The sequence below is a fragment of the Ylistrum balloti genome, unplaced genomic scaffold (assembly GCF_031769215.1).
Source record: "Ylistrum balloti isolate Yb309-2 unplaced genomic scaffold, AGI_CSIRO_Ybal_v1 Utg369962, whole genome shotgun sequence".
NCBI lineage: Eukaryota > Metazoa > Mollusca > Bivalvia > Pectinida > Pectinidae > Ylistrum > Ylistrum balloti.
The window spans coordinates 35,586-107,674 of record NW_026782059.1 but is presented as its reverse complement, the minus strand read 5'-3'; the positions used below and the strand labels follow the sequence as shown (position 1 = coordinate 107,674).

General features: G+C 35.1%; 2 protein-coding genes across 2 annotated transcripts; both read right to left on the bottom strand.

Moving 5' to 3' along the window:
* Nucleotides 1-1,269: 1,269 nt before the first annotated feature.
* Nucleotides 1,270-4,642, bottom strand: LOC132547559 (fibrinogen-like protein 1). Its single transcript, XM_060211332.1, has 3 exons — nt 4,322-4,642; nt 3,073-3,178; nt 1,270-1,940 (listed from the first exon to the last, which is right to left on the bottom strand). Exons 1-3 carry the CDS (start codon nt 4,640-4,642, stop codon nt 1,270-1,272), a joined length of 1,098 nt encoding a protein of 365 aa, XP_060067315.1.
* Nucleotides 4,643-11,905: 7,263 nt separating this feature from the next.
* LOC132547578 (von Willebrand factor D and EGF domain-containing protein-like) lies at nt 11,906-44,021 on the bottom strand (the record flags this gene model as incomplete). The annotated part of the gene is made up of 30 exons (XM_060211356.1): nt 11,906-12,037; nt 13,176-13,267; nt 13,906-14,001; nt 15,157-15,252; nt 16,054-16,149; nt 16,952-17,143; nt 17,397-17,492; nt 19,012-19,107; nt 20,546-20,644; nt 21,094-21,219; nt 21,572-21,721; nt 22,748-22,879; nt 23,106-23,217; nt 23,830-24,092; nt 24,381-24,495; nt 25,286-25,381; nt 29,968-30,099; nt 30,301-31,508; nt 31,785-32,389; nt 32,611-32,804; nt 33,407-33,625; nt 35,315-35,378; nt 35,706-35,779; nt 36,123-36,331; nt 38,178-38,328; nt 39,508-39,585; nt 40,083-40,315; nt 41,185-41,244; nt 41,735-41,879; nt 43,867-44,021. Coding segments are annotated over 30 exons (5,483 nt in total), but the record flags the coding sequence as incomplete, so codon positions are not given.
* Between the last annotated feature and the right edge of the window lie 28,068 nt (nt 44,022-72,089).

The following is a 72,089-nucleotide window of genomic DNA, read 5'->3' as shown; positions in this document are numbered from 1 at the left end:
TGAAAAACATTTACAAAGCTAAGCATCAAAAAATAAACAAAACAAATAGAAGAGAAAGTTAGCATACTCTCTTTTTGTAAAACAAATTAAAGTGTACATATGATTTTGATAATGTTCTGATTAACTTTGCAACTATGTTGTAATATGTTAAGTAAAATGGAGATTTCCAGATCTCATGACATCATCATTAATCACGTATCGTCATAAAAATCTAAACATAGCCATTGATATTAGTTCAACTTCTCTTACGTGATCTGGAAAGGAAATAATGTGTTATTGAAGGTTATAATAAAGGTGTTAATGAAAAGTTAATCAAAAAAATTTCTCTTGAATTATTGTGAAATCAATGTTATAGTAAGTCCTTTTTAACGTTAGCAAACTTGAGAAATTGTAGACATCGCCTAAATTACATAAAAAATTCGAAACAAACCACTATGTCCCTATTTACTTAAATTCACAATGTTAGTAAGAAAGAATATTTATCAAAGTTATCTACAAAAGGCTTTTACCTGCTTTTCTTGTAATTTACTTTATATATATTTCAGTACATCAATAAGCAGTGCTGTAAGTCAAAGTATTCCTGGGCATAGATTTAATGTTGAATTAGTTATTCTGCATCATGGTGTTTTGCAATAGAGTATTTGTTTACTTAATATCTCAAATCACATTTCTAATTCAACTTCATATTTAACTGTATATACCTACAATATAAGTACTGATGTTAAAAGCTCGGATAACATGGAATAAATCCTGTTGTCATCGATACATACATGTTTTGTATTTTTTCCTGTTATCTCAAAATCTTAATTTGGATGCAGTAATATAAGCTATGGTACCGTCTTGTTTGTTATTTCTGGAAGAGAAGAGAAAACTAAGACAACAATATATTTCATCTTGACTTGCACCTTTTATTATCGTTAAAATAGCAATTTGTCCTTGAAAATAAAATCTCAGGTTTAACTGAACATTTATTTCTAATTTAGGAATACTCAATAATCGATAAGCAATACTTATAATCAGGATTAAAATGTAATACCAATACCAATTACAATCATTGATCTTTAACAGAAAATTCCAAAATCGGCATAACATAAGATTATATGATTATTTGTTCGTTTTCATGCATCATTCAATGCATCATACGTTTGCCTAATAGTACCAGAATTAGGACGAATTGCTATATATAACTTTCCCAGAATGTCCATTGAAACCAAGCTTTAGTAGCAAAAATAGCTGTTTCTTCAGCACTCTTTGACAACTTTCAATTGGCTATGTTGACCTAGTAAACCAAAGCGCTGTTGCCCAAGCCGACCATCCAGACAGGCCATTGTTCCAGAAGAATTCATTTTCGACACCAACGCGGGTTGAATTTCCTCCTGGCCACAACTGGCCGTTAGGGTTACAGTCGGTGCAATTATTGAACCACCAACCTGCCCCGTGAGTAGATGCGCAGTTTCCGGCAGAATTATCATTATCCTGGTCGTAAGTGCTAAATGAGGACCCATTTGAAGATTCCATGCTGTCATTCATTGCAAGCGTGATCATATCCTTGACCGGAATTATGTACACTGAAGAGTAAGTCATAGTGTAATTGCTGGCCTCGTTTTGAACAACAAAGTTTTCATAAACAATATTTCCTATATCATTATTGTCTTCCCCAGAAACTTGCAAAACTAAATTGTACTGTCTGCTGTTGGTTAGATAGTAAGCATACTGATTCCCCCACCAAAAGTCCATATTTTGGATATCCCCAAAGCCGTTGGAATACGAGGTCCAGTTCCTATTGAATGATATACCTGTGGTGTAATGACGTAACTGATAATAAGTCCTTAAGTCGTAATCCATCCAGCAACAAGTCTTGATAGGACTTGGGGAAAGCGATGGCTGTATATCGAATGTACCGAACTGGCTTTGGTAGTAGGGATAACCCTCTGTACAATCTGTATAACACATAATTTCACTGTCACAATATGTCGGAGTGTGAATTAACCGGAATGCATTGTTAAAATTCATTCAGAAACGTTTCAAAATGTAAAGTGATTGACATTATTCTTAAATTAACAAGATTTATAAAAATCATCAAATTTATTGAATTTACGGGGCTAGTGCCTTTTTCCATTTCATTATAACATTTCTTTCGATCACTTTTATCAGTCGGTCGCCTTCTTACTTTTGATGTTTAGTCCCTTACTATCACTGACATGTCCTAAAAAAGGCTTTGTAACTAAGTTTAGTTCAGCATCTTGCACTTTTCTAATTCTGAATTAGTTAAAAAGTGGTTATATATACTTGACTGCCAAATGTACAATATATAGATAATTTGATATCACAACTTAATTTCTGTCTTGGATATCGGATAGTTTAGCAAGCCCTCAATGATGCCAATTGAATTAATAAGAAATCGTTGCCTCATAATATTCACTAAAAAGAAACATATTTTCCGTCTGTATTAATGTCAAAATCAACATCATATGATAATGTTATAATTTTTAAAACATGCAAGCACATCTATTTATGTACCAAAAATATGCAAGAATTGTTTAGTATAAGTAGTGCTTCAAGATAAGAAAAACTAGACTTCTGATGTAAAAAATACTTATGGACAGAAATGAACATAAGTCATTATCATAACTACTGACATTAATCCCATGAACCTTTCAAAGTGTTACATTCTAATAAAACATTAATATATCATTCTAATCATTAACCTAAGGTAGGCCGAATTGCAGAATGCGTTTGAATCTTAAAAGGCGGCACACCAAAGGCAAGACAGGTTCAATAAAACAATAGCAAAAATCTGTCTTCAAATTAATGACGAAGAAAATCGATAAAGTGAAAAAAAGTTTCCATTTCATGAGAAAACGTTTATAAAACGTTTCTCGTTTCTAAGACATAAATAACTGAAATACAGAGTTGTAACAGTTATCATACTTCTAGAGATAAGCATTGAAATTAAATGGAAATAATCAGGAAAGACAATCATCCGTGACAGATACGATGTTTTATGTTCATGTGTGAAACTTTATTTTGTTATGTTAAAGAACTTGTCAGAAACCTAAAAAGTTTGCATACCTTCCATAAGACGTTCACATTTAGAGCCGATATATCCGTTGACACATTGACAAGTGCTGTTTACCAGGCTACCCCCATGCAAGCATGTGGTCGGTACAGTGGTCGTCTGTAAATACAATAACATACTTATGGCATATGTTCCCTTAGTTCATCTTTGAATGCTTTTCCTAAACATCGTCTAGGGGGTCAAGAAATTTCGATATCCTTACTCAGAAAGAAATAACGAAAATCATGAGCATTATCAAGGCGATGCTAAATCTTGACAAAAATTAACCTTATTCTCCAGGAGACCCAATCCTAACGCTTCGGGAAATAGTTCACACAAGCTTATCAGGATATTTAAAGGGTTTTTTTGCAAGTTTCAAACTGGTAAGAAGGTTTAGAAGGTTTCATATTTGATAACGTTCTTTGTGTTGGTAACCTCGAGTGTAAGTAACACTGAAATACTCAGTAGATTCTTTCCGTGTAATGAAAGGACGTCAGAGTAAACAAAACCTTTATTGTAAACTCAAAATCGATGGAACGAGGGCACAATTACAAAGAAAGATTAACACTGAGGTAATTAGACGTATGATAAACACATTAGGGTAAGACCAGCGTCTTTTGCTTTATTGTCAACACCTGCTATGTTGATTTTTGAAAATCTGAGTAAGTAATGTTACGTTTGCAAGTTTGGACAAGGTAAAAAAAACGATGCCACCAAGCCTACACCTATTCAACATTTTATTTTTCCATATTAGTTTGTTATTCACTGAAACAAATCTCAGACACATTATTACCTTAAATGAAATGTTTCCGATCAAAATCTGACGGACCCTAATTACATGTAGGTCCGTAGTATATCTCTACTGATTACCACTTATCTTTAAAAAATTGTTTGAATGACGCAGATTATTAAAGTTCGGCAAACATTGTATTTATATAGCGTTGAAAATTCAAATATCGTTTTACGCTATCTGTGTGACTATAATAAGTACATTGTAGTTTAGTTTCTGTCAAAGAAAACAAGCAGATTCCTTTTATTATATTCAAAAGCGCTTTTCTTTCTTTGGTATAGAAACGTCGACTCAAGAAAGTGTAGAAAAGAGGACTACCGGTACATAGATATTGCTTAATTTTCTATAATAAATAACTATATTTTCTTCCTTTAAAGAAAGGAATATTTGAGTGTGTGCTGACTGGAATTTTTGACGCCTAAAGTAAAATTATGTTACAAATTATATCAGGAATATGTTGATTACATACATACCGTCATAGTTTGGTCGTTGTCAGAATTATTCGCTCTCTGGTAATACTTTTCATGCACATTATTATAGCCATTAGAACATGTGTTGTCCAGTTCTGATGAACTCATTTGACAAATGTTTGGTTCAAGGAAGTTAAAGGCCAAACATATTTTGTCTCTCTGGCACTCCCTTGCACATGCAATGATACTCTTTACTTCGACGGATTTAGTAATAATAGTCGCATCTAACACTGTTGTAGGGCAGTCTGGTCGAGACTTGTATGTTACGTTATCTGGTAGCGCGAAAGACAGAATATCAAACACAATCAACACGGGTAAAAACATTGTGACTACTGACAAAACCCTCGCCGCTGCAGTGATATGCATGTAAATGTAGGTGAATCCTTAATCACGTTTGTATACATCCAAAGTCCAATAGCGATATAGCAGGTTCTTCCAGGGCTTGTCCTGTGTTTTATTGGTCCAACAGAAGTTGCTTTATGGCTTTTCTGCACACCAGCCAGCGGTCAAAAAACAACTTCTGATTAGGGATTCTCATAAAATCAATTTTTACATTGATTATTTTAATAACTACTACGTTTTGCACTTGATCAATTTTTAAGAGAAGTATGTGGCTCCCAGCTTCATGCTCGGGACATATTTAACCCTTGCACCAGTTAATGTCATACCAGAAGCTTATGCCGGTGATAAGATAGATCCACATTATGAAATATCATTTTGTCAATAACAAATGATCTGAATTTATTAGATGTATCATCTCCAGTATTAAATCTATATATAATACATCTAATGCTTATTGTACATGTAATTTATATTTTGTGAAACTGTTTCGTGAATGATGTATGTAAAAGGCAATATCTTGGTATTTATTAAATTTCATTAAAATCTTATACAAGGCGGCAAAATCGGAAGAAAGCAAAGATTTCGATATTTTGAAAAGAAAGATTTAGAGCGATACATAACAGTGGAACCAATCTTTATAATTTAACATCAACTCTAGTTTGTAACCATTTTAGAGAGTAAACATTTATATATTACAACATATAGCATGAGCACATACCTGCGGTCGAATATGATATGGATATAAATATAGTATGATATATAAATGAATATGAAAATGCTGTTGAAATCAATAAAAGTATCCCGTAATCAAATATACTCAATATTCCACTGAACGTTCCAACCTTCTTTTTGCGAACTCCTACCTTTCCACGTCCATTCCAGGAATCGAACCCTGGACGACTAGGTGAAAGGCGAGTGCTTTACCAAAGCGCCGCCCGACCACCCTCTTAAGAATATCAGGAGATATAGATGACGTCCTGATTTTAGTGATTAAAAGAAAACTATTTACAATGCCGTCGAATACAGAATACGAGATTATTATCGCGATACCTTCACTAGTATGTATTGTTTACTGATTTCATAGTAAATTAGTGTGTAAAGTGATCTCACCGAGTAATATTCTATTTCTATCTGCGATATCAAGCTGGACGTATTTGATGATCGTTGTTTACTTATTAGTTTCGTTGTTGTATACCTTGTTCTCATTTGAAAATATGACATTACTTACTTGGATTGAATTAGGTTTTCATGGCGGGTGTCGTCAATGAAGCAGAAAACGCTTCTCTTCCGAAACACCTGGTCTTATTTTCCTTGTGCTTTTTTTTCAGTATTTTTCATGTGAATTTTTCTTTTGTTAATATTTGAATTTTGATTATGATTGTGTTGATATGTTGGCATTTTCATGTTATATTCGACTCATTTCTCACTGGTTTTGCTGAACATGAGAGATTTCATTTTTTTAGTGCAGATTTCGTCGTAAAGATATTGACATGGAACCGTATAATACTACCATATACCGAAAGGTCTGGACTTCAACCGCTTGGCGTCAGTTGCTTCGACAAACTTAAAGAATCAAATTCCAACCATGTGCAAGGATTACGTTCTTCTTTATTGCGAATGTTTAATTTTAGATAGTAACATCAATGCGATCCCTTGCTTGTTGCATGTTATTTGAAATTCAATGCCCTGTCCCAAATCAAATGCTGTTTGCATATCTCTAAATTTATCGGAATTATGTCCAGAAACATAATGTTGTTTTGAGTGAAGACTTGGAAATGCTTAAGAAGTGAGTAATACTTTATAAGATCAGAATCGTGTTTTCATGTCATTATACCGTATTATTCCCATAACAACCAAACATAAATTATCTCTGTCATTATATTGTATTATTTCCATAACAACCAAACATAAGTAATCTCTGTCATTATATCGTGTTGTTTCCATAGCAACCAAACATAAGTAATCTCTATTATTATACCGTATCTTTCCAGAAGTAATGACATACGCGAGTGACGTCGGAGAAAGCTTTTCGACGAGAAAGTGATACATCCGTCTGGCATGGACGTAAAAACCATCAAAATAACAAGAAGACAAAAATCTGGTTTAATTCACAACGCTCAATTTTGTTTTGATAATAAGTACCGCTTAATATGCCTTTGATGTAACTTAAACCTTTTAATACGGACACTTTACTTTGTACAAGCAGGGAAAGTTACAGATTATAACAAGTACTGCCAAAAATGCACATCAATGGAGGAAGCCTGTTGATTTAATCGCACTGTCAGTGCATTTAGAAGGTTAATTTTATCGCTCGGTGCAGGTAGAATACTTAGTTCATTGCACTATCGGTGCAGGTAGTCAGTTAATTCAATCGCAGTGTTGTCGCATGCACCCTGATAATTTAATCGCACTCTTGGTGTAGATTGCTTTTTGATTCAATCGCATTGTCCATGCTGGTAGCCTGCCTTGTTAGGTGCACTGTCCGTGCAGGTAGCCTGCCTAGTTAGGTGCACTGTCCGTGCAGGTAGCCTGCCTAGTTAGTCGCACTGTCCGTGCAGGTAGCCTGCCTAGTTAGTCGCACTGTCCGTGCAGGTAGCCCGCTTAGTAATATCGGTGCAGGTAACATGTCAATTTAATCGCGCTGTTAGTGCAGGTAGAATGTTGATTTAATCGCACTCTCGGTGCAGGTCACCTGTTCATTTAATCACAGTTTACAGAAACAATTACACAGTGTGATACGTGTATCAGTGGGCAAGAAGTCTACACGATTGGAAGATACTTTGCTCTGGGTTTCCGATAATGAATAATGACGGTAACGATTATGTTTCTTACTTTAACTTGATTTACCTGTCCATTCCTATGTTGTTACAATGTACAAACCTGTACCAGACTTACTTGATCATACTTCTGAATTTACAATGTACCCCACTTTACTTGATGAAGTATGAAGTATTTAATTTCAGTAACACTTAACGGAATATGTAATTTCGCTGATTATAATTGTAGGTTGATGTCCTAATAAACATGGGGTCAGTGCTCATTCAGTCTGATAAGACCACTCTACACAAATATCTGATTAGGAGATGGTTTTATATAATCTTAGCTTATGATAAAATCCTCTAAATACTTTTCAATTGCTTCAATGCTGTTTCATTGTTGAATCTTGAATAAAATATTTTTAAAACTAAACTAATAACATTAAATATTTGTTGTCGCGATGATTATGGATTCGTTATAAAATTGTCTTGGATTCGAGACCCCAGACAGACCAGAAAGATTGTATGTCAATATTCAATATACGATGAAGTCAAATTTCTTGTGTTATGCCTGTATGGACAATTTTCGTCAGCGCCTCCGTACAAACTGAATATAAACTTCGATGGTGAGTTTGAGAAATGTTTTCATGATTTCATCAGGACAGTTTTATGTTTGAGATTCGCGATGGTTTGTTTCTAATGTTCTGTGGCAGCCGAAGTATAGTTGTATCTCTTGGTGTATTTAATCTTGTTGTATTTTGAATAACAAGAGATGTATTTACGATGTATATCGATTAATTCACTGGAAATGGAAATCAAGGGCACCAAAGACTTTCCACGATCTTTTCGTAAAACGGCACTAACAGGGACATCCAAGCTGTATAACAGGTGTTATGATTTCAATTTTTCCTGTCATTTCTTAATTTCTGGATAGTAACGTCCCTACATCTTCAATCTATGGTGTTACCACTTTGCGGTTTGATATTCTCGGGCTTGTTCCCGGGTTTATGATTTTTAAGCAAGATGTCGACAACAGACAAACTGAAAGAGTTTCAAGAGACGGAGATTGATGAAAGTTATAGAGAAACTTTGCTGTTGCCATAGTGATCTAATTGAGAAATATTCTATTTCTTTGTGAGATATGACGTAGGGCGTGTTTGATGTAAGTTTATCTCTTATAACCATTGATGCATACCTTAATCTCAACCATTACTAATATAGATTGATCAATACTTAAATGGCGGTGGTTGTAAATGAAGCAGAAGGCGGTTACTCTTTTTGTACTCTGTAGTCTCAATGTAATATTTGTTTCTTCATAGTTTGTTCTAATTTCCGTTTGGGCTAGCGTTCTGTTAACAAGTCCGTATTTCAAGTTTTGGTTGTCACATATGAAATGATATTTTCCTTTGTATTGACATCCGGTCACATTTGACTGGGTGAAGCATTGAATAACTCAATAAAACATCATTTGTCGCATTTATTAACGGTATTTAAATCACAGTGGGCTGAGAAGTGTCTTAGTTTTAGATTTGAGAAACATAAGCTTTAAATGTAACACCTCCTTGATCATTAACTAAATCTTCTCCGATCAAAAGACAAGTATTTTCGATTTCGTTTTCAAATATCCATTCAAATTCTTCGCCTGACGGGAACGTGGTATATGTTTAAGTAATAGTAATTACTAGTAGAATTTTAGATCCAATTTCTCTTAGTTTATGAAAAAAAAAATCTGAAAATGAGCATGTATTGATATGGAGTTGATATGTTATGCCTAGAATCAAACTGAGATTATAAAACAAGTTCAAGGGTGCAACCTTACACAGAAAACAACGGCCAACCATCAGAATAGTTAGCGTTATGGTTTGTATTCAAATTTATAGACCATAGTACGTACTGGCGAAATTTACAGCACAAACTGATGTCATTTACCATACAAACTGGTGTCATTCATCACACAAATGTGTGTTATTCACCACACAAACTGATGTCATTTACCACACAAACTGGTGTCATTCATTACACAAATGAGTGTTATTCACCACACAAACTGGTACCATTCATTACACAAGCCGATGTCATTTACTACAGAAACTAATGTCATTAACAACACAAGGCGAAACATAGATTTAATGGTCCTTTAATTCATTTGGTATGAACAAATAAATTCTTACAACGCAGATAGCGTATTAAGATTTAATATCAAACAATTATATTGTACTCTTTTATAAAGATATTTGCTGTAACCCATACTGTAGTAAATGATAATAAATATAATTAATTGATACAAATTATATGTACATACACATCATCCTTATCACGAGTTAAGTACACAATACAAATAACGTAGATAAATAAGTAATTCAGCCATCAACATACACATACGTATAACACAGCAGAGACAAAACGAAAACAATTCAACAGTCTGATGCCTCCTATCCCATGATTATTAGTATCATTGGTAGATAATTTCAAATGTAATCGTTGACAGTTTGACCTTAACAAAAGACCACCCTGAAGTGGTAAGGCAAAGAACAAGCAATGAAATGACATTATAGGGATATATGAACCAAATGTGCTTTGCAAAGGAATGGAAATATGCCTTTGTGGAACTTTGAATTATATCGATTTAATAAATCAAAATAAATCAGAATCAAATATTATTGCTTACACAGTTGCATTATTTGATTATATAATGGCGTAATACCAATCCCTTGTTAGAAAGTGACAAAAGAAATGGTAATTACTCTGAAGTGGGTAAAGGCCTACACGCATATTGCTTTCAAAAGTGCATGTGGTTTCGGAAAAAACTTGGAACGATGTATGACCATACCTTATATAGGAAAGGTAACCTCAAGACAATATATAGACTCCATTTGTTTAATTGCAAATGCGAAACAACGATTTTGTTCAGAGTTTACATGGAACAAATAATTCAATTAACCATGAAAAAATGAATGTTTGCAATTAGCTCAGGAACGTATATGGAGTATAGTGACATTAAAATAATTCGTAGCTGGAAGTACGCAGGGATTTTTTTTTATATTATTTTGACATGTAGTAAACACAGAAGTATATATCCAGTAACGTGTGATAATTTGATAGTAAATATTAATGAGTTAATGTTTACATAAACAATATGCCAGTAACAGAATGAACATGAACAATATTAATAGTTGGCATAGCACAACGAATGGTTTGTTAAGGATACAACGAAATGATTCATAGTTTGCAGTGATTTACAGAAATGAAACAATATGTAAGTTGACAAAAACTTGAGACAAAACATTAAATTATTTAAGTCGAAGCAATGTCATTTGGCTTGATGTCATAAAAATCGTACAAGACGACAAAATGAAAATTCTAATACATTTTATACAATGTTATCAACAGAATAATTAGCCAAAACAATGGTACTCGAGGACAATGACATTTCTAGGAAGAGATTCTTTATACCTACAAACGACAATAATAAGCACTTTAACATGGGTTATGTTACAATGAAATTACAAACATCAATTAATTAAATACAGTACATATAAGAAATATAACTCACACGGAATACAGGATTAATCATGAATATTCATTTTCATTAAAGTTTTATATTTCTTGTTTTGAGTATTAAAACAGTAAATATGCTTTCACATTTGAATTGTACTGAATATGACAATATTCAAACCTTTTTTCGATGATCGTTAACCTACTTGCGTCATAAAAAGACTCTTGCACTTACGAGTGTCCGTACAATTGAATACAGTTCTTTTCAGCGCTTTTAAAAATATTGAACCACAAGACTTTCCTCTGTGTCCCTGAAAACGAGTTATTTTATATTGCACTTATAGGAGATTGATCACCGGTTTAGAGTCATCAGTAAACAGACAGTGTTCCAAGGTCGCATTCACGCCTCATGCCTAGGTTTCTTCATTCAGCACATCCGGCCTGTTTGGCGGAACATTTTGTCCTGTATCCGACTTCTACTCAAGCACTAGTTCGAGTTATATTTGGTTTTAAACAAGTGATTTCAGTGTATGGTACAAACACGTGATCCTTGAATCATGAAAATACACAAATATAATTTTTCGTTTTTTGAGGTAGGACGCAATGTAAACGCAGTATGTCAAATCAACAGTGCGATAGACTTTAATATCAGTGGTATATCTTCACAATGAATGTCATATTCTTCAAAGCCAACTATGACTTTATCAATAACGACAAAAGGTCGTGTCAAATGTAACAGTAAATAATATCATTTGCTGAGAACAAAATTATATAATCGTGTCATAAGCGTTGAATAATTCTTATACTTTATTGTACGAGAGCAATGAAAACATATCATTTTACTCTAAATGAAATGTGTACATTAAGAATAGATCTACAAGTGGAAAGACCATATTGGTTTAAACGGAGCGCGGATCTACTTGGTAACAAGTACTTCTTTAGCAAAATCAACACAGAAAAAATGTTTTATCATTTTTATGAATATTCATTCTTACTTCACTGCCTTATATCAATCATCGACAAATGCTCATCTGTTAAGCTTCAGTCTATAGCTTAACCTCCGTGTCACTTTAGGATGGTTCTGTATCTGTTGGTATCGTGAGGAGTATATCGCCCGAACTGTGCACTGGGGACAACATGCGACACACAAAAATGGTCAAACAAAATACACACAATTGAGCATTACGACACGTATGACATGTTCATGTATATAACAATAAAATGAATGGTAGTTCAAACATATTTCATTCATTCATAATATTACGTCAAATATTAACACTATCAACAATATTATGATAGAAGAGCATTTTAATTGATATTAATATGGTGATGTACATCTAATAGTTACCTAAACTAATACATTTGTGGTGCATTGTTAACATATAATTCCTCTATAAAACGATCATCTCTGTAGCAAACACATTTCTGGGAAGTTTATGAGATTCTACAGTTCCTAATTCTGAATTTGTATAGACAATCTTCGGGATTGAAAAGTGGTAGACATTGCTGATTACATTTCAGTCCCTGTGGTTGTCGTAATCTGCTTGCCATGTTTTAAATCATAGTGGCACAGTCCAGAATATACACATGCAAATGATGACAATCAGCTTTCTTGCAACTGATCTGACAAAAACACTTTACCAATGAAAAGCTTAATGACACTTTTAACACTTAAGATATATATACAAATACACATACATTCAATTAGAAGTGCTATCATGCTTATCATACTCCCTTAAGTGATATTTTTAACTTTCCAATATTTATTATTATTGTTACATACTACTGCAACCGATTATTTTTATGGTATTTTTTGCTGTTTTTTGTGTTTTTTACTGCAATATTGGTTCATAAGCTGTAAGATGATTTACAGATATATGAATGAAAGTGATGCTCAACATATTCATTTCCTTTATTATTTCATGCTTGAAAAATGCCACCTAATTAATTCAAAACCAGCATGGTAACATACTGTAGCATAAATTCTTATACAAACATAATGGCATTGTGTTACTTTGACGGCGAAACAGAGCAATCTCTAATCTTAAAGATTGGCGTGGTGAAGAAAAATGAGACTTTTTATAGCTGTGCCAAGACATGTTTTACATAAATATTTTGGACATTCTGCATACAACACATAATATTTAATATTCTATAATAAATAACTGATCATTCGGTATACAAATATTTACGCTACGCATTCAGCAATCCCACAACTTAAGCAGTTACTACTTAAATAGCGGATAATTAAGAAGATTTTTCACCTGACAAACGTGACCATTTGTGGTTCTCCGGCACCGACAGACGGTAGGATGGGGACATTTCCGGCCCTCGGGACATCTGGGCCAACATGAAGCTGGAACAAACATATTTCACCTTATCATAAAATATAATTTAGCAATTGCAAATAATTTTTGGTTTTTACAAGATGTATCAATATGGAATAAAATATGGTACAAAAGACACAAACAAACAGCACATTTTAATACATATTTAGAGTTAGATACAGTAGAGTAAACAATGCATTAAACTGCAACATACAGCTGTTTCGTTTGTCTTGGACTCATCAGTGGTGCTATGGACCTAACGTTTGACACGTCGGAGTTGATTGAGGTAAATCCAATGTGATCGCAAGAACAAAATGTTTATTATAGGACATTATAAGTATAATTACTTACACTGAATTTCGTCCAATGTATCAATTAGCTTCTTTTGTAGGATTTATATAGGAAGTGATATAATTAGTGTTTACTGTTGAATAATCCTGCCAATATCTGTCTCAAATATATAGCTACCTAACAATACCAAATATTGTCACAAACACGATAATGTATCAATGTAGCACTAAACACTTTGACACAATAATGAAAAACATCGTTGATTTTATGTTTGACAGTTTAAGTATATGATCTAACTTAGCTGAACTGTTATCCTTATCTTGTATTTTCCTACAAACCCTAATAGTGCTTATGCTGCTGATAACAATAAACTTACCATATTGGCAATTAGTTCCATAATATCCTCTTCTACACGTACATTTGTCATGTGTCCGACAATACCCTCGTCCATTACAATTCCGTGTGCACTGAACTGTATTAGCAAACACGATATTTAACTTAATCGACATAAATATCATTATATATTTTCAAGGATGCCTGGTAAGTATATATAACGCTTTTAACCTATTCTATATTCTTAAATATTACAACTTTTCAACAAAATTTCGATATGACGTTTGTGTACATCGATATGATAATTAATTATGCAATTGTAAACTTGTTTTATGATAGCATCGATAACAAAGTTGTGAAAAGAAACATGATAATTCCTGACTAATTTCTGAGTAACAAAATATATCAATACATTTTTTAGATCACCGCTTTACACACCTTATTTGGTGAATATAAAAATCCAGAGTTTATTTCAGTGATTGGAATGTTTAGATTCACTAGTTTGTGAATATCGATATTGTGTTAAATGATACCTATTGCTAGTTTTGATATAGTTACACAGAATATGTAATCTTAGATGTAAAATAAAATGGTTTTATGTAATATTGACGACTTTGATTAATTCAAACATAATTACTATTGTTACATGTATGGTGAGAAATATGTACATGAATGAAATGAATGGCAAATGAGCTATCCAGGCATTATGATAACGACGTTAACTTGCTGAAAAAATTTAGGTGATGGTGTTTAAAGCAGCATGTAAAAGCTGTAGTGTTATAAAAGTGGGTGATAGGACGGCTGTCATGAACTGAGTTTTGTTGAATCATACTATCATTTAACGGAGCAAGCCCATATATGCCTGACGGAAACAACAAGCTGAAATGAAGTTAAGCAAATAAAGTGTGACCAAAGTTTTAATACATCTACTGTGATTATACTTAAATTAGTAATTGGACCTTTAACTTCATTAAAGCTGAAAATTTAAATAAAGCATTCAAAAGAAAGGCGTGGGTGCAACTTCATTGCTGCTTTTTCCTTACTAACTCTTACTAACTTTACTGTATGTCCATGTTTAGCGACAGTATTTGATTAAGTGTAATTCGTATTTGTATTTTTAAATCCTAATTTTTAATAGATCAGTGAAATTATGGCCTTTGGTATATGGTTACCGTCTTCAAACTAACGAATTTATGGTTCATAAAATGGAAAAGCTGTAAAACGTTTCAATAATTGTAATAACAATGAACAGCATATCAATATCAAAATTTTAAAGACACTTATATTTAAGTACCTCTGTGACAGAAACGTCCTGTATAACCATGAATGCACGTGCAGTGATTGACGCCCACACAACGGCCCCCGTGCAAGCATACTCTCCGACAGTGCGCTGTGAGAAAAGCTGGTATTGTTAGTGAAACTTAAGATGAACGTTAATATAACCGTGCGATTATTACAGTGTCAGGTAATGAAATAAACATGTTAATCAATATGTATGACAAATATCAATTTAATTCTTATCGACACTTATTTAAGTAATCACACGTAAGGTAGCTTATTAAGATACTAAGTATCTCTGAGCAGGAAAAGCAGTGCTTTTGTGTGGCGAAAGATCATTTATTGCTCTTGCCTTGCATGAAGCATTTCCTTTTGTCAAGTTTCAACATAATATTGAATTACATAAACACATATAGCTTTTCAGTTTTGGCATTAAACCTCGGCGCACCTTTTTGCGTAACTAGCAAAAGAGCAAAACGTGCGAAATGATGATCTACTGCGCAATACAGATATATATGTATATATGATGTCAAACGACAATTATGCTCAATACTTTAGTTGATACTTTAAGTTATTTCGTTTATCTTTAAATTCACGACATTATTGCTGATATTACTGAAATCGTGGCAGACGTAAGCATGCATTACGCAAATGAAAGGAACGTGATTATTGCAGTAGTTATGTGATCACATATAACGGACAAAATACAAACTGGCCGTGATTGTAAAAGTTACACCAGACTAGCCTATACAACATCACTAATTGCAAAAGAAAAACAGACATAAAGTAAAACGAATTTTACGTTTACTGTATCAAAAACGGTAGATAAAAAATATCGTAAAAAAACATTCTCAAACAAAAATGGAAACATGTCACAACACTCAATACCACAAGCATAGGAATTCATTCTTACCAAATTGACATCTCCGACCATGATAGCCGTGCGGACATTTACAGCGGTTATATCCGGAGCAGACACCACCATTTTGACACTGGAATCGGCATACAGCTGTTGATAATGAGTTAATGATATCTGTTCAGGTAAGTTTTGCCACGATTTCGGGGTTTTTTTTTTATTTTTTCAGACATGCTATGAAAAATTCTGTCATTGAATCAATTTCGAATATTCGTCAGATAAAAACCATACTGATTGTCTAATGCTCATGCATAGTACTTAGGTTAGAACTGTCTGGAATGTTCGTTTCCTTTCTGTTATTAATTGCCTCAGAAAGTGTTTACATTTCACTTTCCAAGAGACTGCATATAATCAATGGCTTAGAAATAAAAATATGTCATTCATTGTTTTGTTATTCCACATTCTGTGTGACGAAATCAAACGCAAAATTAATAAATGTTTCTTCAATTGAAAAAAATAGTTGGATTCACAAAGATTTACATAGAGGGTGCCGTCGATGAAGCAGAAGTCGCTTTATCTTCCGGAACACCTGGTCTTATTCTCCTTGTACATTTTCATGTGTCGCTGTGTAATTTTTTCTTATGTTCATACTTTGCCCTTGTTTTATTGAATTTGAGTTTAGATGATAATCTTATTCACAAGTTCGGATTTTCTTATTGCAGAAAGGACATTGTAATAGTAAGATATTTGAAAGACCATGGGTTACTGAAGGACAAGCAACCTCTGATTCACCGACGATAATGTGTAATTTAAATCGAGCTGAATTTATTTCTAGTTCTCAAACGAAACCAGGATAAATAGAAATTAAAGATATACTGACATAATAAGAAACAATGTACGTATTCACTTCATTTTGCACAAGGAAACATTAAAATATATGTAAATGTTATCTTACCATTCTCACATCGAGGTCCCCGATGTCGGGCTCTACATCTACACACCCCAGGCGCCACACATTTCCCACCATTTTGACACTTTGGCATACATTTCGGTTTTTTACAAACTTTACCCTTGTAGTTGGGGGTGCACTGACATTTGTTACCAGGAAGACATGCACCGCCATTTTGACATGTTGGATTACATACAGCTGTAAAGAAACGAACCATAAATCTTCAACAAACTCGAGGAAATGTCTAGAGAAAATGAAAATTCGTTTATTTGATTAACCGTGCTCACCAGACAGACGCTTTGCAATACTAATATGACAAAGGAATCATGATTGCTCTTGAGATATTCCTGAAACTGACCGCAAAAGAAAGTGTAATACCGTGTATCAAATGTAGTTAGCATCTTTACGTGTAAAAATATATTATAAATACGAATAAAGAAATACTACTTACGTATTTCACATCGATATCCTCTATACCCGTCAGGACATCTGCATTTATTGTGTCTGATACACTGGCCATTGTTTCTACAAGGCGGATTGCAGTACGCTGAAAATACAATCAGAATATATGTATATTAGGAAAAGTGGCTACGGAATATATGTGTTGGCTGAATTCATAAATTATAGCAAGCATTGAATTTGCTGTAGGTATACAAAATGTTATATGTGTTATTTCAGATACTAGACACTGTATGAAAAGAATTGCAATTTACATTTTTCTTGTTATTTAACATTGTATGTTAAAGATGACAACTGAAGAAAACCTTCCAAAGTATTATTAGATCTGATACGGATAAAGTGGTAGTTGCATTAAACAAAACGTGATTTATAATAAGCAAACCATGCAGTTAAATCCAGGCTACTTTTGCATAACCTATATATATATATATATAATTTGATATCACAAGCGCACCGAAACAAATATATCAATAACAAATATCCTTTTACGTATATAATTATTAGTCAAGCGTGTTGTCAGTTTGACAAAAAGAACTTAGATTGTGGTGTCAACGGTTCTAGACGAAAAATCAAATTGAATAAAACCTTGATCGCAATGAAAAATCGATAATGATATCAAAATGTATTCTCATTTCATTTTTTTTTTCTTCACACAATTTATAGGCTATAGCAATATTTTTTGTCTATAAATCAACAACATCAAAATTTACATTCGATAGATTTGAAACAGGAAAATTAATTGAAAGGTAAAACTGATTCTCTTAAGATTCCTGTATATAATTCAGTAATGTAGAAAACAACAAACAGAATACCAGAAAACAATGTGAAAAAAAATCTTCTTCAAATTCAAAATCGATTTAATTATAAAAGAACTAAGAAAATGGTTTTTAAAAATTTAAAAAGTAAGCAATGCCGCTTCTGCTTCAACCAAAAAACGTGTTCAAAGTGGCAAAATCTATCTAAACGTTCTACTTTCCTTTTATTATTTTTGCTTGGTGTTGCTGTCATTTAATTCTTTTTACGCAATTGTAAGTTATCCACTACTTGTACCTGGTTTTAATGTAATATTATTCTTAATTTGTATCTGGTGTTAATGTAACTTCATAATAATGAAAATTATCGTTGTAGGACGTTAAACAATAAAAACCACACTGAGTGAATGCCATTAGATTCTACCTATGATACTCTATGTTATCTATTAGTTGTACATAGTGATGATGTTATTTTATTCCTTCCACATTTTTCAATTTATCGGCTTTTTGTACCTGATGTTAATATTATTTTGTTTCCCTGCATTTCAGTAATTTATCTTCATTTTGTACCTGGCGTTAATGTTATTTTATTCTTCCCACTTTTTTGTAATTCATCGAATTTTTGTGCCTGATGTTAATGTCATTTTTTCTACTGCACTGCAGTAGTTTATCTGTTTATGGTAAATAGTGTTAATGACATTTTGTTTCCCTGAACTTCAGTAATTTATCTACTTCTTTTACCTGGTGTTAATGTTATTTCGTTTTCCTGCACCTCAGTAATTTATCTACTTTTTGTACCTGCTGTTAATGTCATTTTGTTTCCCCGCAGTTCAGTGATTTATCTATTACTTGTACCTGTTTCGCACCTTGGTCCAGTATAGCCCTGTCTACATAGACATTTATTAACACTTTGGCAAAAACCCATATTCTGGCAATGCGGCTTGCAAACAGCTGTAACAAAGTGTAATAATATACATGATGAAATTCGATGTACATATTGTCAACAGTTGATAAAAAGAAAACATATTGATCAGCTGCATCAATATTCTTGTTTTGAACTAAATAGATAATTAATGTTTGACGTGCTCGTTATTCAAGGTTATATAGGGAAAATTATATATGAGGCAAATATAAATTACAGAGTAACATTCACAATAATACAAATTTGAGGTGATGTACATGACAGGACATATATTTATATAAAAAAAACGGAAACGTCTCACCAAAAACTTAAATCAAGCCCTGGTTGTCAATGCAAACACGTAATTGAATATTATCAATAGAATTGATAATAATTAATTCAATCAAAATATTGAAAACAAATCTATAAATATAAATAATATTTATATAAATTTAAAATATATATAATATGTCAGACCCGAATCGTTATAAACATAGCAAAATTATAACAACAAAAATTAAGGAGAACAACGAAAGAATATGATCTTCACTTAAAACTCATATAAATATTGTTGTTTGAAAGAATGTATGCCTTGTATAGCCTTTCCTGTTTCTGTTAGTAGAGTAGAAATGCATTAGATATGGATGGCAATACATCATCTTATGTTATGTATGTGAACGCAATGAGGTGTTTTAATAGCAATTCAAAAGTCAAAACATGAATGGTATTTAATTGCATTCAGATACATTAGGATATATACAAGTTGATGCATAGAGTGATTGCATTGTTAAGTAAATACGTGTATTATCTACTGTGTAGGAGCACGACTTGCCAAAAGTGTATGATAATTTCAAGCATTACATACGTCGGAAGAATACTTCTATTATGTATTATGTATTATAGTACATTATGTGATACGTGCAAGACTTAAGTATGTGTTAATGTCATATGCCTTGTGTTATGTTTTATTGCAATAATATAATATCAATAAGTATGCGATGTACATAGTTGAGGTATATGTGATTTATGATATGTATGTAACAGTCTTTGGGCTCTTGATTGATGTTGTTGAGGTATAGATTATGAAGTTCATTAATGTAACATTTTTGTGTGCTTGACTAATGTGTATCTATGAAACAGTTTTGCGTACTTCACTTATGCTGGTAAGTAATGTATAATTAAGTTTTTTTTTTTCTTTGCTTGACTTGTGTAATTGATATTAAGGGTATTGATATAAAGAGTTTATGTGTATCAATTTCGGGTGTTCAACTTACTCTTTTGAGGTATTTTTAAAATTTATCAAACTTATCTAATATTTTGTGTTTTTGACCTTTGTCACTGCGTTATACATACTTAAGAGTATTTTTGAAAAAGTGTTGCGTGGTAAATTTCAGCCTGTGAAATAAATGTAATAGTTATATATATATTGTGCTTGTCTTCTGCTAATGATATGTATAATTTGTATTGATTTTCGAGTAATTGACTTACGTCGATGACATATAAATCCGGTGTAACCTTGACGACAGGCACAGACGCCCGGACTGACGCAGATGCGATTTCGTGGGCAATACTGGTTACAAGTCGAAACTGGTAGAAGAAGCGAAATATGTATTCACATCACGATTTCCGAATATTTAAGCCCTTGTACACGAACAGTAGCTTGATATTACAAAATTGTCAAGATTCAGAAAGAATGAAAATAAATATATAACACATGAGTTACCGAGGACATCAAGCAGTTAAGCATTCAGAAGAATCTACAATGAGGTTCTTATTATGTCTTTTTGCCGTATGCTGTATATTTCTATCGACATTTCCAATAAACCTTATTATTGACAACAGATGATATGAAATTGACATAGAATAAATCAATATTGATATGGCCGAATATATTATAAATAAACTATAGAAAAGTCAATGGATTACAAACATAGTTATTGTTAGCAAAGCCAAATATGATTATAGATAAGACATCATACTGAATTATTACTAAAAAAAAAAATTTAGTGAAGAAACAGAAATAACATCAACAATACCTGTACATGTTGTACCGTTACCCTGGTAACCGTACGGGCACGCCCCACACTTGTAATATGGATAGTGTCTGGTGTTTCGACATGTTACTAGAGGCGAGCAAATGTTTCTCTCGCACATGCTGGCTCCTGAGAAAACAACAATGATATATCAATTGTAACGAACGATCGTAAAATTGGAGTTTGAGCTCATGTAGATTTGTCATACTGTTGGTACACATGGCAAGCCCATTAAGGTACAAAGATAGCAAGACAAACGACAAACAATAAAACGAATTTGAGGCAAGCGAAATTTGAAGTGTTTTATCGAAACAGATTTCTATCGGATTGAATATCAGATTTTTTCCACTACCCCAAAATGCTGTGAAGAACCGGTATGAATAACATTTGTAAACTCTACTCAAGTTTTGAACTTGTTCACTAGAACAATCCATATATTCTCTTAAAAAAACAATACTTTATTGATTAACGAAGGACGTACCCTGAGCTTTACACTGCTGGCCATCACCAAGGTAGTTTGGTGGACACTGTCCACAGGCAAAGGAATTCTGGGTAAAGGCCGGGTCGGACATTGTAACATCTGTACATTGTACTCCAGGAAAGCACGGATTGGAGGCACAATTTCTATTACCTGGAAATGAATATAAGAAAGTAACATATCTTGGTGATATATGCGTAAAACACAACAATTCGATAGGGTTTGTAACTTGTTTAGAATCAAACTATGATAGATAATGCAATGTAGTGGCACACACGCCTAATTTATATCAAAACATCATTCATTGAATGCTTAATTTTGATTAATTTAAGATATACCATTACCTGTGTAATATTAAAGCATATCGGCGGAAAGAAATGCGAACATAGAATTCAAATTTACATCATATAAAGGTAAAGTAAACAACACTGTAAAGAAAACAAATTTCCCTTTGAAGAATTGATTCCAGAGGGGACTTGATCCCCATTTTGGAGAGAGTTAGGTATGAATATTGAGCGAAGACTTAATAAGTGTATGAGCAGTCTGATACTCTGACACAAAATATCCTTGTACATCATATTTGATAGACCTAATCAAAGAATTAGAATTAGAATAAGAAAAATGCTAAGAAATTATTTGTTTTTCTGTGATTATGGTCATAGCTCATATCTAAAGACACCATGCATTTGGTATTTTCCACATCCTTCTAAAAAGTTCCTTTGGAGGATCTTGGTTATTCAATATGAAATACATATAAGGTAAGTTAAAACTTGTTCTGTATCAGAAGTGTCTTGTTTTATTATTTATAAGCTTCAAGTGTATGAAGTTCATCCAAATCCATTAATCCATTCTCAAGTTATTGTCCGGAAACTTAATTGTGACAAGATTCTATTTTAGTAACAGTGACCTTTGTAGTTGATCGTTTGACCCCAAACAAAATCCCACACTATATTGCCTTATAAACTACCATTGTATAAAGTTTGATTGAAATCCATCAATCTGTTCTCAAGTTATCGTCTGGAAACCAACATCCGGACAGACAGACGGACGGACGGAAAGACGGAGACAAACAGTATAGTCCCCTCCGGTTTCATCGGCAGGGGATTAATAACTACAAACGAATACGAAAAGAATCATATGAATTGCAACGTCTTTAACAAATGTAATGAAAACGCTTACACGTGATTCCATTTCCTGTCATGCCCATTGGACATTGTCCACACCGAAAACCATCTCCGACGTCAGAACAGGTTACTCCCTGGTAACACGGATTACTCCTACAGGCGCTAACCCGCGATTCACAACGAGAACCTAGAACAACCCAAAAGACCCATATTAGGATATATAAACATATGAACAAAAGAAAGATTGACAAGGAGAGTATGATCAGGTGTTCCAGAGTAGAAAGCATCATCTGCTTCATCGACGACACCTAACATGCAAACATTGGTCAATCCAAGTCAGTAATGGATCTAAGAGACAAAATAATGAGCATCAATCACATCTAGCTTTAACCTACGAATTATAGTCAACATACCAGTGTAGCTAGATGGGCAGTTACATTCATAACTATTGGCTGTTCTGTTGTAACGGACAGTCCGACTGACACATTCTCCGTTGTTTTTACATCCGCACTGGTACAGCACCACCTAGAGACAAGATATTGTTAAATAAAACATGCAAAATTGTAATTCGTTGAAACGATGTAATGAAATGACAAAAGAAAATGTACGTCGGGCTCTAAACCATTGCAAGGATAATACACGGATATATTTCACAAGGTGAAACGGCTTTTGCTTCATGAAAGACATTCGTAATGTAAGTATTGTTGAACGCAAGCAACTAATATCGCGTAATTACTAATGATATATATTGTAACCGTCAAAATAACATGTAAACTTACAGCAAATTATTAATAATGCGTATTTTAAACGAGAACATTTACGCTGCAGTTCATTTTTTTGTTCGGACGTACTTTTGGAACTAAGGTGGTGAAAATTAAAGTTAAATTTGAAAATTGATATTGGCAAAGGACAGACTTAACACAAGGCAAGAATGAAATAAATCCTTGGCTAAATGTTTCGCTTTCTTTATCTTAGGCAGTCATCAATATCCTGCAGATAACACATGTTCATACACGGTATGTAGAAGCGGTCAATAATGAGCTGAATATCTTATCATAAAGATTATTCCATTATTGATCTTTATTCTCAACAGCACAATACACGTCGTTAAGCCTTTCATCATTATCTAACACTTACTAGTAGAACTACAGTTTTCTTCCCGCCACATTTGTCCATTATCGACACCCGGAATACCTCGGAACTTCCGTTTCTTCTCAAAGCTCTTACGCTTGATTTCCATTTGAATAGTCCCCGTCGACTTATGTAAGCATCTGATCGATCTACTTTGAATCTCAAAGGAGATCCTTCTGGATCAGAGGAGTTTATTTTTGTATAAATGGTGTCTCCTTGAATAATTGAGAAAGTGGTCTGTTTTGTCGTGACAATCGGTAGACGATTATCTGAAAGATAAAATTAAGTTTTAAAATTATATCGTCACCACTTCTGATACAAAAATTCGTTTTAAAAAGGCTGGTAACACCCTTTTTTTTGATGATTTATTAATTTCTTAATTGAAAACAAAAAGTTGAAAATAAACGGATAAATATATCCTGAAGTAATAAAATATTTATTTTAATGCACAAATCAAGTATGGTAGGTACATTAGTGAATGCTGGAAAATAAATAAAAGCAATTCTTCTTTAATTTTGGGTAGTTTATTTCACATTGACCTGGAGGGAAACACTTGCCTTCCCTTGGTGACCACTTTTTCAGACTCCTTACAGGTAGACACCTCTGACAGTGATTATTGGGATTAGTGTATCCTCCATTGTAGCAGGTCTGATCGATAAAACACGTGTTATCCTGTAACGAAAGTTTCAAACGGGTACATATAAAAGTGTTTTTGGCGAAAAGTCCTGTAACACACACTGTTTCTACTTACAAACTCATTAAAAACGGACATGATTGCATGTTAACATCCGAGCGGTACCAATATGTTTTATGGAATCAATTCTTCATTTGCAAAACGTTCATTATTTAGACAGTTTTTTGCTGTTTCAGTTTGCGACGTTCTTCTGACAAACACATAACTGTTGTCACATTGAGATCAATCGTGTTATCATAATGATCACATGGTCAAAGGCACAATTTTTTTCACTTTTTTACATATAAAGAGCAACATCAGCGTTTACTCTGTCGGTCAAGATTTTTTGCACTCTAAAATGCATATTCAACTATCATGTTTCCCAATGTAAGCAATGAAACGTTATCAATGTTATCATTTTGTGTCAATTTCTAACTCATTTGAAGAGTTGTGTTTTGTCCATGATGATAATCTAATATCGAAAATTATTACCTTAGTCTCCCCGAGTTTTCAATAATTTAGACCTTCAGCCTCTTTGATGAGTCTATGTCTTTAAACATTATTAACTTACAATCCTACCTTCTCAAATTTAAAACTACTTTTTACTTTTTTTTTTGGTGGGGGGTTACAATATCGTCTTTGTTCGTGATCTTCATTTTCTGTCCTGTACCAATATATTAATCGTTTTGTCTTAAATAACTTCTGAACAATTTCTCTATGTAAAATGAAAAAAAAAAAAAAAAAAAACATGGCACTACTAATGTCTAGATAATACTTATGTTGACCTACCCTGAAACTGCATCCTGTATCTATTGAACAGGTCTGACAGATGAGGTCAATGACAGACACCATACGAGACAATGTGTTGCCTTCCGAGTCGAACACCTGTAATAAAAGTAATATCTTTTCACTTATTGAAACTGGTGTATCTATAAATACAAAAACACAATTAATGCTTTTATTTCAATACCAATATATAGAGATTTCAGCTTATATTCACTTTATCTGTCAATATATTGAACTTCACAAAATCCACAATACAAAAGAAAATATTAATCCGAGTTATGTTATCTTTATACATTACCCTACAGACTGTTAAGTTAAATGTTTCTATTGATGGAATTGCCATCCTGTCCGTGGTGATATAATGACATATTAAATGTTGTGGCTGACGAGATTTCCTCAATTAATCCAAATCCATCCATTAAGTACACATCTAATAAAAAACATAACTAAGTGGACTGCCAAATTGCTTGGGGACAGTTAGTTGTCCATTAGACAATTTGATATTATAATTTGTTGACTATACCTAGTATGTCAATCGTTACCAGGGATGCATTTACTTCTGGTGTTAATTTACTATATAAACAATTTACGCTTAATTTGGAGGTTTTGTCTCGCTACTTTATACAATGAATGATGTCGGTGTGCTCTCTTATAACTTCTTAGATTCATGAAACGCAATTTATATGCGCTGATATATTGTTTTAAGCACTGTACGTAAGAATATATAGGTTGATCATACACATGGATTGTTTGAAGTATTTGTAAGGTAACAAAACGTAGACTGTTGCTACACATACGCTGTTATTTTGTTTTTAAGCATTGTGGGTAACAATACATAGGATGTTACTAAATATACGCTGACATATAGTTGTATACAATGTGGTTAAACACACTAGGTAGTGTCCACTAGTATTGTTCCCGTGAAATAAAACTGACAGAATGGCAAACCAGTGAAATACTTCCATAGAAGTGTCTATGTTTTAACAGATGTTTGGGTTTTTAGGATATACTTGAGCATACGACCTACATATTTTCTGTATGTACGTTCTTGAGATTGACTGCAGACTTATACCTACATAATTCCTAAGCATAATAGTATATGTTAATACTTTTACAGGTTATGGATTAATGAAAAGTGAGTTCTCTTTAAGTATTTAGTCTAATTTGCTCCTTATTTTTTCATACTTGTTATCGAAATTTTCATCTGTTTTTCACATATGGCTTGTAGAAAGAATTTTGCATAAGAAACAATAATTCTATTAATTGGATAACTGTCTAAGTGTTGCCTATTGAAGATTTAAATTCAGCGTAAAGATATAAGATCAATTGTAGTATGTTATGCGTGTCTGTTAATCATAACATATACAAGTAAACGAGCATCATACTTTATTTTCTCTATACATTTCAAGGCCTATTCCGTTTTATCTTTATGAAATGTTGAAGGAAAATCTTCAATAAAGCCGCGTTATTACGTAGTCATCTTGACACCATACATACCAATCAATAAAACCCTTATATTAATAAAAAAAATCGAAGGTCGAATTCGGAATCTGGAGACATGTAACTTCCTGTTGAGTTTAAAGATAAAATGGTGACATTTCAATAAAGTCTATTCTGTTATAGAATGCAATGATATAATTTTTTCTTTTTGTGTAAGGCGCAACCTTAACGAGTTGTTACATGTGTTGCAGCCACGTGAGTTCCTCCCTTACGTATACATAAAGAATTTCAGACCTACAGAAGGACCAATTCAACAAGAACTGATTTTCAATTACAACCAAACCATCAGATATAACAGGGTGAAGGGAGTAGTCAACACAGATACCGCTTTAGCATTGTATAGTACATCTTCCTTACATTTACATATGTATTTCTATAATGTCACTTTCGTAGACTGATTACGCACGTGCATGCAAACAAATATTTCAATAGTTAACGTTCTATAAATCTATATCCAAGAAGCAAATAACATTATCAAAATTAGTATATATTGTTATCTTTCTTAAGTTATATGAGTTCTGTGATCATTTGTAAATATCATCAAGATTATAACACCCAATTTAGGACCGGTCACCGATCTGGTTTACCCGGAAGAATGTGAAGACATTATTTTTCTCGAGAATTTGTACTTGTCACAATTTTCGAAGATGGTTTTAAATCGCAATTAAATGAGAAAAAAAACTCCGTATGAAAAATAGAAAACAGTGGTGCTCATTCCCAGAATTGCTTATTCTCATGGAAGTTTTTCAGTAATCACAGTATAATACATTATTTCATTCATATTTAGCGTTAGTTTTATTATGATTATGTTGACCTGTTGGTACATTCTTGTTAGGGATATTTCTGAAAAAAAATGTACATGGAGAATACGACCAGGTGTTCCGGAAGCCTAAGCGTCTTTAACTTCATTTACGACACTCGTCATGAAACGTTGCAAGGTATACAACAACGGAGCATGCAAACTAACGAGCATCAAACACGTCCAACTTTATGATCACACTAAGAAACAGAATAGTTATGAATACAGTACAACTTGAACTATAATCATGAACCTGCATCTCTCAAAACTCTGTGTTTTTGGTTTGTCTTTCATTTGCTGACGTCTTACACAAGGTACAATAACAAAAGACATGAAATCATTGATAACGTTGAGAGAAATAAAGCGCAACACCAAGCTAAACGGAAATCTCTAACATAGCACAATTGATTAACGAAGTCCAATTTAGAGTAAAACTACGGGTGAAATGTATGTCGTCAACTGACGGACAAACTCGTAATACAGGGTTTCAAAAGATAAAGGTTGATGTAAATGATAGGGAAATATTTTTTTACGGTAATCAGTTGTTTATTCTATTTCTTTGTGCGATATGGAAGTTGGACGTGTTTCATGCCCGATAGTTTGCCTGTTGGTTTCATTGTTGTATACCTTGTTCTCATTTGCAAAACGTGACATTACCTACAGGGATTGACCAAATTTTACATCGCAGGTGAAGTTGATGAAGCAGATGTCGTGTACTCTTCCGGAACACCTGGTACCTGGCAGGAGTCTTCTTTATTTCTCAATTCGATAACGATGGCGACCATATATCTTACCACACTTTACCATTTCTCTTAACCAAAATTAGAAGTTTTTTTTCAAAAATGCTTATTCTTCCGGAACACTTTTTTTATTCCTCATGTCCTTTTTTCAGAGTTGTCCGTATAAATCTTTCTTTGGTTAATATTCTGCCCTAGTTTTATTGAATTTGGGTTTCGATTATGATTGTGTTGACATGTCGGTATTTTCTTGTTGTTTTTGTTGATGACTATATAAAAAAAAATGTATATTCCAGGCTCTCTTTAGCTTACGCACTTAGAGAAAAAATTGAGCTCAACGTTGTGATAAATGGAATACATTGCGTACAGAGAACATAGGACAATGATTCTTGTATCATTATTTAAGAAAAATCCCTGATCATGGATGAGATATTTCAGTCTGTGTTAAAGTATCATTAAAATTTCCTCCCTGTGATTCGTGACATTTTTTTCTGTACTCAAATCATTAGGAAGAATGAAAATATTTTTTGTTAAGTAAACGTTATCCACTTGGGTTAAGAAAATATTCCTACAGTACAAGTAAAAACATTTCCTTTCAGTTTACCAAATCATTTGATAAATAGCAGAAAATTCCTTTTGTAATGAAAGAAAATATAAAGTAGTTAATGAAAAAACAACCATACTGAATGATAACGTATTGGCACATTTGAAGTCTTTGTTTTTAAATCAACATTAGAGTACTGGAAATATATTTACTTTTATCCTTGACAAGTATATAATTCTTCTAACATAACATAAAATCAATACTTCGTCAAAGGGGACAAGGCCTTAAAATACATGCTCAATCGTTCTCTTCATACTGACATCCTGATTGTGTCTTTGTTGATGCTGTATTGACACCGTGGAATGTTTTACCTGCAAATGCCAGACTTTCGCACTAACATGTATGTTAACTTCATGAACCAGAATCCTACTTAAACAACAGTATAGGTTACTATGTAAACTTTGCAAACGATATTATAGATGCTTCCGTTAGTTACATATGGGTAAACATAAATCCTCCGAGCAAGAGGCTTGGATCGGTTTAAAATTCAAAATTTCATACCGTTGAATATATACATAACTTATTTTGTATCTTCCGTAGAAATCTATCACGAAATATGATATCTTGGGCAGAATATGGTGGTCTGGGAGGTAACTTCCTACGTGTTGTTTCTGTTAGGGAATCTTACCCCTGTCTACAACACGCACCGATCGTCCGAATACGTTATGTTTATCACTTCATAGTTATATAATACCACACTCAGATTATCAGGGGTGTGGTGTAAGTTAGTATGTATACTTTCGCTGTTCAGTTTCTGAAGTGAAGGTGTTATGTGTGTACGGCATGTTTATGACCATTAATTGTTAATATAAAACATCTAATATATTGTTAGCTGTAAAGATATAAAATCGGTCTCGCATTATAACCTGCAAATCGTGCATAGTGTACATATATGTTGTGAAATATAAACTTACATAAATCAAGTATGTTTCGAAATATTTAACTTACACAAGTTTGGCGTGTTGTAAAATATAAGCTTATAACAGAATAGTATGTAGCGAAGGAAACTAACAAAAAACTAGAATATTGTTATACATAAACTTACATAAGCCTGGTAAGTTGTGAAGTCAACCCTCCGTGACACCTGAGGTAATATACATTCCACTGTCTCTATATTTATGTATCGCATAATCGCTCTCACCATCTCGCCACTAGCCACCCATACTCCGTTTTTGAACTGTAAATAAAAACATGTCTGCGTTGTATATTCTTATTTATAGATCAGTTTTCAAAACAAATTATTTTTCCATATATTTCTATGGCAAAATCTTATCAGCATCCTTAATCATTGTCTTTTACTAAAACCTTTCATTTAGTTTGTATCCATCTATAAAATCTAATACATAAACAGGTAACTTGAACATCATGATCTCCTGACCTGAATTTGTCGTACTGCGCAGCCTCCATTAAAGTTTTTCAGAGGGCGCCTCAGGTACATTCTGACAGTACTACACCCTTCAGTCCGTCTGTTACATGTCGTAAAAGGGGTTTGCAGAATCCTGGTCGGAGTGGTTTCTGGTGACGTCAGCTCAGAAGTGGTTGGAGACGGTTGAGGAGTAGTTTTTGGAAATGTTGTAGTTTCTCTAACTATGGATGTAGTGACAGTTGTGGATGGAGTTGTAGTTGAGGTTGGAAAGGTGGTTGTGGTTGGAGTGGTGGATGTGGGTGATGGAGTTGTTCTAGTAATGGCAGTTGTCAGAGTAGTAGTTGTAGTCGTTGAAGTCGTAGATGTTGACGGAATGGGAGTTGTTCGTGGGGTGGCAGTTGTTGATGGAGTGGTTATTGTGGTAGTTTTAGTGGCAGTAGAAGTAGTTGAAGGGGTAGTTGTGGTTGTTGGTGTGGTGGTTGTTGTTGGAGTGGTTGTAGTAGTTGTTGGTGTGGTGGTTGTTGTTGTAGGTTTGGTGGTTGTTGTTGTAGGTGTGGTGGTTGTAGTTGTTGGAGTGGTGGTTGTAGTTGTTGGTGTGGTAGTTGTTGTTGTAGGTGTGGTGGTTGATGTTGTAGGTGTTGTGGTTGTAGTTGTTGGAGTGGTGGTGGTTGTTGTTGGAGTGGTGGTTGTAGTTGTTGGTGTGGTTGTTGTAGTTGTTGGAGTAGTGGTTGTTGTTGGAGTGGTGGTTGTAGTTGTTGGTGTGGTGGTTGTTGTTGTAGGTGTGGTGGTTGTAGTTGTTGTAGGTGTGGTGGTTGTAGTTGTTGGTGTGGTGGTTGTAGTTGTTGGAATAGTGGTTGTTGTAGGTGTGGTGGTTGTAGTTGTTGGAGTGGTGGTTGTAGTTGTTGGTGTGGTGGTTGTAGTTGTTGGAGTAGTGGTAGTGGTTGTAGTTGTTGGTGTGGTGGTTGTAGTTGTTGGAGTAGTGGTTGTTGTAGGTGTGGTGGTTGTTGTTGTAGGTGTGGTGGTTGTAGTTGTTGGAGTGGTGGTAGTTGTTGTAGGAGTGGTTGTTGTTGTTGAAGTAGTTGTTGGTGTGGTGGTTGTAGTTGTTGGTGTGGTGGTTGTTGTTGAAGTAGTTGTTGGTGTGGTTGTTGTAGTTGTTGTAGTAGTGGTAAGATATTTAGTTGTGATTGTTTCTGCAGTTGACGTTGTTGGGCTTACTGCTACTGAAATACAAATCAATACAGCAAATTTAACATAAAGAGAACGATAGATTTTACACGCTTTCAAGTACTACATGAATCTCCTGAAAAACCCTTTTTTTAACTGAAATGTTTCTGCCTAAAGACATTGTGCAAACACATTTTCGATTGTGCGGTACAGTTTGCACGACCTTCCAAAAGTTACAAAATTAAACAGAATAAATAAATTCATAGAATGAAATTATATGTACGAACATAATTAATTAACTACAATGATTACAAAACTGTTATAATAATTACCTAATTTTTGAAGACATTCTACTCCAAGGTAACCATAGTAACATATACATCCGCTATCACTACAAAATCCATTATTGTAGCAATTTCCCGGACAGAGCGTCACGTTCACAAAGCTATCACGTGACACGTTGGTTTCTACATCAACTGGTTTTGAGACCAGGGTAGATTCGCACATGCTTTCAGTTAGTCTTAAAATATTTGGTTTCCAGTACGATTCGTCTTGAATCATTGCCATTGAAATACATAATTCGATGACAGACCTTATTTTCTCATAGAGGAAATTCGCACATGTTTCTGCTATATCAGATGCCAACAAGAACTCGCCACATTTTTCGCTTGCCGTTTCTTCATCTACTCTTTCCATTATATTAACATCAGTTATGTCTTCGTCACCAGGAAATAAATAATCTGGAGACGGTGTGATATTATTCCACCAGTCATCTGTAACATCCTTGAATCTTGTGAACGGATGTGACGTCAAAAAGGGTTTGGATTCCGGACATGGATTGCTTACTGTTGATAAAGAACAATCACACATGATCTCATTTTGGCCGTTCAAATTTCGTATTGGTGTTCGGTCGAAATAGCTTCGCTCTGGTGCAAACCTAGAAGAACAAAGGAAAACTACCTATTGTGTGTTATGAAGATGCCAAGATAACGCCAAGAACCGAGAAAATATTACATTCAAAAAAATAAATAATCTGCCTGATTTTAATAACGTAAACTATATGTTTTTCACAATATCGCATGCAAGGGAAAAAACTTAATCATAGTCAGTATTACTTAAACAAAATGAAGACGCTTGACAAACCAATTAAGTAAATACCTCCATGAATTGGTACTAGTAGGGGGAGCTGGAAGTCTGTTAACTTCCGGCCCGGTGGACGATAAGTCCACTGATGTAATTGGTCCACATAGTCCCTCTGTCTTCCCAGTGTAGTAACCTGATACCTGGAGGGCAACACCCATCTGTCCGGAATTAATGTCTACACGAAGTCGTGCTTCGGAGCTAAGCAAAATCTAGACAAAAATGTAATGACGATACTTTAATATCTATATATATGACAGTGGAGTTGCAACCACTCATTATATTACGAATGTCTATAATAATACGAGGAACTTTTCCATTTAAAAGATACCAAAGACCAGTAGTTGTACTACAGTCATTCGCGTTACAGTTGACATAAAGCATTTCATTAATATGTTCTAAGCATTTTTGCTTTCCTTTCTCTATAACGCTGTCCTTCTCCCGCATGAGTTGATATATTAATGAAGCAATTCTCATTGGTCGCTTTATTGTTGCTTTACGTCCTATTAACAGGAAGGTCATTTAAGGACGTGACAGGCATGGGTGGTGGAGGAAAGCCGGAGTTCCCAGAGAAAAACCACCGACCTGCGGCAAATACCGTGAGATTGTCCGACGTTGGTATCGAACCCGCGACCAAAAGGTGGGAAGCCTTAACCTCTTGGCCATCACGGCAATTCACTTGACAACCGCGGAAATTCAAATGTTTTCTCTTTTCTTGGAGTTTATAAACAATGATATATTAAGTATGGATCACTTACACTTCTTTGTTTCAATTTTCATGATAAAACAACAACCTTTAAATCTATGAACCTACATGAATCAGGCGATTATTTCTTCCCTCCAAGACTTTCACATTGGAAACTATCGGCCCTCCATTACCATACGAACGTAGGTGGAAGTCAAGATCGTCATTTTCATTTCCAGTATTTTGTCTACACATGTCGATAGTGACAACGTTCTCTCGATACCGTAACACCACACCACATATACACAATCCACTCCCTTCCAAACAGTACCGAACTCTCATATGTATCTGAAATTAATCATAGATTGTTAATTAACACATTCCATTGAGATACGAATAATATTGAGATATGCATGAAAAATGATACTATTCAAATATTTTTTCTAATAACACTCTACAGATCTTTTGATACATTCAAAAGGAAACTGAAATGATTTGGCACGAAAATTGCAATTGCTCTGCAATTTACATCAAAGAAAAATACCTTCAATGTGTCGCCTATGTATAGATATAAAACATGCAATGTAAGGTGTTTTGATGTACTTTCATTCCACATTCCACATTTCCAATGCTGACTGTAGTCTCCTCAAACATCAAAGACCGGATATAATTGATATTTTGCCTTAAGAGTGTTTACAGTGTCAGCAAGAGAACTGAGAGGAATTGGCATCAAATTTGAAAACGATCATAAACCATTGATCAGTTGGTATAAATACATGAGATGTATTACTTTTATACCTTAATCATAGAGACGGAATATCATCAAGGTAATATGCAAATGCGATGTTATAATCTATTTGATACAAAGTATATGATAACATTGTCTTGTAGGAATTTCGAATGTATTGTCATAACGGAGGAAACATATCAACATGTAATTTCTTTTTTCCTCTCGTTCCAAGTTGAAATGTACGATACTGAAGTGTGTTTTGTAAAGCAAATATGGGAGAAGAAATTGTTAAAATGACTAAATATCTGGTTGGTATTCATCGTTGATACTCATTAGTTTGCCTGTTGGTTCCGTTGTTGTATGCATTGTTTTTATTTAAGAACCTGACATTACTTACTTGGATTGACCAAGATTTAAATGGTGGGTGTCATCGATCAAGCAGCATATTCTTACCCTTCAGGAACACCTGGTATTAATCTCCTTGTACACTTACATGAGTCTCCCTATAAATCTTTATTGAATTGGAGTTTGGATTATAATTATGATAATGCTGACATATTGAATTTCTTGTTGATTATCTCTGGTTTTGCAGTAAGATTTAACAAACAGACAATTTGAATACTTATGGAAACATACTTTGCCCCTCTTTTTGCTGACCCGTTTTTATGTCATACGAGGCTGAATTTATCGGCTAGCTTATCAATATTAGTAACAGACCATGTGAAGTTCTTCAATTTCACTTTAAGATATGGTTCATCGTAATTATACTGTTGGAAAGTATTGTAGTTCCTTATGTGAAAAGAAGCTGTACTTGTTTGATGTTCGTTACTATACCTGTTTGTATTCATTTCAGATTGTAACATTACTTATTTGGATTGACCGAGATTTACATGAAGGGTGTCGTTGATGAAGCAGAAAACGCTTACTCTTCCAGAACACATGGTCTTATTCTTCTTGTACTGTTTCAGGAGTATGTGGTAAATCTTTCTTTTGTTGATATTTTGCCCTAGTGTTATTGAATTTGCATTTATGATGCTGTTGGCATGTTGGCGTTCTCTTTATCTTATTTTTTTTTATTTATTTATTATTTTTTTTTTTTATAACACGGGGTCGCCCGAGTGTCTAAACGTGGTGGGAAATTGGAAATGCATTTTAATGACATAACAAACCATATATCACGTGTTTGATAAAGTCTTAACAAACCAAGTCTTAATAATGTAATTTTGAATAATTACTCAGTTCCAGGTATAGTTTATATGACATGTGAGTATACGTTACTATTACAGTCTGTATTGAGTCCTACTTACCTCTATGTTACTATCAAAACTTTGAAACAAAACATATGTTCCACGTCTTCTTATCTGCTCCTTCCTACGAAATTCAAATTAAATATACAATGTTTTATTTTACCCATGAACATAAAATTTTAAAAAATCAACTATAATTTCGGTCACAATAGACAGCAAAAATTCATCAAAACAGAAAAGGAAATATATTTCTCCTGTAAATACCAAGATCTGTCCTAGATTATCAGAATGCTAGTGCAAACTAATCTATTCTTTTTTACCTCAAATTAGAAAAAAAGCATACTTCAATCCTCCAAATATCATCCATTCATATATAATTGTTTTCCAAAGAATACAGACATTTTTAACAATTTTCATATCTTTACCTCTACCTCAATATATAGCTACTTACCGTGAACTGAAAGTTAAAAGCTGGACTCCGGACACAGCAAAGCACGTGGCCGATGGGAGGTCATACACAGTTATCTGAGACAGATACATAGACAGTTCTTTTAGAACATTTTTTAGAATCAAGGCAGCGTTCTTGCCGATGATGCACAAAAAGCGACATTGATTAGTTACAACCTTTAGTAGAAATTTATTTATTCAAATCATTTAAACTACCAAATACTCTATTCCTTTTTAATGATTGTACAAAAGACGTACAAGCGAACAGCATCAAATTAGGAGTTCGATACAGTATAGTCTAATGGGGAATTCAACTGAATCTAATTACACAACAGACATTAACTACCTAAAATTCTTCAATCTTCATAAGACCGAGGCGTTAATGTTAATCGCGGAGCTATTGCATTAGTGAAAATCTTACATAGGTCTTGGATAGAGTTCCCTCCCATAGTCTCCCATCCTGGAAGTAGATGTCGCCAGTTATATCGTAGTCTTCCGGCTCCAAATTGTAGAGGTTCCTAGCAACAACGACTTGGAGTTGATCCACAGCACAGATGTTACGTGGACAACGTTTAACTCTCCGTAGAGGGATTTTACAGGAGGAAAATAAAAGTTTTGAGAAATCGTCTCCTGAAAAATAGGAAAAATAATGTCAGCATCATAATAATTCAAAATTCAAGTCAATGAAACGAAGTCAAAGTATGGCCAAAAGGAAAAGTGACCAACGAACAAGGTACAATGAGCATAAGACGTAGTGACCCGAAAGGATAAGCGTCTTCTGTTTCATCGAAGATTGTACAATAGACACAAAAACGAATATCAGCTTTCAAATTCAGAGTTGAATATTGCAGAGGAAAACAATGAGTAACTTTATTAAACAGCTATTTCGTCATTCTATGATTCATCAGTGATGCTATTGGCCTAAATTTCAGTTGAAACCTCAGAAGACGATTATTTAGAATTAAAATTGGTCAAAACCAACCAAAATGTAAATATTGAAAATCAATATAAAAATAAATAAAAAACAAGTTTATATCGCATACGAAAATAGAAATATATGTTGTTGTTCCCCATCATTTTATCATCTTCATCCCTTGAAACTCATTGTGTGTGTTAATCTATCAGCTGTGTTTCAAGCACGCGTGAAATCTAAAATGATGCTCCGTTATATCACAAGTAGGTTATATTTTCAAGTGGAATTGTACGTAAAAATCCTTTATCACCTTGATCTCCCCTACAAATGTGTCCCTTTCCATAATTAATCTGTGATGATTATCTAATACGAACCTTTAGCATCACAAATCAGTAGAGTAATATATTCATACCTTTACCACTATTAGTGTAAAGTGACATGTTAACATATGGACTAAATGATTTTACAGAGAACTTACCGCATGTCATTGCTTATTCCACACATAGGTAACACACAAATTAAAGAAAGTGTTGAAATATTTTTTTGTTTACTTTTCTTCCATCAGCGATATTGAGTTTTAATTCCGATTTTGTTGATAAGTCGATATTTTCTCTTTATGGTTTCTTCACTAATTGATATAAGTTAATCACAAACTATACGGATAATTAAACAACTATAATTTAAACTGGTATCATTACCAAATCATTTTCAATTGGTTTCTCCGGAACCTGTAATATGAATGTGAGAAAGCGATAGCATTTATTCATGTTTAATCGATTATTGCAAATGGTTGCCATCTTCACACAATGTATTATTGAATTATACTAATGTTTTTATCGGCATACTCTAAATTCCGTAAGAGGTATATCTAAACAATCTGTATTTGATTTTGGTAGGGAATGCTTAAGTTCCATGTGATAGCATATATGTTGATACTCAGTTGCTTTATATATTGATACACGAAAAAAAATACCCTTAAAATCTCGAAAATAAGCCGACCTCAAAACTAAGTCTTTCCTACAAATAAGCATGTGGTTCCTTGTACAGATAGACATATATTTGCTTATTATTGAAGAAAATAAGTCAGTCTTATTTAAATTTCGTTTCATTTGTCATGACAAAATGATAAACAAAGATTAGCCGAACCAACAACAGGATATTGGTGCAATTTTGTGTACTTTTTTCGATAATTCGTTTACAATCTCATCACAATACTTGCGATCCTAGTGTACATAGGATTATAATACAGCCGGAAAAGTTGGCCGATTCCTTACCATTATCTCACACTATTTTCTACTCTATCTCATAGGATTATAGAACAAATGAAACAGCTGGTCGATTCCTTACGATCTTGTAAACTTCCTACGGGTCATTTATTTGATGAAGGTGACCTTGTATTCATCAAAACGTCACACTTAAAAAACTTCTACTGGTTGTGTTATAACACTTTCTATCCTATAGATATACCTGCCTGTATCACGTTTCAGTTGTGTAGAATACTTTAACTCTCTTAGTGACAATAAATAGATGTTGTCTACCATGTTAAGATAACAGTTGACATACCATCTGCAGAGTCGAGTCTAAAAATGAGATTAGCGCCACACGAGTTAGCTCTCCTTCTCCGGCGTTTGTTACAGAATATAGGCAGCCGTGAGACCCAGGTTAGGTTCTGAACGGGGCCGTCCTCTGTTAGAGTCACGTTACCCTCCTGTATCTGTAACCAAAGAATTTAAAACGTCATTAAAGTAATGTTTTTAGTTTAAACGACATGTAAGTCTTTTATCCGATCTCCAGATGCCAAAATTATCAAGTTCTTAACAAACATTTGGTTTCGATATCTAGTTACTACATCATACTCTTGACTTAACATGGAACGATATTAATCACAATATATATATATATATATATAGCCTGAAACGGTATCAATCCTAACATTATTGATTTTTACAGAAAAGAAGTATACATGCTACATATAATGATCGTTTTTTTTCAATATTTAATAATATGCAATTAATATATGAATATATGCCGATGTATCGTACATGTAAGACTCGTAAAGGATGCTAATGACCTAAGTGGTTGAAACCGTGGCGGCAAACAAGAATAATCAAACCTTGTCGAAATAAATATAAAAACCCGATTGAGAGGAATAATAACTCCAAAATACTTTTAACTATTTCAGTGTTAAATCATATGAAACTGTTTTGCTTCTGAAAAAAATATCTGGGTGATAACACCTATAATGTACAAAAGACACACGAGTAAAAAGCACCTGTTAATACAGATTCAGACTTAGATATAGTAGAGCCAAACAATGAATTGAACTGCCTCATACAACTGTTTCGTCCTTCTAGGACTGGTCAGTGGTGCTAAGGGCCTAAATTTTGAAGCCTTGGGGGCGACTGCGGGAAATCCAAAGTGATCGAAAGATTGAAATAAATTTCTTGATTTTGATAAATCAGATTTTAAAACAACGTCAAGTACGTGTGTATATTCTGAACCGTGCAACTTGTTGAATGAATTAAAAGTGGCATAAAGGTTTGAGCAAATCTCGGGGACCAGTTTTACACCAGCAGTGTCTTTTACCTGCAATCTCGAAGCCTGTACAAATAACACACAAGTGAGTATCTTGTGTTTTAATTCTGAACTGAAATTGTTGGTCAATTCACTTATACATGTATCAATTTTTTTAACATGTGCATTGTATCAAAGATCATGTAAAAAAAGCAAATGAAATTAGGTCACGACCTACCGCAACGCACCCAATCTATCTCCATCAAATGAGAGTTATCATATCCAATGTTCGAAAAAGTAAATCAAACGAAAAATAGATGTAGTTTTCATATAAGTGAATATTCCCTGGATTCATAACACAGGTTAAGACGAACCCTACCTTAACGCCTAAGAAATAGGGGTCACTGGAGATTTCGCCTGAGGGCGTTCCGGATACCGGCTGCACTGCGCACGTTATCTGAAAGATAAGATAATGACAGTGTATACCCGAATTACGTCTAATTAAGATGTCGATGATTATATGCGCGAGTTGGTTATCTCATATGAGACTACATAGAACACGTGCACACAGATCTCCATTATCTAAGTGTAGGCGATAAAACTTACATTAACTTCTCACAGCTTTCATTGTGTTATACATCTTCAGATAGCAATAAACCCACAATCATTGTTTGATGAACAAAATATTGGAACTATTCTTAAAATTTCCGAAGAAAAAAGGAATTCTTGAATAGCAGATTGTCGAATTAATGAATAGTTGATAAGCCACTACGTGACATCTGCTCAGGATAAATACTATACTATATAGTTATTGTTTGGCAGTAACCATTGCTGAAAGAACTCATTAAACATCACGAATATAGAGTACGACCTTATACGTCATTGACATCTAAGACAACCAAATCATATGGGATTCGTCTTAATTTAGAAATTATTACAATTTTCGTAACTCACCGTTCTGCCCGCGAATACGTCATTTCCTACTCTTATTGTATCACTAGTTTCCGTTCGGAATGTTTTTCGTATTACTGATGATAATCCCCTCTCTCCTTTGTACCAAACGACATGGAATGTTGGTGACGTGGAAGCGATGACGTCATTAGGAATGTGGAATGTACAATTTAAAGTTATAGAACTACCTTTCACTCTTACACGTATAACAGGTTTTGTGATTTCCACAATGTGATCTGGAAAAAGGTAAAAAGTTTCTTGAAAAGATTTTTTCGAATTGTTCTATTTAGTTCAGTTAATGACTTTCTTGGGAAAGATGTCTTTTCGGATTCAAGATTTTGGTTTTAAAACATGCAAATTCAAACTGCAGATATGTAAACAATTTAGCATTTAAAGCTTTTTCCTTACGAAACACTATTTAACTAATAACGCATTTTCTCCAAGTTCTGGATTCGCCGTAAGCATCCTCGACAAACGTGCAGGGCATAAAAATCGCGGGAGACGCTATTTCAAATTCTGGGTTGGAGGGAAAGCAAAATATGTAATAGCATCGTACAAGTAGGTATTAAGTAAGCGGTTTTAGATTTCGATGGTTACCGCCATTTTCGTGGCGTGTCGCCTGTAGGTCAGATGTAGTGCACGTGTAGCCCTTGAAACATTTGCTGAAGTGTTTGGTGCTTTTGAAAATTAAGCTGCGCGTTATTTCGGTAGATTTCCTACTAACACATTCTTCAATCACCCTTTTGCTCATGGGTTCAAAGAAAATTTATAATCATTAACATGGTAATTGATTACCGCGTCTGGGAGGTCATAATCGTAACATTATAAAAATTTTGGAATTCATTAATGCGTCACTGGCTACTTAGTTGTAGAAGATGACATGTGACCGACTTAGAACATATTTCGAGTTACTCAATCTATAATATGGAAAGTAATCACGTGATACGTGAAAATATATGTTTCAATAAATTGTACAAAAACACAGGAAATTTAGTTACAAATGTACGTCTCTGCTATAATTAAAGCGGGGTGTGTTATTGACAGAGTTTTTATTCAGTCAACAAGTTCCTAGTGAATGACGCCAAATCATACTTGTTAAACTTACCAATACAGCGATGCAGATGACGTATATAGATTTGTCCTTGAGAACAAGTTGTTAAAGGAGCTGAAACCAAAACATTTTTATATGATGTGAAACCAATGTATGTTTTATCGGATTTAACGCGCCTCACAAACATAAACGTCCACATACAGCAGTAACAATTCTTTTTATCAAGTAAAGCAGATAACTGCTTTAGAATCTATACCCAACGATTTTTACATAAATGTATATATATAATCCTGTATCATGAAAGAATGTATAAAGAAACGAGCGTAACGTGCTTGTACAATAAGAGGATAAGTTATGATGATAAAACATTAATTGCCGACACTAAAACATTTTATAGTGTGTTGATCTTTCCAACATATTGCTCCCTGGTTCCATCCATGGGTGAAATTTAAACCAAGATGAAGAGCATTATTAACATTTTGTTAATGTAAACAAATTGCTTTTAAAAGTTACTGTCATTTCAAAATCAAAAACTTACTATAAGCACAATAGGCGACAGGACAGCCGTATATCCAGTCGAATCTATAAATAAAAAAATCTCTACAATTTTTTATCACTATCGGGAAGGAAAAGGCACAGCATCCTTCATAATTAGCACAGCCTTCACCATTTCCTGTTTGGCCCGGAAGTGGTAAACCTTCGGCCGGAAGTCGTAGCCATACCGGTGCAAATGTACCGCAGCTTTTACTCTGAAATAAGATAAAATAGAATTATATCGTAGTAGCCGAAAAATCGGTCTCGCAATATTTTACTAAAATTAGTACATATCTACAGAATCTTCATTCAAACTAAGATTTGATGAAGTTAGGGGGAAATATTAACAACAAAAATACACGGAGTCTCCTGAAATGATACATGAAAAATAAGAACGGATGTTCCGGAAGGGGAAGTGTCTTCTTCATCGAAGACACTCGCTATGCTTATTTCGACCAATCCAAGTAAGTAACGCTATGCTTCCAAAAGACATAACGGTATAAAACAGTACCAGGCATTGTAACGAACATCAAACATGCCCTCTTCATACCACAAAAAATTGTTTAAAGTAGATGATGCCAAGCTAGTGTGACCAAGGTATTACACGTTTTTATAGATAGTTAATGGGGAGTCTGAATATTTGTGTTTCATTAGGTCGTCACTGATTTACATGGCAGTTTGTTATGCGACTGTTTAGTTGATTTCGACCTAGATAGAAAGAAATTGTATAAAAGACACATATGTGAACAGCACCTTTTAATACAAAGTTAGAATTGGATACAGTAGACCCAAACAATGAAATAAATAGCAACATACAGCTGTTTTGTCCTTCTAGGACTCGTCAGTGATGTTAAGGGTCTGAATTTTGAAGACTATGAGGGTTATTAATTATATACAGTGAGCGAATCCAATCAAAGAATTTTCAGTCTATACAACTTTGTCCGCAAAGTCAATATAGTATTGATTCTTTAAATGACAAATGCTGCCTTATCAACATTTACATTTCATGCAAAAACTATTATTTGCACTAAATACCCACGCTAGCTGGCTATATCTGATTAAAACAGCTTCGGCACCGTTAAATTCTTCGATCGCAGAAACTTCAAACATCCTATTCAAATCAAAAATAATGTCACACCATACTATGTGTAGAAATCGATACAGCAAATCATTAATATCAAATAGTTTTTTAACACACCATTGATATTTACACTAGCAGAAAGTCTTCAGAAAAGATATGGTGCTTGAAAGTTTGCGATTTTAGAGATACAACCCAACTAAAATTACAATATGAATCTCAAATCAATAGCTTTGTAAATGAAATTAGCAAGTAGAGACACAGTCTTCGGTCAAAGGTAAGCGAAATTATGAAAACTAACAGAGATGGTTGATTTTAAATCAAAGTTTTGCATCTGGTTGTAACTCATAATACCTGGCTTAAGTCACAAATAAACCGCTTGTTAGTTCCGTTGTTGTATACCTTATTCTCATTTGAGAACCTGACATTACGTACTTGGATTGACCAAGTTTTGCATGACGGGTGTCATCCGTGAAGCAGAAGTGTCTTTCTCTTACGGAACACCTGGCCTCATACTCCTTGTACTGTTTCAGGGGTCTATCATTCTTTTGCTAATATTTTGTCCTAATTTTATTGAATTTGAGTTTGGATTATGATTATGTTGACAAGCTGGCATTTTCTTGATGTTTATTGTTTCAGGAGAAGAACCAAGAGGCTTCCTGGATTTATTCACGCTATGAATCGAAAGTAAAATAGTCGAGATTGAAGAACATTATACAATGTACTCATTGAATAGTTCTTGAGTTCTTGATTCGAGGTCATTTCAGTGGAGGTCCGACTAAACATAGTGTAATATTAGCATCTTTACTTATCACAAATTACTTCGCACAGTCAAAGGGAAAAGACACATATGTCCATGATTCTGTATTAGTAGTGTAGAGCAAATTTGACTCTAAATCTGCCTATTCTTCGCACGGTCAAATTTAACTTAAGGAAAGGGAAAAGACCTAGGTCCATGGATCTGCGTTAGTAGTATAGAACAAATTTGACTCTGCTTATTCTGCAAGGAGCTTAGGACGGGCGCAAAAAGACAAACTAACAGCCAGTGTTGTATGAATACCCAATATACTGTTGAAGTGTTCAGTTATTGAACGACAGTCAGTGAACTATCTGTGGATAGTTACCTCAACGCATGCTGTTGGAATTTCCGCCTCAGTCCCGTTGAGTAGAAACCTGTACCATCCGGGTGACAGATTATCATCACACAATTGACCAGGGTTAAAGACCGGACGACGTCTGACGTCATCAATTATTGTGTATTGACCTTCAACACATGGATCTGTAAAACAAGAAAAGGGGTCATTGATAAAATGCTATTACAACTACCTCCTGTTATAAATATTCAAGGGCGAAAGAAATGACATTGGTTTTATTTCATTATTTTTATTAGTTCATATGACAACACTAAAAGAAACAATGGATCGTTATAATACGTGAGCATTTTTAGCTAGCCCCTGCCATTTTTATTGCAGAGAGCGGTAAGTGCTTCAAATTAGAAAGATTGTATATGTTAGAATACTTATATGACCTAATGAAACACCGAACACCTATTGATGTCAAAATGCAAACTTCGGGGTCGTCATAGTGATCTTATTTAGAAATATTATGTTTCTTCATACGTTATGAAGCTGGACGTGTTTGTTGTTCGATAGTTTTCCTATTGGTTCCGTTGTCGTACAGTTTGTTTGTTCTCATTTGAGGACGTGACATTACTATGTGGATTGACCAAGATTTGCAAGACGGGTGTTGTTGATAAAGCACACGACGCTTGCTCTTCCGGAACATCAGGTCTTATTTTCCTTGTTCTTTTTAGGATTCTCCCTGTAATTTTTTCCATTGTTCATATTTTGTCCCCCAAATTTTATTGAATTTAAGTTTGGGTTATGATTTTATTGACATGTTGCTATCTTGTATAACCAGGGAGGCACATTCAATTTTTGATCACCCAAATGGGTATTCGATTAGCAATGTTGCCGTCTATTTGGCCGCAGTTTCCCGGAAACTGATCTCAATTCTGGTGACAACAGAATATCTACTGTCGTTTAAGAAAACAACATTCCCAAAACCCTAATCAAAGATACCCATTAGTCAGTTTGTGTCGTGGCACATTGTGTAGAAATTACTTCTTTTGTAGAGGGACACGTATTTTGTGTGTCACATAATACAGTGACTTGTGTCGAAGGAACTAAAGACGTGTGTTGTAGTAAGAAATGCAGAAAGATGACATATGATTGGTCACAGAGTAATCAACCTTGTCGCAGTAACCATTGACATGTGTCAAAGTTAGTAGTTATAACATCACTTTATCGACATTTAAATGACGTTACTTGAGTTTCCATTTGCTACGTTAGTTCTGGAACAATTCTAAGAAAGTTTTAATGTATTTTATTCGACATTAAGCGGAATCAAATATGTAAGATCTTTCCAATCATATGACATGTCATTGAGGCAAAAATTGTAGAAAACGGACCTAAACATTTCGCCTCTATATCAAAATTAAGTCAGGATGCGATAAGTGACTGTGTGACGTCATTTCATTATCTAAATCTGACGTCACAATAGGTTATATCACGGAGTCGTGGTTATATTATACATGTTTAATAGGCAAAAAATATTACATGGGCATATGCACGGAAAAACAGAGCAAACATGTGATAGATAACAATTTGCAATCACATCGACCGTTAATAGCAATGATATGTGTTACAGTTGGTAATGACACATGTAATAAAATGGAATCTGTCACTTTAAAAATTGGCGTTATATTTAACAGAATGAAATGTCGTTCGTAACAAAAAGCAGTGACATACGTCACAATTAGCAAAACAAAGTACAATGGCGACACACTCTGTCTAGAACATCAAAGAGATAGATGAAAAAGAATCGAAAGCTCCTTTGATTCTGGGCACGATTTATGCTACCACGGTCAAGTTGTGTAGGTGTGACTCTATATATTGTAAGGTAAGGTAGTGTCAGCGGTCAATAGTTTAGTTGGCCGTCTGGCTTTACGTCAAACAGACTCTGTCGGCTTTACTGTAGTCAGCTGTCTGGTGGTTCATTTATACCCACTTGAAACAAGCCAGATAATACAGAGAGTGCACGTTACATGGTGCAATAAAAAGACCACTTACGATACTTGTAACAGTTCACGTTGACAGATACCATACGTAAGATACTACATATCACCGAACTAGTTTCTTTCTTTGACTCCAGAAATAGAGAGAGGGATGTTGTTTTTTTGTTTTCTTATTTTGTTTGGTTTTTTTTTCATGGATATCATGAAACATTAGTTTAAATGCTGTTACTCGTATATTCAGGATATCTTTTTATCCGACAAAATAAAGCTCCTCACTTTTTTAATTCTTCACCATGATCAGTTTAGGAACAACATCTCCTGTACAAGACAGTTGGATATGGAGTAAGGTTGTGTAACCAGAAGAAAATCTAGTGTCACAATGTTAAATACAAAAGGTATGAAATAGAGCAAAAATATCTCATAAAGAAATTCGTTTTTACTGTCCTTTAAAGCTGTACTTGTCAATTAATTATAAAAATCAAATCTGATTATTCTATTAAGAAAAATGCGCGCTAGTACCTTTATCATGAAACATGCTATACCCTTATAGGGAAATAGAATATCGTGCATTATAGTAAGATATTTTATCTTAAAAACGTCCCTGTCTCATTTAATCACTTCTGGTTTTCTTAATCGCCTCCGAGGCTTCAAAATCGAGGCCCTTAGCCTTGCCGACGAGTCCTAGAAGGACGAAACAACTGTATGATGCAGTTTACTTCATTGTTTGGCTCTGCTGTATCTAACTCTAAAGTTGTATTGAAAGTAGCTATTCACTTGTGTGTCTTTTGTACAGTCTTTGTCGTGTATTGTATTGTGAACATCTGTGGAAATAGCATACTTAAGTCGACTCTCGTTGTTATCTCAAGTGTCCTATCTTTCTTATAACTCTGCACCAGGCTCTGGAGGATCATAAGGACTGTTGCCTTTGATATTTCTGTTTTGTTGTCTTGATCTATTCCATATCAGTTTTATTCATAACATACTTTTCTGTAATAAGGCACTATTGAATTATTTCATTTTTTAAAATCTTGAACAAGGGTTAGGTAAACCCTTTCAGAGTTGAGAACCATTTAACTATATCATATAGGTATTTAGGTATGTCTCCTTTCGACTGTTGGATTTATCTTAAATAGGATTTTTTCATCCTGACAAAGAAACAGTTCTTTCATTAATAAATAAAATTATTCAAATATTTTCTAACAAGACACTGCGGGTAAATGTTTCTCTTTAAATACATGTATCTTATAAGGATTTTTTCGTATTTATTCTGTGATGGTTAAACACATTAACGTCTATCACAGGCAATTAAAGCAGAGTATACTTTCTTCTCTGTCCTAATTTCTCTGGGTATTTGGATTAAGGTTTGAGTAGACACGGCTTTGTACAGGGAAGGCGTTTTGATCTACCTAATACGCCATTATCGCCATGTACGGATACAATAGAACCGATATCAAATATTAGTAGTAGAGCCAATGTTTGTTTTACCTCGAAGTGGGGATACTAGAACAGGAAAATCGCTTGGTGTTCGCTCTAGTCACTCGGACTCCTTGGACAAGTTCTATTAAATTGGATCAGTACTTCTGTATTTCAATTTTTAAACGTTTGATGTATTTTATTGTTTTATTGCAATATCGTGAATACATTACCCCCAAGTCTCTTGATAACGCCTATACAAAACTTAGAAAATAATCTGAAACTTAGAACAGTCTTATTTATAAATGCTATTTTACTTCGTTTGTATTTTAATTTCATTAATCAAGCGATATATAGTTCAATAGTTTACTTAAAAATTTATTTACTTCAATTATTAATGATATTGATGATTGTAAAAAGACATAAAAGTAAACAGCGCCTTTTGATGTAAATGCTGATAAGATACAGTTGAGCAAATTAATTAATTAAACTGTATCATAAAGCTATTTTGCCTTTATATGGCTCGCCGGTGATGTTTACTGTCAACATTTTAAACATAAGAGGCGACTGACATAGGGAACCCCAAAATGATTGAAAGAAATTTCAAAATCAAGATAGGGAGGTTAAATAGTGTCATAATTCAGTAAATTTCATGTCTGATAACTACAGCAGAACGTCAGGTTATGTCTGTATAAATGTATTTGTTCTAATGTGTAATGTACATTTTAGGTGTGAGGGAAAATCTTACATAAAGGAAACAAAAAGAAACCAAAATGAAAACATATTGGAAATAGTGATTTTTGATAAATCAATCTCTGTCTGTACAAATTTGCTTTAAGCATTCTTCCTTATCCATAGTAAGTGTACGTCCAGAATTGTTTTGTAAGCATTGTAGACAAATAGTATGTTTTGATTCTGTTCCAAACGACAGGTGCACAAGGAGATTTTTCTAAACTAAAGCCAGAAACATTTATTTTATTATCAATTTGAAAGACAGTGTCGAAAGAAGTGCAACTATGCACATTCCTTGTTGGCAAACGGAACACCTTCAGACAGATAAACCTGAAAATAGATTTAACGCTCGTTAGATTGTCAACCACAATTTGTTGGTGAGTTATGACGTAGGTTTCTTATGTACATATGTACAGAATATATATATCTGAAGCCATTTGCTATAGATCCCCAGCATCACTGATGTGTCTTAGAAAGAGGAAGCAGTTGTATGATGCGGTTTAATTCAATGATTTTACTACATAGTTAAAGTCTTTTTGATCGTCTATATTTTCACGGTTTACCTAAAATTTTACCCTTTTTTTCGTGTTGTAGGTAACTTAATGTCATGGTCAACCGATGAATCTACATTGTTCTGAGTTCATGAAGGTATATGAAATAAACGATATGATAAATTTATTTTTAGTCTAAACACATTATCAAGTCACCGAACAATTAAAGACTTATCAATCTCTCTGTTGCATTAATATAAAAAAATGTATCATAACACAACCAGTAGAAGATTACAGTGACCTCCATCTTATCGACTGGTTGTGTTACAAAAGCTTCTATTCTATTGAAATTACCAACATGAAGATATTTTCTGAAAAAGTCTCAATTGTATGTTCTGATGAACCTCTCGACAAAATCAGATTCGTATGAAAACAAAAAAAAAGGTTATCGAAGAGATTGCCAATGATTAAATGTCACTAAGAGATACCACAAAAACAACGAAAATAATCCTCCACGAAATAAAATGTTTTAGCAGTATGTCTCTATACCAGGTTATCTGTACATAAAATTCTTTACACTGATTATCGTAACGGAAAATATACAAATATCAACCTTTCGGCAAAATTCACTGAATGTCTAAAGCTGAAAAAAAAATCTTATTCAGTGTACCTATTTCTGTGAATACTGTAGTTGTGAAATTTTAAAGTACATCTTACTATATGTAAAAAAATGCGTGTGTTTTATATTTTAAGTGTTTGTCCTCATTCACAGACCTATAAATCAATCGACTGTTGAGATTAATATTAGTAGACGCATTAAATCGAGTGACCGGAAAATAATTATCACAAAATTTCTGCCTTAAAAAATATATCCTTCACAGTACATAACGCGTGCATGTCGTGGTCCATTGTCGTTTTAGTTACTTTTTCGTATAACGACTTACTTGAATTTCGCGAATCCCTTATATCGCGAACCTACCTCTTCAGAAATATTCTCAAATACATAATTTCGCGAACGGGATGTATGAATAATGGTAACCGAAAAATAATCGCGAGGGATTTGAATTCGCGATCGACTGTTCTCGTGATTTAACGCGAAAATAACTTCCACGTAAAATAAAAGAGATTTACATTATATATGGAAATATTAATAGTCTGTTTATCTTTCAGTAGATATATGACAGATGACTTAAGATGGAAAAGAGAACATATTGTACACATATTTTGATATTCTCAAGATTTGAAAGTAGCTCTCGATTAGATTTTTCCGAAATATTTTTTCTTTGCCGATCGGTGAATGCTTTAGCTTTTCGTACATGTGCAGTAGCTTTTTCACACAAACCACAAAAACATGGTGATATTGACTACCTCACAATAATAATCCTTACAATAATTTATTTTAAATTTAATCGCGCTTAAATTCATTATTATAAAGTCCGAACCAAATAGCTGTTCCACGTTTCGAAATTTTAGCGCTAAAAGGCACAACTGACCTCCGAAAGGTTAATTGACCTGTCCGCCCTGTCGTCGTAGGTCAGCGCCTTATTAAGGAGTCCGAGATGTCGGTAATTGCCTTATTAATTTCACTATTTGCGAGACTAAGCATAACATAGATTCTCCTCGTCAAATACCACGTGTATTTACATTTCATTACCGACTGGTGAACGAGAATCTGCCGTGCTACGATCGCCCTTTAAGTTATCAGAAGTAGGTACTAAGCTTCACGCTCCTATACTTTATATCGTTTCCGGTGTTTAGATGTTCGTTGATGTAAATACAGTGTATGTTATATTAACGAAATTTAAACCGACGGAATCAAGTAGCACTCCTTTCATAGTGAAGTGCATGATCACACCTCGGCAGTGTCGTGGTCATGAAAAGCAAAGTTAGCAGACCTATAGACAACTAATTTGGCACGTAAATATCGGACTGGTCAGTGTGTTTGGTGAAAGTGATTTAAGCTTTATCCCGTTTCTTATGAACTAATAGAATGATTTGTAAAATAAAACTAGGTATAAGCTTTCAAAAGGATTTGGTTGGTAAAATTAATGAATGAAAATACGATATACATAGATTGAGTGAATGAATGGAATGAATGAATGGAATGAATGAATGGATTTAATGAATGAATGAATGAATGAATGAATGAATGAATCATTATTTTATTTAATGGAATGAATGAATGATGAATGGATTCAAACATGAATGAAATAATAGATGAAACGGTCAATTGAATGATTGAATGAATGATTGAATGAATGAATGAATGAATGAATGGAATTAATGAATGAATAAATGAATGAATGGAATGAATGAATGAGTGAATGGAATGAATGAGTGAATGAATGGAATGAATGAATGGAATGAATGAATGAATGAATGAATGAATGAATGAATGAATGAATGAATGGAATGAATGAATGAGTGAATGGAATGAATGGAATTAATGAATGAATGAATGGAATGAATGAATGAATGAGTGAATGGAATGAATGAATGAATGAATGGAATGAATGAATGAGTGAATGGAATGAATGGAATGAATGAATGAATGAATGAATGAATGGAATGAATGAATTGTACGATGACTCACAAGACAGGAATAAAGTGCCGTGGTAATTCTAATCTATATTTTATGAGTCTTCAGACGACTGGAGATGATAAAATGTTCCTATTTACCGTCATCACCAGCCACAGTTCAAGGCTACTCCACCTTCGTGACATGTAATCTTTTGATATTTTAATTGAGAGCAATGTATTTGAAATATACACCATCACAGCTTATCATTTCCGCAATTAGACTGGTAAATTTAAGTATTTCAAAACACATATAACTGAGTCCGGTATCAGAAGTATGACTATTTATGTTTGTTTTTGAAACTAATGAATGTAAACAGTAGTTTGTTGTTAGCTGGCGAAATTCCTGTAAATAATTTCATTCGAAGTGCCAGAAATATTGCGTTCAAATTACAAAACTTGTCCCTCCCCGCGTCAAGTTCCAGCTTATCACTCGCGTTAAAGTTTGGGGGAGTCTGTTAATGTTTACATTTTTATAGTATTCATCTTTAATCTAACAGAGTCGAAGGAAAAGCCAACCAATAAAAAACGAATAATTTCATCGCAAATTGTCAAACCGTCGCCGAAATGGTGTGATCTTATCAAAAAATAATATTCCGAAGAAAACATTTACACGTACCTTTTTGAATAAGCCAGCATAAGGGTGTGGATATTATTAAAATATAAACGTCAATACACAAAAAATGTTTTCTCGATATTACAAAAAAAAACATCAACTTTAATTCAGAGTCCGAAGATTAGGTTATTTCAATGAGTGATTTTGTATACGGTAAGGAAACTAACCTTATCCATTGTACTAGGTTAGAAATCCTACAAATTATACTTGACATACCGACTGTGATAAAATAGATAACATTACATATATAATGACTTACGACAGAGAAAAAACCTCTCACTGTAACACTATATAACCACATCATATACTAACGTATCTTCAAAGTGAAGCCTGACATATCTAATGGGCCGAACGCCGCCCCATCACGAACTTTACTCGTAATTTGTCGCTATAATCCGCTGGAGATATCGATACTCACACCTTACTTCGCACGGTCTACATTTCTCAGAGATTATCGCTAGAAAAGAATTTCTAGGTGTAAAAACAGTAACAGACATGTCAGCTTTACGTAAGCTTTGTCTAGCAGTATGTTCATCGTGCTGTCTATATTTGTAGTTTTGGGATTTAAGTAGTGAGGTTCTGGGTTCAAATACTAATATTTGTAGCGGAGATGTTAGTATAGGGGTGGGGTTCTGGGTTCAAATACTAATATTTGTAGCGGAGATGTAAATAGTGAGGCTCTGGGTTCAAATACTAATCAAACTTATACAAATATATTTTCTGATTCAAATTTTATTCGCATATAGTCCTGAAACATTACAATCTGAATATACATTATAGACACTACGTACTTGGGGGATAACAACCCCGTCAGACATTCACATATTTACTTGTATACTTCAGAACAATTACAAGCAAACTTTTGATGATTTTTTTAATTTGAAAGATATCTGGGTGCAAAGGTATATGAACATATGTACTATTTTCCCCGGCGTTATTCAAATTTTCACGCTTTCACCAAAGTAAGACGGCGCATTTTCGAGAAAGTAGAGCTGGCTTTCTCGATTAGTTTAAAATTCAATGTATATCTACATCGTATTCAATACTTGAGAAAAATGAAAGAATAAAATTGTGATATTTTTAGTTCCGTAATACAGTACTAAAAAAATATTTATTTAGTTTGCATGGTTATAAATTAACCATATCTTAACTCGGGTGTATAAGTAATATTTGGTTACTTTGTTTACTAAAAAAGTTTGAAATACAACATTCTAAAACAGATTTTTTCAAAATTAACTTACAGTTTAAAAATCTCTTTTTAAAAAATATAGTGATTTTAACTATGATTAGAAGTTCTCGTTTAAACCCAGGTATACACTACTAACCCGAACCGCACATTAAACTAACTAATAGTGAGACATCAAGGCGTTTAACACTGGTGTCGCTTTCATATCCAAGAGACCTCATCAAACGCGCCTTAATTTACGACTAGGTGGGAGACCGTCGTTCCGTGTAATTCTGTCGTTGTCTGAATCAACGTAACATTGGACATTTGATACGACAGGGCATCTTACCTTCTTTTTATTTAATTCTTAAAATGAGAAAGTGAAATAGATATGTTCGGTGGGAGTGTCCGAGAACTTTGGGAGCCAGGAACGACAGCACGAGAATCCACCAGCCACAAAAGGACAACGGGAGAATCCCTGGATGATATCACTGTGTCCATGTATGATGTCTGGTTAGATTCCGATTCATTTTAAATCATTTAGGACAAAACGTCTGATCAAAGGAAAATAGATTTTCGGTGTTGTTTGAAGTTTACAGGTGCGAGCGGGCAATGGCATGTACAGGGCCCTATGTACGTTTACATGCCTATAAAAGACATTTGTGTAAGGAACTATCAAATTACAAAACTGCACTTACTAATGGATTCTTATGTTAATCTATGGAAGCATAAATAATGTATGATGCGAATACGAAAATCCACACTATACATTGAGCATCTTCAGTGTCTTAAGTACATTTGTAGGTGACATTTGTACAGGACCTCGACACCGTTTAAACGAAAGTCTTACATGCAGAGAACAAGCAGGTTTCCCATGTAACGCCCATCTTGAATTTGTCTAGATTACAACACCCTGGTAGCAAAAACATATTTGATACTGGCTGTTATCTTTCAGAAACATTGGGAAGCAGGTCGCAGGAGAACGTTCATACAAACGATTCGTCGTTCCGGCGTGGGTACGTCACAGTATGTTTTACAGTAGCCGAACAAGTACGTCTAACCAATACAGTTATGTTGACCACAGAGACAATTGTCCGATGATATATTGACCACAGTGACAATTGTACCATTATACTGACCACAGTGACAATTGTACCATTATACTGACCACAGTGACAATTGTACCATTATATTGACCACAGAGACAATTATACCATTATACTGACCACAGTGACAATTGTACCATTATACTGACCACAGTGACAATTGTAACATTATATTGACCACAGTGACAATTGTACCATTATACTGACCACAGTGACAATTGTACCATTATACTGACCACAGTGACAATTGTACCATTATATTGACAACAGAGACAATTGTACCATTATACTGACCACAGTGACAATTGTACCATTATATTGACAACAGTGACAATTATACCATTATACTGACCACAGTGACAATTGTACCATTATACTGACCACAGTGACAATTGTACCATTATACTGACCACAGTGACAATTGTACCATTATACTGACCACAGTGACAATTGTACCATTATATTGACCACAGTGACAATTGTACCATTATACTGACCACAGTGACAATTGTACCATTATACTGACCACAGTGACAATTGTCCGATGATATATTGACCACAGTGACAATTGTACCATTATACTGACCACAGTGACAATTGTACCATTATACTGACCACAGTGACAATTGTACCATTATATTGACCACAGTGACAATTGTACCATTATATTGACCACAGTGACAATTGTACCATTATACTGACCACAGTGACAATTGTACCATTATACTGACCACAGTGACAATTGTACCATTATAATGACCACAGTGACAATTGTACCATTATACTGACCACAGTGACAATTGTACCAATATATTGACCACAGTGACAATTGTAACATTATATTGACCACAGTGACAATTGTACCATTATACTGACCACAGTGACAATTGTACCATTATACTGACCACAGTGACAATTGTACCATTATACTGACCACAGTGACAATTGTACCGTTATACTGACCACAGTGACAATTGTCCGATGATATATTGACCACAGTGACAATTGTAACATTATATTGACCACAGTGACAATTGTACCATTATACTGACCACAGTGACAATTGTACCATTATATTGACCACAGTGACAATTGTACCATTATACTGACCACAGTGACAATTGTACCATTATACTGACCACAGTGACAATTGTACCATTATACTGACCACAGTGACAATTGTACCATTATACTGACCACAGTGACAATTGTACCATGACCACAGTACAATTGTACCATTATACTGACCACAGTGACAATTGTACCGATATTGATATATTATTGACCACAGTGACAATTGTACCATTATACTGACCACAGTGACAATTGTACCATTATACTGACCACAGTGACAATTGTCCGATGATATATTGACCACAGTGACAATTGTACCATTATGCTGACCACAGTGACAATTGTACCATTATACTGACCACAGTGACAATTGTACCATTATACTGACCACAGTGACAATTGTACCATTATACTGACCACAGTGACAATTGTACCGTTATACTGACCACAGTGACAATTGTACCATTATACTGACCACAGTGACAATTGTACCAATATATTGACAATTGTACCATTATACTGACCACAGTGACAATTGTACCATTATACTGACCACAGTGACAATTGTACCATTATACTGACCACAGTGACAATTGTACCATTATACTGACCACAGTGACAATTGTACCGTTATACTGACCACAGTGACAATTGTCCGATGATATATTGACCACAGTGACAATTGTAACATTATATTGACCACAGTGACAATTGTACCATTATACTGACCACAGTGACAATTGTACCATTATATTGACCACAGTGACAATTGTACCGTTATACTGACCACAGTGACAATTGTACCGTTATATTGACAAAAGTGACAATTGTACCGTTATATTGACCACAGTGATAATTGTACCGTTATACTGACCACAGTGACAATTGTACCATTATACTGACCATAGTGACAATTGTACCATTATATTGACCACAGTGACAATTGTACCATTATATTGACCACAATGACAATTGTACCATTATACTGACCACAGTGACAATTGTACCATTATACTGACCACAATGACAATTGTACCAATATATTGACCACAGTGACAATTGTACGATTATACTGACCACAGTGACAATTGTACCATTATACTGACAATTGTACCATTATATTGACCACAGTGACAATTGTACCATTATATTGACCACAGTGACAATTGTACCGTTATACTGACCACAGTGACAATTGTACCATTATACTGACCACAGTGACAATTGTACCATTATATTGACCACAGTGACAATTGTACCATTATATTGACCACAGTGACAATTGTACCATTATATTGACCACAGTGACAATTGTACCATTATACTGACAACAGTGACAATTGTACAAACATATTGACCACAGTGACAATTGTACGATTATACTGACCCACAGTGACAATTGTACCGTTATACTGACCACAGTGACAATTGTACCAATATATTGACCACAATGACAATTGTACCATTATATTGACCACAGTGACAATTGTACGATTATACTGACTACAGTGACAATTGTACCATTATACTGACCACAGTGACAATTGTACCGTTATATTGACCACAGTGACAATTGTACCATTATACTGACCACAGTGACAATTGTACCATTATATTGACCACAGTGACAATTGTACCATTATACTGACCACAGTGACAATTGTACAAACATATTGACCACAGTGACAATTGTACCATTATATTGACCACAGTGACAATTGTACCATTATATTGACCACAGTGACAATTGTACCATTATATTGACCACAGTGACAATACGTTGTCACAAATACAGGTTTGTATTCCTGCCATGTTGACAACACAGTCAGTATGATAGGGTAAATCAAGTACTTGTTCAAAATCTTGCTTCAGTGTCAGTTTTTTTTGTTTTGTTTTGTTTTTCCCCGTCGGATCTTAATGTTGAATTCCTGTTTGAATCATTTGACAAATATGCTGATATTAAAAACGAGTCAAAAACAAACACATTGTCTAACAATATAGAGAAATGAACAAAACTAAATTTACATATCAAAGCAGAGATATAAACAGAAAAATCGACTAAAAGTACATTGTCTAGACATGGCAGTGAAAGTTAATTTAAATTTCTGAAATAGCTGTATAAGTAATGCGTTTCAGAATTAAAGCGTGCTTTATATTCAGCAGCTCCTCACACGTTCTTGGTTTAACGGGTCTTCTTATCGCGGTCAAACGTAGAAATTATCTTATATGGTGTTAGTGTGTATTAGAAAAACCAGTTCGAACCAATAACCTCACTTTCATAGTTACTCGCGTTGTTGTGTGTTTGGGCAAGGCACTTCAACCAGACTGTTCAGACTGGCGTGCGACGGGCCTCCGGTATCGTGTTCAGTGGGGTAGTCACAAACTATAACAAGGAGATCACGCCTTAAAAATGACACATGCTGTTCATAGGGTGATAGACCTTTAAACTTGTCGTATCTAAAACTTACGGTTTTTATAGTTAAAAAATACTACAACCGAGAAACTTGATGATTACACAATATAAAGATATGTAACATCTTCGTCTCGAAAAGCAGTTTAGATTTTAACCTATATGTACATTGTTTGAAAACTATGGTAGCGTGCGCGCCGCTCGTGCCAGACTTACCACACGATTGGGCTTACTAGATATGACATACTGATAACGGGGTTCGCATATTAATTTCAATCATCCTTGACCACTTGTTAAAATTAAAGGGCAAACCCTCCATGTCCCGTTTCCTTATCTCATACCTCAAATTGGAAGGTGTCGTTCTAACTCGGGCGTTAAGCGACTGTCCACGGGGGTTAATTGTAACAGGAGATATAATCTACCGTTAGTAATCTATGATAGCCAAACAGGCTAAAAACGCTGTATTAGGTGTAACCCTCGATAGAACCAATAGCCTTAAGGTCAACTAATACTTATGCAAAGTCATTATGGCCATCCATTTTTTGTCAAAACATCCATTCAAGCAAAAAATGTTATCGTATAGTGTTACAAATTTTATCAAAGCATTAAGTCAGGTTCCGCGCTGTGTACCTGGTCAGTGTTTTAGAGTCATCCATCATAGCTTACCTGTACAGGTAAATTGAAAAGGTCAACAGGTAAAACATGAAATACGAGTTTAACGAATTTCGTGAGAGAAAAAACAGTAACTAATTCAAGACATTGTGAAATTGACACTAGTTCTTGACGGCTAACATGCATGAACACATGTGACAATTAAACAGGTGGAAATAAATGATGTTTGGACTGAAAGAGCGCGAGGAAACATCGAGTACAAACAATTAAAATCATCCTGGCATTTACAATCGTAAACCAGAAATGTGGATACCCTTCAGTTATAGCATTAATACGATCCATATTATGTCAAATTCCCCACCCCCTTCCTCACCCACACAACCCCGATCCAACCAAGCTGCACCGTCAATTTTAAATTTTGACGTAAATTCCCAAACGACCGTCAGATTTCGGAACTCGAAAACCTAGATTACTTCCAACAAAAAAACGCCATTTGGCAAAGTAGGTTTGAACATTATTGCCCGAGCTATATTTTCTTGTATATATTTGCAAGTATGTAAATAATTATAAGAGCTCAGGTCCATATTTTTTAACATTTTATACAGTATTTCTTACAAAGTCGTGCACCTTTGCAAATATTTTAACGGAAATGTGTCGCATACAACACAAATCTATGTTACGATACTTTTAAATCTTTTTTTTTAAATATAAACCAATCATTTCATGCCGAGAATCGGGACTTATTTACCTCCCTGGGCACAAAATAAGTAATTGAAACGGTAATGGAAGCAGGCGATGATTGACAAAAACATGTAAAAGTTGTAAGGTATCTAGGAAACTTTGATGGAGGCAAATACAATCTACCACATTTCCCTGGAGTCCATTAGTTCCCCGTGTCATTTGCTCTTACCGTTTGGTTGCCGTTTGAAATTTGGAAAATTTACATCTCTAGAATAATTCTATGTCAACCATCAAAGATGACTTAATCCCCCGTAAACCCGTCGTTGTTATCATTTTCTAATAAGCTGACTTTTGACACGCCTCGTACTACGCTACTGGATGACCACGTCTGGGGTCACGTGCCGAGGTCACGGGTTCGGCCATTGTCCAGCACAGCTGATACAATCTAAACGTCATGACGGGTGATTATTTTCCGATCGTTTATTGAGCGTGATAGGATCGACAGACGGCGATGAACCCTGATCCTTCAATAACGATTTCATAAGATTTCTAGTTCATCACCTTGAACAGTTAAAAGTCAATATGGACCATGACTGTTTGAATATTTCGTAAAAAAATGTTAAAACACCTACACACAAGCACACAAACAAATATGTTATCTTTAATATTCTGGTACTCAAGTGGTTAACAACGGCTACTAAAAACCATGTTTTCTCGATTTGTTGTGAAAACTCAATACTTCCCTGTTCAATATGATATTTAAATACTTGATACCTTTAGAGTGTCGTTCGTGTTATACTTATTACAGGTGCAGTGACAACAGTTACAAAATTTAACATAAGTTGAAATTTCGCTTGAGATTGTTGTCTGTGTTGGGGTAACGTTTCTTCATCTTCATTACATACATTTCAATAAATTTCTGTATCACTTGTCCTTTGGTTCAGATCTTAAAGCTTTTGAAAACAAACCAAGCGTATTTCACATATTATGTCCACATTTATTTAAGTTATGTACAATTGACAGATTGAATCAGGAAAATTAATATGACTACTTGCTGAATGGAGGGGGCTCGGCTATAACCGGAACTAAGGTGTTCAGCCAAATCAATCAATCAATCAATCAATCAATCAATCAATCAATGAGGCGATAGCTTGTTCAATTATCATGAATTAAAACAATTTAAAGAATCAGCTAATCAGAATTGTGTGAAAATCAAGTGCAGTGAATATAAAGTAATGACAACTTATTTTCGACCTCATTTTTCAGAGGAAATTTCAGATTCTGTTAATTCACATACAACAGTGGTGTAATAACGTACTGTTTTATCACCACGCTCTAATTCGTTTCTCTTGCATTAAATTGTTGAACAGATACGCCAGTGGTTAACAACTTGTTTTGTAATAAGAGAAATAACAAGACGAAATAAATTTGAAGCTACGTTAAAATCAAAGTTAGGCTTATCAAGATGTTCTACTACATCCTCTAAAATGCCTTCGAAAATCACCATCTCACAGAAAATATAGTTCACGTCAAGAACCGCATGTATAAGGTACCTTCTCACACTCGTCCTTGGTACAAATAATTAGGTTATTCAGGTAAAACGGGCTTACATAATGCAAATAAATGAGGTTAAACAGGCTAACCACTGGTCAAATACCTAGAGAATCCAGGTAAATACACACACCTGACGTATTCCCTCGTGATTTAAACCTAGTCACTGTTAATCATAAGTAACTGCCAATATCGATCACAAGTGCGAGTAACTTCCGGTACTTGTTTGAGCAACTTCCGGTACATAGCGACGGTATTGGTCACAGCGACTGTATTGGTACTGATATTTGATATTGGACAAACCAAACAGACTGGACAGGAAATTAACATGAATTATATACAGAAGTATACCTTCTGAAAGTGTGTTCTCGAACTTGGAAGCCCAGTGAAATCCAGTTACTATACAATGTAGAAGGGCATCTCAAAGTCAACCGATAAATCTCCATATTTTATCGTTAGAAATGACCATCGACACAAATATGAGTTCCTGTGTAATAAGATGTCTAGTTTTACTACCATTCTTAAACCTTATCTTTTTAGCAGTGTCACTAATCATTTTTAAAAAGAATTCTGAAAGGGAAATAAAACACACTATATCCTAAAGAGAGAAACGGAACATTGTACATTGTAAAATGATATCATCCTGGAGTCAGTGCTTAAATGAAATGATAAGTAAATGGTTCAATTTTTGTTTAAATAACGTTTGAAAATGGTCACTGATCCTTGTTCGTCACGAACCAGTCTTTGAACAACCGGGCCCTTGGGTCAGTACCTCAATGACGTGCTTTCGTGTACTTAACGTTCTTCTAAAATTATCTGGTATATAAAAATTAAGAAATTTTATTGAATGATGGGGCTGGTGTACCTCCCCGTCTAGATTTTGATTTTTTCTTTCGATCACTTCGGATTTTCTTAGTCGCCTCCTAGGCTTCAAACTCTAGGTCTTTATCATCACTGCCGAGACCTAGAAGGACGAAACATCTGTATGATGCAGTTTAAATCATTGTATGGTTGTACTGTATCACAATCTAAATTTGTACTAAAGGTGGTATTCACATGTGTGTCCTTTCTACAATCTTCCATAATCTTCCAATCCAGAGTTGGTATCCTTCCGTTCCTATACCAAGATAAGCATACACTTTAACCGGAACAATTTAACAAAAAAAAAAAAAACGAAAAAAAAAAAAAAAAAAAAAAAACAAACAAAAATGGGAGTGGGGAGCGCTCACAAAATATCGGGACTTTTTCAGTGCAATGTTTCACGGAACATTTGAAGGAAACTGGTAAAAAAATCCTAACTTGAATCATTCTAAACCAGACAAGGCGGAGCTCTGCAATAAATACCAAATCTTATGTACATTATCACTTATTAAACTATGCAAGCTTAAAGCTTCAAAAAGTGTGCTTTATATTTTTCAGTATAAAAAATATAAACTTGGTTGTAGGAGAGATTATTTGCCATAAAACTTCGTATTCTTCTGCAGACAGGACAACAAATGCACATATTTCTAACGTTAAAGTGATTCTTAACAGTTTTTTTTCTCTAACGATGTGTAGACTCCTTTCTGCACATCCGTGTTCGATCAAAGTTTCAGTGCAGTAAAAGAACATCGATAATAAAGGTTTTCCTTCATGTTGTTATGTAACGTTTGGTGTGCTGGCAACAGTCACGACAAGGAGAATGAGTAGATTTTCTATCACAACTACATGTATGTAAAGTTTCCAGCAGGTTTCATCATATATTTTACAATGATTTCACAATATGTACATTGTACCAATTAAAACAACAAACACGTGTTTCACATAGTAGCTGCAAACCCTAAACGTTATGGTCGGTTAAAGTCACCGACCGTAGCCTGTTATTCACACTCGTTTGGTCCAATAATGGATAACGAAACACAGACAATGTATTTAGTAACGGTTTAACATCCCGCCTTATCTTTCGACCATTATCGGTTGACATCTGTTTTCATTCCTGAACAATCGCCTGCTATCATCAGTCTCACGATAGGTGTTGCGTCTGAACGGGATTAATCACTTCGAGATCTCGCGAGATACATGAACAAATAACGCGAGATTGAAAAAGTGTGTTTTTCAAGTATCTCAGTGTTATTTTTTTTTTTTTTGTTCATATATTACCATCATTTTAATTGTTGGTTTGAATTAAGATTTTATTAATATGTCGATATTTTCTTGTGTTTTTTATCAGTGTCATACAGTGACATACATAACACTAAACCATTACTTTTAATTGTTATTTTATATTCTTTACAAAAATATCGGGAAAGTGCATGCTCCAGTTTTGATAAGAACGTATTTTAAGAATTCGGGATGTTTTATCAGGAATACAGTGTAGGTACATGTACACACTTACCGACGTAAAAGTACATATATAATGACTACCATGTGCTATAACCTTCCAAAAGGTGATATATTAAAGTTAAGTGGACATAAAAAATGAGTAGTTTATCTTCAGCGTAATTTGTTTGATTTTTACCGGCATTTTAACAAGTTACATCAACATTCCAAGTGTTCGTTCGAACTCTGAGAATGACTCGGTAAGGGTCGGAACATTCTCAGAAAGAATTCCGCTACGATGGGAGAAAAGAAGATAAATTGATAAAATAGTGGTACAAAGACGCCTGCAAAAGGTCATTATCACTGCTACACGGCGATTAGGTATTGTGTTCGGGTATAACGTTTTGGAAATACTGCATTAGTAACATTGATAACATATTGATAACACTGCATCAACATTAGAAGGCTGGAGAAAAAAAAGGGGAGGATAGAGGAACAGCAGGAGAAGGGCTTGAAGACCAGAAGGAGGAGGAGAAGTAGTAGGAAGAGGAGGAGGGCCTGAAGACCAGAAGGAGGAGGACAGGTATGATGATGTAATGAGGAGGAGGATTAGCAGCAACAATTGCAGATGCAGGGAGGGGTAGGAAGAGAGGAAGCGAGGAAAGACAGAGGGAAGCATAGGAGGGATAGAAGGTAAGGAGAAGGAAAGTAGAGGAGGTAGAGTAATGGAGCAGCGAGAGGGGTAAAAGAAGCAGCAGGGGGGTAGGAGGGGGAAGAAGAGGAGTGATAGAAGAAGGGAAAAGGGAGGTGGAGGGAAGGAGCAAAAGAGAAGGAGTGTAGTAAGAGGAAGGGGAAGATGATTAGGATAGATGAGAAGAAAGAGGAAGGGTACTTGGAGCAGCAGGAGGGGTAGGAGAAGGAAGTGGGGAGATGTAGTACGCAGATTAAGACGAGTAGAAGAAGGAGGGGAGGAGGAAAGAAGAAGAGGGAGAGGAGGAGAATAACAGCACCAGCAGCGGAGAGGGATAGAAGAAAGAGAAGACGAAAGGAGAGGAGGAGTGGAGGAGAAGTGAGAGGAATAAAGGAGCAGGAAGAGGAAAGGAGGAGGAGAGAGCAAAGGATGAGGGGTGTAGAAAGAGCAAGAGGGGGAATGACGAATGAAGTGGAGGAGGATACAGGAGCAGCAGGAGGAAGGTTAGAATTCGGAAGAGGAGGAGAAGAGGAAGAGGGGTAGAAAAAGGAAGAAGGAAGTGGAGGAGTAGGGCAGAGGAGCAGCAGTAGGACAGAAGGAGCAGGGACAGAAGACGAAAGAGGAAGGGGCAGGAGGAGGTGGGGTAGAAAAAGGAAGAAGGAAGTGGAGGAGTAGGGCAGAGGAGCAGCAGGAAGACAGAAGGAGCAGGGACAGAAGACGAAAGAGGAAGGGGCAGGAGGAGGAGGGGTAGAAAAAGGAAGAAGGAAGTGGAGGAGTAGGGCAGAAGAGCAGCAGGAAGACAGAAGGAGAAGGGACAGAAGACGAAAGAGGAAGGGGCAGGAGGAGGGAGGAGGAGGGGTAGAAGAAGGAAGTGGAGGAGTAGGGCAGAGGAGCAGCAGGAAGACAGAAGGAGCAGGGACAGAAGACGGAATGGGTAGGAGAAGGAGAAGGAGGGGCAGAAAACCGAAGAGAGGGAGGAGGAGGAAAAAAATTACATTACTAAATTCATACTAACAAACGAGCACGTGAATGTGTGATAACCCAGGGTTATCCAGGTTACATCTACTAGGGCTGGTTACTGACTACTGAAGCTGATACTGACTTATTAGGCAATTAAGGAGGGGCAGTTACCACTAGTCTAAATTTATCACTGGTCAGTCTGTAGATTATAGGGCTTTAGAACGATTGATTATACTCATTGTCAATTGGAGTTGTTCATATACGAAATGTACCAGGTCTCTCACACTTTAACGGGTCAGATTAATAAATCAATTTCGCTGGAGGGGCGACCTGGATGACATGCTTACGTACAGAGGTCTGATAATGTTACAGTTCTAATGAATAATTTTATCGGATGTTTAAGAAAGTTCCATCAAAATGAGAAAAATTAACATCCATCAATGATAACGTATTGCTTAGAGGAGTGGAAAGTCCGCCATGTGAAAAACACGACCGTGGATAACTCTAGAAATAAATCCTATTGGTGATTTCTTTGGTATTACCATATTTGGTGCCACACAGTACCTCAGTTTCATCAACAAAAAACCCACTGCAGTGTTTTAAAATTCTCGATTGATATAGTCAATTAATTTTTCAAAGTATTGAAACCCGCGACTGCAAAATCATTGCGCTAACTTTTATTTACAGTCTAACCTGTATTAAACGGCCACTGTTAGGAAATCATGAAAGTGGCCTTTATAGAGAGGTGGCCTCTTAATTGAGGTTCCTTATTTTCGAACCCACGGATAGCCGCTTACGAAGCGAAAACACTCGCAATGAAATTTGATCGACAAAAAACAACTAAATGTGTTATTTTTCGACAGTGCATTTATTCTCTCTTAATGATCGATATTTTGTTCGATGCAGAAACTTTCGATCCGATATATCTATCGAACGTTTTTCGTTTGCTGCTCATATTTCGAAGTGATTTGCCACAATAGTGATAATATGTCTGTATTGTGTATACCAGTGACGTAAATGAAATCAAACTCAATATAAAAGGCATGGTGAATTGTGTTTACGTGCCATCAGCTGTTTTCTTTGTAAGAATGTTCACGTGGCGAGAAAATGTGACTCGCAGTCAAGAAAGCTTGTCAAATGAATTGTGATCAAAACGGCCGTTTAAACGAGATTCAATCGCGAGTTTGGGGAGGAAAGGGTGGCCGCTGGCCGCGTTAGACAGGTGGCCGTTAAATTAGGTATCATTAATGAGCAAAAACGATTGGGAGGGTCTGAAAACGGCCGTTATAAGCAGGTGGCCGTCTAACTAAGGTGGCTGTTATGACAGGTTAGACTGTATTTATTTTGATTTGTTTATTTTGATCGTTTGCAATTTACACTTGTGTTGGATTGTGCATAAGTGCATTGCATGTTACAATATAATTTATCATTAACACTATCTGATGTGTAACTTAAGAATATATCCGGTGATTTCCATTACCTGGCTATGATAGGGTACATATTAGAACAAGGACGGCTATATTTACTTTCACTTTAACAATATCACACCGATATCTCTAGGTACATCCGTCATTTGTTCCAGCCGAGGTCGAGTGGTTTGAGACAACACTCACCTGTCAGCTACGAGTAGGTGACAGATTAACGCATGCGCACAGGTCAAACGGTTAAAGACTATTTATTTTACTTCCGTAACATCAGCAATATTTTTATTTATAATTTATCAAGAGAACAAAACAGCGTTGATGTTTTAGCAGATATTTTATATTCGTACGAGGACCAGAAATTTCTCACGATGTATTTTTTGTTGTCGACATTTTAAACGAAATAAACATCTGTCAAGGCCCGCCGATATTATTTATGGCTGTTACAGGCAAGAGACCTCGGTATGTAAACAAGTCCGGTCAATAAGTTTACCTTTGTTTCCACTTAAAATGCTGGCAGGTCACGTCAAATATACATGCTAGGTACATACCAAAAGGCAAGAACTTTATACAGACTTTTGAACATATAATCATGTACTAATAGATTTCATGGAGGGTTTAGGATTCTGTTTATGAAAGTTACCGAAAACCAAAAAATCCCGAAAGAGACTTCCTAGAAATAGAGTGTATATGTATGTTTGTAACTTCAGGAACACAGAGGAGCATGACAACAATCGATCAGTTGGTCCATGTGAACCGACAATGTACATGTATCTGCATGTATGTATACTGTAACTTACAGTGGCTGAAATACACAATATTTCGTCCTTTTTGCATTGTTGCCTGCGAAAATATACACACAACACACACAAAACGAAATTACGAACCCGGCCCAACGTTATCACATAAAAAAGGCGGGGTAAACCCCATGAAAGAGAAATAACGAGAGACACTTAACTAAGCAAAACAAAGACGCCGAAGCTTAAAAAATATGTAAGATGGCATTTTTTCCCCCTCCGGAAAAAAAAATAACACAAAGCTGCTACGCTTTCGATTACTGTGACAAGGTGTCAGGACCTCGCATCTATGTCGTGGCATGTTAAAGTGCGGGCTGATTAGCTCCATCAGTCGAGGTTATCGTCAACAAATCATCAGATCTTGTTAAGGCTTAAATAAATAAACAAACACCAAGTCCGATTATAAATAATGTTCCTTACACTAATGGTCAGAAAATCATTTTCAGCAATGTTATATCCAAATTCCACGGGCTTCAATACCCACACGGAACATGTAATATGTCGGTCTCAATACCCACACAGAACATGTAATATATCAGTCTCAATACCCACACAGAACATGTCATATGTAAGTCTCAATACCCACACTGAACATGTAATATGTCAGTCTCAATACCCACAAGGAACATGTAATATGTCAGTCTCAATACCCACACTGAACATGTAATATGTCAGTCTCAATACCCACACGGACATGTAATATGTCAGTCTCAATACCCACACGGAACATGTAATATGTCAGTCTCAATACCCACACGGAACATGTATTATGTCAGTCTCAATACCCACACGGAACATGTAATACGTCAGTCTCAATACCCACACGGAACATGTATTATGTCAGTCTCAATACCCACACGGAACATGTAATATGTCAGTCTCAATACCCACACGGAACATGTAATATGTCAGTCTCAATACCCACACGGACATGTAATATGTCAGTCTCAATACCCACACGGACATGTAATACGTCAGTCTCAATACCCACACGGAACATGTATTATGTCAGTCTCAATACCCACACGGAACATGTAATATGTCAGTCTCAATACCCACACGGAACATGTAATATGTCGGTCTCAATACCCACACGGGACATGTAATATGTCAGTCTCAATACCCACACGGAACATGTAATATGTCAGTCTCAATACCCACACGGGCCATGTAATATGTCAGTCTCAATACCCACACGGGACATGTAATATGTCAGTCTCAATACCCACACGGACATGTAATATGTCAGTCTCAATACCCACACGGACATGTAATACGTCAGTCTCAATACCCACACAGAACATGTAATAAGTTGGTATTTTACTTACACAAGCATACTGTTTGTTAATCTTAGTAATCATACCGGAACGTGTAACAGATCAATCGCAATACTGTACGGGACAACAGGAGGTTAATCTAGTACTCGTACGGACCATGTACTAGGTTAACACGTGACGTGTAATACACTAGACAAGGTACTCACATGTCACAAGTTATACACTAGACAAGGTACTCACACGTCACAAGTTATACACTAGACCCGGTACTCACACATGACGTGTAATACACTAGACAAGGTACTCACACGTCACAAGTTATACACTAGACAAGGTACTCACACGTCACAAGTTATACACTAGACAAGGTACTCACACGTCACAAGTAATACACTAGACCCGGTACTCGCACGTGACATGTAATGCACTAGACCCGGTACTCGCACGTGACATGTAATACACTAGACCCGGTACTCACACTTGACATGTAATGCACTAGACCCGGTACTCACATGTGACATATAATACACTAGACCCGGTACTCACACGTGACATGTAATACACCAGACCCGGTACTCACACGTGACAAGTAATGCACAAGACCCGGTACTCGCACGTGACATGTAATACACTACACCCGGTACTCACACTTGACATGTAATGCACTAGACCCGGTACTTACATGTGACATATAATACACTAGACCCGGTACTCACACGTGACATGTAATACACCAGACCCGGTACTCACACGTGACAAGTAATGCACAAGACCCGGTACTCGCACGTGACATGTAAAGCACTAGACCCGGTACTCACACTTGACATGTAATGCACTAGACCCGGTACTCACATGTGACATATAATACACTAGACCCGGTACTCACACGTGACATGTAATACACCAGACCCGGTACTCACACGTGACAAGTAATGCACAATTCCCGGTACTCGCACGTGACATGTAATGCACTAGACACGGTACTTACACATGACATGTAATGCACTAGACCCGGTACTCACACGTGACATGTATTACACCAGACCCGGTACTCACACGTGACATGTAATGCACAAGACCCGGTACTCACACGTGACATGTAATGCACTAGACCCGGTACTTACACATGACATGTAATGCACTAGACCCGGTACTCACATCTGACATATATAACACTAGACCCGCTACTCACACATGACATATATAACACTAGACCCGGTACTCACACATGACATGTAATGCACAAGACCCGGTACTCGCACGTGACATGTAATGCACAAGACCCGGTACTCACACGTGACATGTAATGCACTAGACCCGGTAATCACACCTGACATATTTAACACTAGACCCGGTACTCACACATGACATGTAATGCACTTGACCCGGTACTCACACGTGACATGTTATACACTGGACCCGGTAGTCACGGTAGTCACGGTAGTCACACGTGACATGCACATGTAATAGGTACATTGAAGTAGGTCAGTCTCTCATCATTCATACGATGAATGTTCAGATGGGGCAAAATAGATGGTATTAAACCCTGCAGCTTCCCTTCTCCCCCCTCCCCCTCCTCAACAAATCTCATTTGAAGTAGCTATTGTACATATCAAAGGAACATGCGTCTATTTAACAAATTCTTCAAGTAAAGTGATGCAAACCACTTTAACTGGCTTTTATTTGAAACATGAATTATGTAAATAAATTTCAAAGAATATGTTTTCTTTTCGTCGTAGGAAACAACGTTCCGTCAAAGACGGGTAATTTGACGTGATTTCGCGAGATCTTAAACGACAGCCGCCATTGTTGAAGATCTGAGACCTGACAGCGTGGTTCACCACGGGTCATTCGATCATGATCCGGATAAAAGGTTCTGTAAACGATGCTTAAGTGAAATATAATAATTACCAAAATTTTCCGCCGGTGCATTGTATAGCTGTCAAGTGTTGTATTAGGGCAGAAGTGACAATTGACGACCGCTTATTAACTTTTGATCGTGAACAAATACTTGTGTCAAACACACACATGTATCAGTTTCGATTTGGTCGGTCCTTGTCATTCAGACGCTTGATTATGAATGACTGGTTTATTCAGGTACTCGAGAGGACTTTGGAAAGTCGTACAATGCTATTTAATTATGGAAATCGTATAATACCCATATCGGTGTTGTTCGGCCTTCAGGAGGTGTTACAGTTGGTAAATATTGTAGACATGTGCTCTCGGAGACTCTTTGTGATATACACAAATATATAAACGATAGATTCGGCACGTCTGTTCTATTGATAATAGTTATACTCTTCTGCTGTAAGGACCAAATTTACCACACGATCTGTATACGGGCGAATGTAACACAAGCGGTATCGTTTACAATACAATATGTAATTTTGATTAACACAAGAAAACGAATCTGGGCTAGACGAGATTTGAACTAGGAACTCTAGACGGGAGGTCTAACACAAACAGATGAGCTACCAATTCGTAGGGAATCATCCGCCCCTGTCATCTGTATGATTCATTTTTTTGTCTTTGTTTTTCTCCAAGTATTTGCCCTGAAAACAACATCATTTTCAAATCATACACGCAATACTTAAAACGAGACATGTCCACTGGCACCAAAGAAAGGACCGATGATACAGTATATAAAGTCAACTGATTCCGGTTCGGTTTTTTAACCCGAGATCTCGGAGTGTTAGAGAGAAGCCTCATTAGTTGAACTGTTTGGTCACTGGAAGTCGCCCAGTATGGTCCAGCTACGGTGGTCGGGTGACGCAGTGGAAACACTCGACTTTCACCTGAGCGCCCGGGGTTCGATTCGCGACAGGGAAGTAAAAAGGTATGTTGTCACCTGCCCGGCAACGTGGGTTTTCCACGGGTGTCTCGGTTTCCTCCCACAGAAACCCTCGCGCGCTTCAATCCGGGCCAAAAAGAGTGATTAATAAAGCTGTAAAACTTGGTTGCGCTATTCTGTTGTAAAATAAATAAAGCTTGTGTTTGTAATTTCAAATTAGTACGATGTGACACTATAGCCGTGTTTGGTATGACGTCCCACTGTCGACGCAAGTGATATTTTTTGTATTGTAATCAGCAGTAGTGTCGTTGATATGTAGGACCAAAGGGAAAACAAATCTATTCTTAGTAACATGCATTGAACTTAATAATGTATAAATAAAGAATTCCAAACGCCTAGAAACGATTACCTAAAACAGGTTACCATAGCAACACTGAAATACATACATATTGGTCTTATTTATAGATTTGGGCGTGTACAGGTACTGTAAACATTTCATAAAGTGTTTATCAATTAGCAGCAGTACACATGTACGTTTTGAAATAAACTATAATGAATGGAGAGATTATATCTATTTTAAGTACTAAACGTGAACAGTGGTGCATGATGATATTACATACAAAATATATACATACATTTCGTGAAATACATATGAATATTACTTTATTGTTAAAAGGATATCTACATTTTTGGCAGTTATGATAACCACAAGGAGCGTCATTACCTTGAGATACAAGTAATAAACTTCAGGTAGATTTGTAGGTAATAAATTCCAGGTAGATATGTAAGTAATACACTCCATGTAAGTCTGTTTTTCACCACCATCAGGTGGTTTTGTTTGGTGGGCCACCTATAGGTGTAAACTAGATCACCTTTTTTCACAGAATGAGATTGTATGTCAACGATCACGTCTGCTCCATATAACACATAACATATACGTGGTATTTATGCAATAGTAGATACCTATCTCGGGTTAATATTCCGGGAGGGGATTCCTCGGTTTTACGTGTATTATGATACGGGGTGACTGTCTTAATATTACGCTCGATTACGTTATAACAACAGTCGGGGGGAGTTCGCGGTGTCTCCTGGTAAAAATATACTTAACGATAAGCTGAAATTTTATAAAACATTTAGAAAATCTGAAAATATCTTACCTTTGGGCAGAGACATGTGTTACAGAATCAGGAAAAAGACAAAGAAACAAAATAACAATAATAGGTCATGAATGATTATAAGTATTTGTAAATATTTTCAGATTATAAGTAAAAGGAATACAGATGGCTTTCTTTAAAAATTTGTAAATATTCATCTTTTACAAAAAATTCATATTTGAAGCCCTTACTTTTATTTCAAGAAACATTAATATATTAACAGTGTTACAGCACGGAAATTCACAATTTAGAGCATTTCAAATCAGACTTTTTTGTACCATAATTTTCTTATCGCAACATCAAACTTTTAAGAGAAATCTTATGCCAATTCAAATTACGTCTTTTTCGTATAAAAGAGTTATCGGTGTAATTAACATTCGGATTAAAGAGTTTTCGCTGTAACCAACGTTCCGTATTAAAGAGTATTCGCTGCAAAAAACATTCTCGACTAGTT

Excerpts from the sequence above, each read along its gene's own strand:
- LOC132547559 (XM_060211332.1), bottom strand. The coding sequence starts at position 4,642 with ATGTTTTTACCCGTGTTGATTGTGTTTGATATTCTGTCTTTCGCGCTA. Across the intron at positions 3,179-4,321 it reads ACAACGACCAAACTATGACG|ACGACCACTGTACCGACCAC; the intron begins GTATGTATGTAA and ends TTGTATTTACAG. Across the intron at positions 1,941-3,072 it reads ATGTGAACGTCTTATGGAAG|ATTGTACAGAGGGTTATCCC; the intron begins GTATGCAAACTT and ends TGTGTTATACAG.